The 70,558-nt window shown below is 44.6% G+C and overlaps 7 protein-coding genes across 7 annotated transcripts in view; 4 read left to right on the forward strand and 3 right to left on the reverse strand.

Moving 5' to 3' along the window:
- Positions 1–13,754: 13,754 nt before the first annotated feature.
- Positions 13,755–15,264, forward strand: LOC133890069 (uncharacterized). The gene has a single exon (XM_062330508.1). The coding sequence runs from the start codon at positions 14,071–14,073 to the stop codon at positions 15,025–15,027; it is 957 nt and encodes a 318-aa protein (XP_062186492.1). The 5' UTR covers positions 13,755–14,070; the 3' UTR covers positions 15,028–15,264.
- A 10,268-nt stretch (positions 15,265–25,532) lies between these two features.
- On the reverse strand, positions 25,533–29,887 carry LOC133891573 (zinc finger CCCH domain-containing protein 62). Its single transcript, XM_062332297.1, has 8 exons — positions 29,462–29,887; positions 28,537–28,654; positions 28,175–28,236; positions 28,039–28,093; positions 27,863–27,959; positions 27,675–27,773; positions 26,973–27,081; positions 25,533–26,519 (listed from the first exon to the last, which is right to left on the reverse strand). The coding sequence occupies exons 1-8, from the start codon at positions 29,745–29,747 to the stop codon at positions 25,723–25,725; spliced, it is 1,623 nt and encodes a 540-aa protein (XP_062188281.1). The 5' UTR covers positions 29,748–29,887; the 3' UTR covers positions 25,533–25,722.
- A 1,830-nt stretch (positions 29,888–31,717) lies between these two features.
- On the reverse strand, positions 31,718–36,999 carry LOC133890800 (CDPK-related kinase 5-like). The gene is made up of 11 exons (XM_062331359.1): positions 36,239–36,999; positions 35,440–35,570; positions 34,624–34,665; positions 34,421–34,529; positions 34,009–34,087; positions 33,585–33,881; positions 33,396–33,508; positions 32,803–32,910; positions 32,651–32,713; positions 32,400–32,567; positions 31,718–32,312 (listed from the first exon to the last, which is right to left on the reverse strand). The coding sequence occupies exons 1-11, from the start codon at positions 36,788–36,790 to the stop codon at positions 32,172–32,174; spliced, it is 1,803 nt and encodes a 600-aa protein (XP_062187343.1). The 5' UTR covers positions 36,791–36,999; the 3' UTR covers positions 31,718–32,171.
- A 19,182-nt stretch (positions 37,000–56,181) lies between these two features.
- LOC133891123 (uncharacterized) lies at positions 56,182–59,286 on the forward strand. The gene is made up of 2 exons (XM_062331842.1): positions 56,182–57,819; positions 58,956–59,286. The coding sequence occupies exon 1, from the start codon at positions 56,244–56,246 to the stop codon at positions 57,420–57,422; it is 1,179 nt and encodes a 392-aa protein (XP_062187826.1). The 5' UTR covers positions 56,182–56,243; the 3' UTR covers positions 57,423–57,819; positions 58,956–59,286.
- Positions 59,287–59,932: 646 nt separating this feature from the next.
- LOC133890141 (AP-4 complex subunit mu-like) lies at positions 59,933–64,790 on the forward strand. Its single transcript, XM_062330586.1, has 13 exons — positions 59,933–60,146; positions 60,264–60,358; positions 61,152–61,355; positions 61,570–61,686; positions 61,835–61,963; positions 62,533–62,659; positions 63,093–63,196; positions 63,308–63,412; positions 63,507–63,601; positions 63,705–63,792; positions 63,870–63,930; positions 64,025–64,098; positions 64,437–64,790. Exons 1-13 carry the CDS (start codon positions 60,089–60,091, stop codon positions 64,533–64,535), a joined length of 1,356 nt encoding a protein of 451 aa, XP_062186570.1. The 5' UTR covers positions 59,933–60,088; the 3' UTR covers positions 64,536–64,790.
- Positions 64,791–65,045: 255 nt separating this feature from the next.
- On the reverse strand, positions 65,046–68,353 carry LOC133890142 (uncharacterized). The gene is made up of 7 exons (XM_062330588.1): positions 68,131–68,353; positions 67,683–67,815; positions 67,385–67,525; positions 66,640–66,748; positions 66,432–66,493; positions 65,839–65,942; positions 65,046–65,525 (listed from the first exon to the last, which is right to left on the reverse strand). Exons 2-7 carry the CDS (start codon positions 67,773–67,775, stop codon positions 65,423–65,425), a joined length of 612 nt encoding a protein of 203 aa, XP_062186572.1. The 5' UTR covers positions 67,776–67,815; positions 68,131–68,353; the 3' UTR covers positions 65,046–65,422.
- Positions 68,354–68,976: 623 nt separating this feature from the next.
- The window catches only part of LOC133890143 (uncharacterized), a 2,155-nt gene continuing 573 nt past the window's right edge, over positions 68,977–70,558 (forward strand). The window contains exon 1 of the mRNA XM_062330589.1: positions 68,977–69,161. Coding sequence (XP_062186573.1) covers positions 69,003–69,161 — 159 coding nt within the window. The 5' untranslated portion in view covers positions 68,977–69,002. The remainder of the gene's footprint in view (positions 69,162–70,558) is intronic.

The following is a 70,558-nucleotide window of genomic DNA, read 5'->3' on the forward strand; positions in this document are numbered from 1 at the left end:
TAAAAGCGCCGGAGATGCTCGATGTTCCACGGATTCGGGAGTGGCTGTCCTTCTTCCGTCGCCAACCTGAAAGAACCTTGAGAGATCGGGGCTAAACATGGCGCAGATGATAACGCCGCAGACTCTGCTGGTACAAAGCCGCCCGGACAGCGGCACGCCGCCGGCGCTCTTCCAGGTAGTCCACGTCGGCGCGTCTCTGCTGTTCCTGCTCACCCTCAGAGTATGCATGCACTCGAGGGGAGCCCAGAGTGAGCTCGGAGGGGAGGACTGCTTCGGCGCCATAGACGAGGAAGAACAGAGTCTCCCCGGTGGCGCGGCTTGGCGTAGTCCGATTAGCCCACAGCACGGCTGGCAGCTCGTCCACCCATCCCTTCCCGTGCTTAGCGAGCACGTTATAGGTCCGGGTTTTGAGGCCCTTCAGTATCTCCGTGTTGGCGCGCTCGACCTGCCCGTTACTCTGAGGATGAGCGACGGAAGCGAAGCAGAGCTTGATGCCGAGGTCTTCGCAATAGTCCCTGAACAAGGCACTTGTGAACTGGGTGCCGTTGTCGGTGATGATCCGGTTCGGGATGCCAAAGCGGCTGGTGATGCCGCGGATAAACTGGAGCGCCATGTTTTTGGTCACCTTGATGACTGGGACCGCCTCCGGCCACTTGGTGAACTTGTCGATAGCGACATATAGGTATGCATAGCCCCCGACTGCTCGGGGGAATGGACCCAGAATGTCCAAACCCCAGACCGCGAAAGGCCATGACAGGGGAATGGTATGAAGAGCCTGAGCTAACTGGTAAATCTGCTTTGCATGGAACTGGCACGCCCTGCAGTGCCGAACTAGCTCGGAAGCATCCTGGAGAGCTGTAGGCCAGTAGAAACCTTGCCGGAAGGCCTTCCCAACCAGCGTGCGGAATGATGAATGGCCATCGCACTCGCCCTCGTGGACCTCAACGAGAAGATCTCCGCCTTCTGCCCGGGAGATGCATTTCAGGAGGACACCTCCTGCGCTACGCCGGTAGAGATCCCCATCTACTATGGCATAGCGTCTGGACTGCCGAGCAACTCTTTCGGCAGACGCCTCATCCCCGGGTAGGAACTTTTCTTTCAAGTACCCTCGGATGTCAGACATCCACGAGGCATATTGAGAACATTCGGCGAGCACAGCGCACTCGCCGGACGGCGGCGCCCTGACGGGGCTTCCCACTGAGGGCACCGCCGGGGTCCCCTGAATTGAGTTCGAGGTTTCCCCTTCATCCTGTTCGGCAGGCAGGACGGAAGGCCGTGCGAGTCTTTCTTCAAAGACTCCGGCAGGGACGCGCGCACGTGAGGAGGCCAGGCGGGAGAGCTCGTCGGCCAGAGCGTTGTCGCGGTGAGGGATATGCCGCAATTCGAGGCCGTCGAAGCGTCTCTCGAGATTCCTGACTGCAGCCACGTACGCCGCCATTTGAGGATCCGTGCACTGGTACTCCTTGGATACCTGGTTAACGACCAGTTGGGAGTCCCCTTTGACCAGGAGGCGACGAATCCCGAGCCCCACCACAGCCCAGAGGCCAGCGATGAGACCTTCATACTCCGCCATGTTGTTGGATGCGCGGAACTGCAACTGCACGACGTACCGGAGCTCTTCACCTGTTGGGGAGGTGAGAACCACTCCGGCCCCTGCGCCTTTCAGCGAGAGGGAGCCGTCGAAGTGCATGACCCAGTACCCGGGCGCGTCATGCCCGGGATAGGCAGAGATCTCTTCTGGGACGACGCAGGGGACGGGCGTCCACTCTGCCAAGAAGTCGGAGAGCGCCTGGCTTTTGATTGCCTGGCGACTGACGAAGTGTAGGTCGAACTCCGCCAGCTCTACTGCCCATTTGACAACGCGCCCGGTGCCTTCCCAGTTCTGGAGAATGGGTCCCAGTGGATAAGTGGTAACCACCGAGACCTTGTGCGTCTGGAAGTAGTGGCGCAGCTTTCGGGAGGCGACGAGCACGGCATAGAGTAGCTTCTGCGCCTGGGGATACCTTGTCTTGGCTTCCCGGAGGACTTCGCTGACGAAGTACACCAGTCGCTGTACCCGGCGACCCAGGACGGCGGCTCCACCCGGGGGGCTACTGCAGCCCCCAGGGTTGGCGGCACGGTCGGGGCTGGCCGGGCACTCGGGCTCGACTCCTTGGCTGGGAAGAGCAGTGTGCTCGGGCTCGACCCCTTGCCCAGGGGGAGCCGCGAGGACAAGTGAGTGGTCGGGGGCCTCTGGGAGCTGGGACCCAGCACCCGGCCCCAAATACTCGTCGCGCTCCACCACCAGCACTATGCTCACGACCTGAGGAGTGGCCGAAACGTAGAGTAGTAGGGGCTCACCTTGAGAGGGAGCCACCAACACGGGTGGCGAAGTAAGGTACTTCTTTAAGTCGCGGAAGGCCTGCTCGGCCTCCGGCGTCCAGTCAAAACGACCGGATTTCTTCAGAAGCTTGAAGAGGGGGAGCCCTCGCTCCCCGAGCTTGGAGATGAAGCGCCCGAGGGCTGCCATGCAGCCGGTGAGGCGCTGGACCTCCTTGAGTCGAACCGGGGGTCGCATCTGCTCGATGGCCCAGATCTTCTCTGGATTGACCTCGATCCCTCGGCCAGAGACCAAGAAACCAAGGAGCTTGCCCGTCGGCACCCCGAAGACACACTTCTCCGGGTTGAGCTTGAGGCGGGTAGAACGGAGACTGTTGAAAGTCTCGGCAAGGTCCTCGAGCAGGGTGGCGCGGTCTCGGGTTTTGACCACGAGATCGTCGATGTAAGCCTCGACGTTGCGGCCAACCTGCGAGTCAAGAGTAATACGAATAGCGCGCTGGAAGGATGATCCAGCGTTGCGCAGGCCGAAAGGCATTGACATGTAGCAATAAGTCCCCACCGGGGTGGTAAAAGCAGTTTTTTCCTCGTCCCCTACGGCCATGCGAATCTGGTGATACCCAGAGTTTGCATCTAGAAAGCATAAAAGATCGCATCCCGCAGTTGAATCTATAATTTGATCAATGCGAGGTAAGGGGAAGGGATCTTTAGGGCAAGCCTTATTTAGGTCGGTGTAGTCCACGCACATGCGGAGCTTGCCGTTGGCCTTCGGGACGATGACTGGGTTTGCTAGCCAGTCGGGGTGGAGGACTTCTCGGATGAATCCGGCGTTGAGGAGCTTGCTGACCTGCTCGCGGATAAACTCCTGGCGCTCTGGCGCCTGCCGCTGGACCTTTTGCTTCACCGGGCGGGCGTCCGGACGCACCGCCAAGTGATGCTCGATCACCTCCCTAGGGATCCCGGGCATGTCGGACGGTTGCCAGGCAAACACGTCTACGTTAGCCTGGAGGAAGGCGACGAGCGCGCTTTCCTATTTGCTGCCCAGGTCGCCGCCGATACGGACAACCTGGGTAGCGTCTTCGCCCACCACGACCTCCTTCGTTGGAACAGAGGTGTCGGCGGCGAGTCGGGGTTTGGATGAAGAGGGTCCCGGGCCCCCTGTAGATCCATCGACCTCGGCCTGCGCTGAGACCAGAGTCATGTATGACTGTTCAGCGCAGGAGACGGCGCCGCCGGAATCGGCGATCACAGAGATGGAGCCTGCGGGGCCGGGCATCTTAACCGTAAGGTATGCATAATGCACGGCCATCATAAACTTGGCGAGCGCCGGACGCCCGAGGATGGCGTTGTAGAGGAGAGGGAGCTCCGCGACGTCGAAGAGGACGCACTCCGTGCGGAAGTTGTCCCGGCTCCCGAACGTGACAGGCAACTCAACCTGCCCGAGGGGCAGGGAGTGCCTAGGGGTTACTCCACAGAAAGGGAGCGACGGCTTTAGGCATCGGGAAGACACCTGCAGCTTCTCAAAAGCCTCCTTGGAAAGGAGGTTGAGGCCGGCACCACCGTCGATCAGCACCCTGCCGACCTTGACATTGCAGACAGTGGGGGACACTACCAAAGGTAGTCGCCCCACGGCTGCAGTACTGGCGGGGTGATCAGCCATGCTGAATGTGATCGAAGTATCTGACCACCTTAGGGGCCTTGCGGCCTCCTCGCTCGGGGATGCCGAGCACACCTCGCGTCGCATGACCTTGATGCCACGGCGCGAGGAAGGCGTGTACGCGCCCCCGTCGATGAAGGTGACGGTGTGCTCGGGCTCCTGGAAGCCGAGCTCGGTGTTGTCGGGGACGACCTCAGTATCGCCTCCTCCACGGGACTCGTCGCGCTCCCTCTGGCGCTGCTCCACGAGTCCTTTGACCGTACGACACTCCGTGAGGTCGTGCCATCTGGTCTGGTGTATGGGACACCATTTACCTGGCTCGGGCCCCGTGGGAGCGGGGGCCCTCGCTGGAGAGGGAGCTCAGCCGGGGGCCGGGGCTCTTGCTGGAGCCGGGGCCCTCGTAGGCACGGAGGCCCGAGGAGGAGCCCGAGCAGGGGCCCTGACGGGGCGTCGATCGACACCCGGTCGGCGCTCTTACCGGTGATCGGGCTCTTGCGGCACCCTGTGAGCGGGGATCTGGGTTGGCTCAACGGGAGCGGCCTCGCGCTTCCTTCTCTTCTTCTTTTCTCGCTTGTCAGAGCGGGAAGAACTTGGCTGGTCAGAGGCGGGGCGAGGAGCATGCCACGCCCTGGCCTCCGCAGCCTTGGCGCACTTATCGACCAGTGCGAAGAGTTCCGCAGTGGTCTCAATCTCGTGCGTACCTAGCTTTTCGAGCATCCGCTCATCGTGGACGCCCTGCCGGAAAGCAACAATAACAGCGTGGGGGGCCACTCGTGGAATGGTGTTGCGAACCTGGCTGAAGCGCTGTATAAAGCGCCGTAGCGTCTCCTCTTCCTGCTGTTGGACGGCGTGAAGGTCGCACTCCAAACCAGGACGCGTAAACGTGCCCTGAAAGTTGGCCACGAACTGGTGGCACAGGTCATCCCAGGAGCCGATAGACCCTGGGGGTAAGTTCATAAGCCAAGAGCGGGCGGAGCCCCTCAGGGCAACATGAAAGTAGTTTGCCATCACCTTTTCGCTGCCTCCGGCCACTTGGACGGTCATTGTGTAGATCTGGAGGAACTCGACGGGGTCGATGGACCCGTCGTACTTCTCCGGCAGCTCGGGGCGAAACTTGGAAGGCCACCTGACCCGGCGGAGCTCGGCGGTGAAGGCACGACAGCCAGTGCCGTACCCCACAGCGCGAGCGGGGGTCCTCGGTGGCGAGTGGCGGCGAGCCGGGGATCCCCGGTGGCCTTGGGCCGGGAGAGAGGAAGCCTGGTCCTCTGCCCCGACCCCCTGCCGGGTCTCCCGCTGACGCTCGAGAGTAACTCGGGCATCCTCGTGGCCCCTCCGCTCGTCAAGGCGCAAACGAAGGTCCCGGGCTTCAGACACGACCAGGGGGATGGCACTCCGCCTGGAGACCCCTCGGCCTGTGCGGGTGTTGCCCGTTGAGGAGCCGGCTCTGGCGGCACCATGCTGGGAAGTGGTGCGAGGACTAAAAATACATGGAGCCATGGAGATTGCGTCTCCGGCCTGCACCTGGCGACGAGCAGTGCCGACCAAAGCGACGACATCTTGTATCCACCGGCCTTCCGGAGTGTTCGGCGTGGCCTGAACGGGCGGGTGCCTAAGGAGAGCGTGTGCTGCAAGCAGCGCGCTCCCTAGGCTGGCCTCGCTGAAAGCGAGCCTGCGTCGAGGTGGCACCCGACGTGGTCCAGAGGCGGACCTGGCGGCCGGGGTCCCGACCACCTGCTGGGGGTCGGAAAGTGCGTCGGCAGCGGCGGCGGCGGCCCTGATGGGCCCAGCGCCTTGATCCCCTTGAGCGGGAAAAACCGCGCACGTGGATGGCGGTTGTTGCTGGTACGCAGCAGCGACTGGGCCTCCTCTGGCATCGGGCAGCGTCCCGTCACTGGAAGTGGAGCCGGAACGCTGGAGGCGGTGCCCACCGGCCATCTTTTCCTGTGGGAAGAAAGCGAAACAAACAATCCAGGGATATTCCCCCCTACCTGGCGCGCCAGCTGTCGGAGGATGAACTCCTGTCGCAGGGATCCCGAGAGACCCCCTTTTTAGAGATTCGGCCGGGGGGATGATCCTGAGCGAGCTTGTTTGGGAAATAAGCGGGAAACGGAAATAAATGCGGTGGCTGGTGGGAGATGATCGTCCTAGTGCGAAAAAGATGGGTGCACCGGGGTTTAGACAGGTTCGGGCCGCACGGGGGCGTAACACCCTACTCCTGTGTGAGTGCTATATCTATCCTCGAAGGGAATTCTTCAAGGATGTATCTGGTTACAAGAGAGAGCAGCTTACAGAGAGCTTGAGGCTCTCGTGTTCTAGCTTGGCTTGAATGGGTTCGAGCGTCTGCGTCCTCTTTCTTTTTCCACACCCTTTTACGTGTTCTCCATCCTTTCCTTTTATAGGCGCGCCGACCTCGACATATCCTGAATGGGAAAGAGGGGGTGCGAGTGCCAAGGTGCCACGGAGAAAGGCGTCATCATTCCGTCTTGGCGAAGTGACAGGGGCGGTGGAAAAATGCGGCGCGCATCCGACCACCCGCCACTGTGGAAGCCCTCGGGTGCCATAAAGGGGGCCCACCGGGCAGCCTCAGAGGTGCCCGGTGCGCCCACCCTATCTTGTCTTTCTGCCAGGGCAGGGTGGCAGGCGGAGCGCTTCGATTCTGGCAACGTTATCCCGAGGCACCCGGATGAAACGGGACGGGACCCGTGCATTTAATGGACCCACGCCCCCCTGCCAGGGTATGGCAGGGTCTGACACTGGGGCGTGGGCAGCTGAGAATGTCAGGATGTCAGGATGTCAGGCCGCGCGTGCCTATTAAATACGGCATTGGGCCTTTGACTGGCTGACACCCCGACGATGGGACCCTTCGGGTCGTCGAATGATCTTGCGCGAACCTTCGGGGAACCGAGTCCTCGGGGGCCGCCACGCGCAGCCCTAAGCACTCTCTCCCGAGCACTTCGGTGGGACCTTCGGGGAACCGAGTCCTCGGGGGCTGCCACGTGCAGCCCCGAGCACTCTCTACCGAGCACTTCGGTGGGACCTTCGGGGAACCGAGTCCTCGGGGGCTGCCACGTGCAGCCCCGAGCACTCTCTCCCGAGCACTTCGGTGGGACCTTCGGGGAACCGAGTCCTCAGGGGCTGCCACGTGCAGCCCCGAGCACTCTCTCCCGAGCACTTCGGCGTGACCTTCGGGGAACTGGGTCCTCGGGGGCTGCCACGTGCAGCCCCGAGCACTCTCTCCCGAGCACTTCGGTGCGACCTTCGGGGAACCGGGTCCTCGGGGGCTGCCACATGCAGCCCCGAGCACTTTCTCCCGAGCACTTCGGTGGGACCTTCGGGGAACCGAGTCCTCGGGGGCTGCCACGTGCAGCCCCGAGCACTCTCTCCCGAGCACTTCCTTCCCGGTATTTGGACTCTGCGGATCATCGGGGAACCGGGGTGCTCGGGAACCTAGAGGCTACGGCCCCGAGCACCTTCCCCCGGGACTTAGTTTCTTCTTATCCTGCAGGGTGGACCTCGCGGGATGGTGATATGTGGCGGATGGCCGGCCCGGTCTTCAGGATTCAGGGACCCCTGGTTCCTAATACACCGACACATTGACTAGAGATCATAACTAATACAAGTCTGCAACAAAAGCTCATAATTAACAAAAATATGCAACAAAAAGGTAACAAGCGATGTCATTCAGTTGTTCTTGTTGACCGAAGACCATGAACAACACCTTTTGCCTTAAGAAGAATCAGGTAGCGAACTACATGGACTAATTGAAGGGACGGCTTGCAAACGACACCATTTGGAAACATGGTACCACCCGAACTCTGGAATGACTTGGTCATTGATGAACCCGCAGAGTTGTTCCTGAATTGCGTTGATTCTCTACGATATGAGGATACTTGTTTCCAGCTCGTGATCCTGCAATTACCATAATTGAAGAAATCAATCTATTTGAACACGAGTATGAACTGAAAATTAATCATCAATATGTATACCACTTACCCCAGCTTTGGTAATGGTAATATAATTATTTTTGCTCCATCCATGCATAAAGTCACATACACAGTAGCCACAAGGAAAGTTTGTTACAATTTTCTATTCCTTCCGAAACGGAAAGTGACATCCTTTCCTCTTGACGTAGTGCATGTGCATCCTGTACGTGTGTGATTATTGACCGTAACTACACTTAGATTCAATCAATTCGAAGTTTACTACAGCGTTAATGAAATGATTAGTTTACATTTGTAGCAAGTCTATGACGAGTTGGTATTCGGCTACTGAATCTTTTCCCATCGAGGACAATGATATTGCTATAGTCAGTTTGAATGACAAAGAGAGCCATAGTGAAATCTGCACATATGTCACCGTAGATAATTAGTCCTAAGTTCTAACGCCGCGATGCTCAAAAAGAGTAGTATAAATATGGAGAGAAACACGTACCCAAAGTTGTAAGATAAAAGTATGTATTTTTTAATTGGTACGTTTGAATAAATTTAAGTGTATTATCCTCGATTGCCTATGGCAAGGTGACGACCATCGTCTGGTTTATTTTCATTGGGTTGAGAAATCCTACTTCAGTGATGATGCCTTTTTGACTGCATGTATGTATCTCCATTCTATATATATGAGAACTTAAAATATTCAATGTAGTGGTATAAGAATTTAGACTGTGAATTATACATGTAAGACACTTACATAGTCTATAAACTTATGAGTTGAACGCTGAGGGCGTATTGGTGGTAGAGTTGATACTTTTGGTCGAAATGAATCCTGACTTCACCTTCCCCATGGAGGAAATCATAATGTATGTGTTGGAACGTGAACAGCCATTGATTCACGCTAGGGTGGAAGGCAGAGTCACCATGGAAAAAATGTCCCTGGTCCTTTCATTTACTACCTGGGGGCTCATGACCATGCCCCGATCAAACCCATGCATGCGTGATAGCGTCTAGGCACTAACACCTTAGTTTTTTATACACATCCCATCATGATACCTCAATCTCAAAAGTACTGAGGAACTTCAACCGGTGCGACATCAGAACCGCTCGAAATTCAAGGGGGTGCACATGGAGAATTGCTCAAAATCCAAGGGGGTGCACATGGGGAACCGAAAGTCCCTTGGACCCTGTGACAATCAATGTCTCTCTCTTTTTCTCGAGATGTTTAACCTCCCCACGTGACGTGAAGTTCAGAGTCAAACTATGAAAGCTAACGGCATCGACGACCACTCTCTAGGGGGGACTATATTCCCTTAGGGCCCAAGTGGTACGATCAGACCTAACCACGACTATGGAAAAGCTTGAGGGTCACTATCGGAGTATTGAGTAAGCGGGCATCCTAGCTAACAGACCCTACGAGGGATGGCGATCGGCAAGGGATATTTCCTGAACCCTGACCCATCACGCGCTCAACCCTTGGGTCGCACGACCAGCGCGAGACTTGCATGACTGGCCTCCTTGCGATATAATATGGTCCCACGACTAGCCCTTACTGGTCACGAGACGTCCATACCTAACATGTCTAATCGCATTTAGTAATGTCTACTCAAGTGTTTTCCATCCCGAAGTACCTCCTCCAGCAAGCAAAGTTGTGGCTAGCGCAGATGGGCAGTGCCACGTCCCGTAGCATTAATTGCTACTAAGTAGGGTGTTACGGACCAACTTGCGCAACGCGACGGATGAGATAGGATCTGAAGAATGACCACAAGTGGATGATTTTTGCATGTAGACTCGCAGAGCGCAAGAACGGGACAGCTTGGCATACGAACTTGCAGTGCATGGCGACGGGACAGGCCAGGCGACTAGGGGAGGCAGGTGCGGTGGGGTTCTACGGATGGGACAGGCATGCAGAGCTCTCAGGGTAAGTTAGGTTCACCTGATTCTTCATGATGATGATTCAAGAGTAGAATACCTAGTCAGGCATGGGTCTACTGAGCAGGACCCACTTATAAGTTCTCTTTCTCATATAAAGAGAGGAGGATCCGACTTGTAAAAGGACGAAGAACGATAAGACTGAGAGACTGATTTGTAACCAGTTAAAAAATACTTATAACCAAATACACATGACATATGGTTGATATCTTTCGAGATAACTGAACCTAGTTAACACATATATTCTTAAATTTATCACACATACAAACACATACACCACAAACGTTATTCATATATCCTCAACCGATATACCTAGAATCATGGTTAATGATTAACCAGCGATAGAGTGACATATCAGTAGATGTGGTATCTTATCATCTTATGACCTCTCCAAAGGTTCACAAGACATATCGTCTGTGACGGACGCAGCGAAATACTGAAAGGTCTAATCTTCTTCCTCCTCTTTCATCTTATCTCTTCTTCTATTTTTTCTTGCAAAAACAAAAAAATAGAGGGAGGAGGAGGTTGATGGGGCTACAGGGAAGTGACAGCAGGTAGGGAAGCTTGAGACCCTCCGACTCCTGAAGATTCTGGGCTGTACCAGGTGTCTCGGTACCGTTTGTTTTTCTTCAGACTTTGCACGGAAAAATGGCCTTCGAGGGGTTGGCACTCTGTGTGCCCTGTTAGGTGTACACAGGAATTACGTGCATGCACACGGCACGAAATTAAAGGTAGATCACCTATTGCAAAGAAATAGCTCGATCTAGTTCGGATTTGTGGTCTTTTTTAGAAGAAAAAAACTGGATTTGTAGTACTAGGAGTAGTATACAGACATGACTGGTTCATTATAATATTCAGCTATAAGTTTTAGTGGAAATGGAACCTTGAATTGTTGTTCTAGAAATATCGTGCTCTTCTCATAAGCAACAGGACACATTGACTGTTGCAGGAGTCCAACTATTTAAAACAATAACTAGCAAGATGATCTACACTAATAGTATAGCTAACATCGCTGTAATATTTTATTATGATAATATTTAATTAAAAATTAGTGTCTTTAGTTTTTTATGGACTCTTTATTTAAATATTTTGTTTCCCAAACCGTATGAAAATTGAACTATTGATTTTTCATAATTTTTAATTCTAAATTTAGGTATTTATTAATCATATTTGATATGTACTTTTAGTTTCCGAATTTAGCTATTTATTAATCATATTTGATATGAGATCTTTGATTTAATCTAAACAGTTAGATGTTCATAATAATAAGTAGTCTAGATATTTTTCTTTTTTTCCGGATAACGTAATAATTTTGTAAGCTATAGAGCGAATGGAGTGGCTCTTTTTCTCCTCTAATAATAATATAATAGATATCCTTTTAAACTTACATATACAAATACTAGTACTGGTTTTTAATACTCAAGGAAAGATAGTTATGCTAATACCAATGTATCATAACTCCATTAATAAAAAAACAACATATTCCCACGCATGCCGTCCAAACTCTGAAATTGGTGAAAGGGACTCTTGTAGTCTTGTGTTCTTCTCAAAACGGCGACATGTATCCCTAAACCACATATAAAACTTGTGTGCGCGGCAAAACGCTTACCATTCAACGTATTCTAGAACGAAAGGCGTTTTCTGAATTTTTTTTTTTCTACCGTGCCAACAACCTCCCATCACTATCATCACAATACATCCACCCACCCTTATGGATCGATCTCAACCGTATGAAATTTTCCTTTTCTTGAATTGATCAACGTCATTCATCCCATCTCTATCCAATGTATCGGATTGTTTCTTCTACTTCTATTTAAATCGCTGTGCTCGCCCCGCTCGCAGCCGTGCTAACCGTTTTGTTTTCGTCGCTCTTATCGCTAATCCCGCTTATCGCATGCCTACTCCCATGGCATCACCGTTGTCTCCACCGTAACCCATCGTCGATCCAATCACTATCCTAGCCTCCCTCTAACCTTAGCGTCACTGATGAATCTTAAAATTTCAAACCTTAACCTTCTCCTAAACTCACTAACTCCGACGGGTTCACATGATCGCTCTAAAACTTTTGAGTTTTCATCACCTAAACTCGGAAGTGTGAAAACAAATGTCCACAATCGACGGCAATTAACGTACTTTTCCGCCGGTTCCTTGTGGAATCATCCACGTGGATCTCATCACAGTAAGTCAGTGGTCTTCATTGTTTAATCGTCGCTACTCTGATCACGTAGCGTAGCATAGCAAGCACATCTGAAGTTGGGGCGACCCACTCGTCGCGCACCAACATACATAGCCTCCGAGCCCAGTTGAACATGAAATTCTCCCGGCTCATGCAGAAACTAAGGGTATGTTTGACATAACTTAAGATCTAATAATTCTTAATACTATATATTTTTAGTTTTAAAAATTTATAGAGTTGGAGCTACGGATATATCGAGAATATTTGAATGAACTATTTTGTTTCTATTTTAATCTGAAAATATAGCCTTAAATCATATTATCTTACCATACAAACTCAAAATCTTCGTAGAGCCGAAAGCTAGAGTCCTACTAAATAGGACCTAAATTGTACAGTATGTTGCTAAGATTTTAACGAAATTCCTACATTCCAAATACATCCTTATCGCTTACTGTTCCATTTCTTAGCTGATAGTGTACCACTTAAGTTCTACAATAACGACCGTTCTATGTCTTCAACACAAATAATCTCATGATGCATTCACTACTCTAGAAATAATCTTTTTTTATCACCTCATCACTACCGGATCAACTAAAATCGGTAGTGATACGATTTTCACTACTAGATCATAAGAAAAACAATATCATTATCGGTTTTAGAAAACAACCAGCAGTGATAGGTTATTATTACTGTCAGTTCTAACAATAACAGACAGTGATAGATTGTTGTTATGAACCGGCAGCGAACCAATGAGCCAGATCTGAATTTTAGATTGAATCCACTTAGTCTCACATGTTCATATCTGCTCATCCCATTCGCGACCTAAAAAAAATCTAAATCCGAACTAGCCACGCGTCATCTCGTTGTTCTCCTCTCTCTCCCTTATCCTTTCTCTCTCCCACCCCAGACTAGCTCTTCCTCATCTCCTACCTGACCCCCTAGGCTCTCTCTCTCTCTCCAGTAGCAGCAGCACAGTCGTAGCTCCCTCCTCACTCATCTACTGTGTGGATCTAGCCGAGTAGAGAAGCGCCATGAGCTCCTCGTTCTCATCCACAGAGGCCTAGGGCCACCCCGATTCCTTCTTCCAGAGCTTGGCATCGCGTTGTGTAGCTCCCCTCGATCTCCGGTTGTGTGTTTACTCGGCTTGAGGAGAAGTCAAGACTAATGTGTGCATATGGTCTGCTTCGAGCGGCGGCCTACTCTGAGCGGGTTCCTCTGAGCCACGGCCTCCTCTGCGGCTCCTCTGAGCGGCGCGCAGCCTCCGACAATGGCAGACCGACGATGAGTCCAGGGCGAGTCTAGGGTGTGTGCGAGGTTGACCACAACGGTCTCGTCCATGTTTTTTCTTGTGTTTGAGTTGATTTGTTCTTGTGTTCAAGCAGTATATGGATAATATGAGTCGATTTGTTCATATTTTGATTGTGGGATGAGTCGATTTGATTGTGAGATGTGTTCGTATGGATGAGATGAGTCGATCTATTTTTGTGTCTGAGTCTATTTGAGCATATGGCACGATGACGGCAGAAGGGAGGGCATGGCGATGATGAAGGATGCGTGTGGCGGTGCAGCGACGGCCAAGGCAAGTGAGCGGTGATGGTGGAGTGGGCGCGGGGTTGAGCGGGAATTTTTTTTCCTAAAAATGGGCAATACTGCTGGTGAAGAATTTGATGGTGATAGTTCTTTGATTATCACTATTGTTTATCCACTACCAATTCTAAAATCAGAAGTAATGGTGGAATTTGAATCATCGGTGAAGGACTATTACAGGCTGCATGCATGCATGACAACAAAGAGTTTGTACTTGACAAACTAATCTCATAACGAACTGTTCATATCAAACATATTAAACTAAACAAGTTGCTTATAAGACAACATGGTAGATGTCTAGGTCTCTAGGAGACGGCTTTCCCTCCCTCTCTTCTTCCTACGAGCTTCCTCCTACCTTCCTCTCTTTCTCTCTCCACCTCCCATACCAAAACCTTACTCTACATAAACAAAATTCCAAGGCCTTTTAAAGGAGAAGGGGAGAGAGAGAGAGAGCAGAAGTAGTAAGTGAAGCGATGGAGGTGGTGGTGCCTGTCATGGCGCCAAGTGCACCGTGCAGCCCAAGAACTGCGGCCATCGCCGGCGCCAACCACATCCCCGGCTACTGCGGCTACTTCTTCTCCAGCGCCCCGACGAGCCCGTCCAGGGCGAGCTACGCCGGGGACGCTTCGACGGGCGGCACCGGCGGCGACGGCGAGGCAACGTTTGACTTCACTCTGGGGTTCAGCGGGCAGCTGCAAGAGTCCACGCCGATCCTCGCCGCCGCCGACGAGCTCTTCGAGGGAGGCAAGATCCGGCCGCTGAACACGCCGCACACGAGCATTCTGCTGGTCGACGACACCTCCTCTTCTTTCTCGTGCCCTCGGTCCCTGAGAAGAGCCGGGGCGCGCGGAGGGGGTCAAGAGGAGGCGTCGGAGAGGGGCAGGTCGGGCAGGCCCGCTGCCCCTATCTCGACCGCGACGTTGAGGAGCAGGAGAGACACACGGTCTCTCTCACCGTTCAGGGGGGGCGGCGGCGGCGGCGGCGGCGGCGGCGGCGACGACGAGTTCCCGTCCTCGCCTCCGTCTCCAAGAAGCTCTATGATGCGAGGCTGCGGCAGCGGGAACAAGAAATGGAGGCTCAAGGACTTCTTCCTCTTCCGGAGCGCGTCGGAGGGCCGCGCCACCGGAGGCGGGAGCAAGGACCCGCTCTTCAAGTACACCATGCTGTCCTCGTCGTTCGCACACCCTCAGAAGCCGAAGAGCGGCGACGGCAGCGCGTCCATGCGGAAGGGGAGAGGTTCGACAGCGTCGGCTAGCGACATGCCGTACACGGTGAACCGGGCTGCCGCCGAGGACATGCGGCGGCGGACGACGACTCCGCTGCCGTTCCACCGGAACAGCCTGTTCGGCTACCTGAGGTCCAACCCGGCGATCCACAGCATCAGCAGGAAGCTGGGCAGCCACTCCTCTAATCGCGGCAGGCCGACATGATCCATACACATCAACGCATTCACGAACGACGCCGTCTCGAAATCTTGATGGCGCCGCAGAGGTGGCCGGAGAAGCGTCGCCGTTTTACTTGTCCATTTTTTTGTTACTTTCACAGCGTATTCTTTCATTTCCTGTGAACACCACAAGGTTTTCATACTAGTGTAGATATGTACGTACATGGTATGCTCAATGTTTTTTGGACAAAAAAAATATCAGTATATTTTCCTCTTATCGTGATTTCATCAGAGTAATCAGTAATGCCCTGGAGACAGCTGATTTCCGAGCGCCGTCCGATCCGGAATCTGTGCGCGCCAGATCGCAACACGTGTTCGGATTAGCTAACCAAACCCTGCATTGATTCGTATAAAAATCAGGAGATGCAGCTCATCAACGTGGGAATACTATTCTGAGATTCCGCAGGGTGTGCATTTCAGATGCTGCCTGATCGATTTCGTGGCAAATTGCTCATGTCCTGAGCTGTTCCTGGGGTACTATAATAATTAAGTGAATTACAGAAAAATATAAGTAGTATGCTATTTGTAATACAAAACTACAAGTATTACAAATAATAATATAAAATTATAAGTATTGTACATTAATTTTATACAAAATCTAATTGTAATTAGATTTATTTAAAATGATCTTATATTTTTCTAAAAATCCTAGAACTTCTAATACGTGTTTCATAATTCATGTGCAACTTATTTTAATTGAACTCATCCAAAAAAAAACAGGTATAGAATTTAGACTAAAATTCTAAAAAAACTACTTCTATAACTCCTAACGATTGTTAGGTCCTCAAATAAAATCCTAAAAATATGAAAAAAATCACTATTCTTTTTATATGATGGACTAATTTTGAAAATTATTTCTACTGATAGATTATATGGTGAAAAAGTGAGTTATTTTATAATATTTTTTTATATACTTACAAAGGAACTCGTTTTTTCACCATATAACTAGAGCTGAAAATAATTTTAAAATTAGTACATCATATAAAAAGAATATTAGTGAATCTTTCATATTTTTGGGATTTTATTTGAGACCCTAACAATTTTTAGATGTTATAAAATTAGTCTTTTTGGAGAATTTTAGTTTAAATTCTACACAGCCTTTTTTGGGTGAGTCTAATTAAAATAGATTGCACATAGATTATGGAACACATACAAAAAGTTATATAATTTTTGGAGAAACATAAGACTATTTTTTAGATAAATCTAATTTAAATCGGGTTTTATATAAAATTAGTTCATAATACTTGTAGTTTTGTGTTACTAGACATAATACTTATAGTTTTATGTTATAAATGACATAATATTTATAATTTTGTGAAATTCACTCATAATATTTTCTAGTACTACAAACTGTCACAACTGTTTTAATTTAGGTTACTGCATGATGGAATGGTTTGTGTTAAGATAAGCTGGGCGATCTGACATTCCCAGAATTAAAAATCCTTGGAAGATAGTCACTGGCGCGATCAGAATGCAAATGTTTAGCAATATATTGCTTCTTTTACGATGCAAGTAACTACATGACCCATTTGCCTCTTCATGGATTTACATCTAATTTTTTTTTCTCTTACATGTTTTAAGGTCATATTTGGCAGAATTTCAGCTATAAAAATTCTTATAGCTAGGTATTTCTAACTTTAGAAAATTACAGAGCTAGAGCTGTGAGTACATCGATAGTGTTTGGGTAAATCATTTTAATTTTATTTCAATTCAACAATAAAAACTTAAAACACTTTATCTTAATCTACAAATGTAAGATACGAGGTGTTGCCGAGAGCTAAATCTCTACCAAACATAATCTAAAATGTATCATTATCTTGCAGTGACCAATTGAACACTTCTATGACAATCAAATTGGCCACTTTAAAATTCAAAAGCTACATCATGACGTATGAGTGGTCATCTTTGATGTTGATTCTTGACATGCACAGAGCTAACGGGTTGCTAGTAGAAAATAAAACAAGGAACTGTGACGATGCCTCCACTTACTCATTATCTGTAGAACCCAAGACTACCAGTTGTGAATATTCTCCAAGTCAACACCCGCCAACAGCACCTGCACCAAACTTCACTCATTATACTGTTACGAATTGGCAACTTGTGCTTGGAATAGTTAACAACAATGGGTTCAAATTTACAAAATTTCAATCATTTTTTTACTATGTTATGTGGGTCACATATGTCAGTGAATTTTTTTTTTAGATATTTCATTCCTCTCCGAAATTTAGATAAAATTTTAATTCCTGCTCACAACCATACGCCACACAAACTACATGTCTTCAAATCGGTAGCATGTTTAGACACAATTGGAATGATCTCGCCAGCACATATATACATGTCTTTAGTATGTTTTGAGTACAATTATAGAAAATTGCACCATTGGTCCTTACACAGTTACACTTGTACCTTGTTTTTTCTTAGGTCCCTAACATTGTAGATTCGGTTATCCGATCCTTAAACTTGCACAAGCCTCTCAAACTACAAACTTGATCACTCGCCTGCACTGACCGTACAAAAAGGCTATTCACTAACAGCTTGGGCATCGCGAATTATACTACCACCGATGTGTAAGTCAAAATGTCAAATGGCACCTAGCTCACCGTCTATTTAATCCAACTCCTACAACCAGCAAAAGGACCAATAATTAAGACTACGATTGGCAAGATATTGACAACACTAAAATCTTCTGTGACAACTCTGCCGGCACGTAACCGAAGAATGTCCGACAACGGTGTCCGACGAAATTGTTTAGAGAACTCGTAGGCAAGTGCAGAGGTCTTGGATCAGTCTGAGACACGATACTGTAGATACGGTCTAAACACGGTACGGGTCAGGTCGGTATGGCACGAGATCATGAGCCGTGTGTGGGCCGAGCGCGCAGCACAGCGTATCGGCATGGCACGGCTCGGCTGAGTCGGGCTGGCTCGAGCACGGCCTAGCCCAGGCTGGCACGGGCACGACCCAGCTAGGCATGATCCGGCTCGGTACGTATGTGTTCGACTATTTTTTATTTTCTATATTTTTTAATTTTGTAGCTATTTTTTTATATTTTTTTATCTATTTTCTATATATTTTTAAATTTTATAACTATTTTTTATTTTATCGGACCGGCTGTACTGACGGACCGTCTGTGCCTATCGTGCCCGTCGGACCGACTGTACCACCAGACCGCAATCGTGTCCGAACCGATCTGACACGATGACCGATAGACCGTGCCATGGGCTGAGCGGAGACACACGAGCCGATCCGGCATGACCCGTTACAATAGCCATGCCGTAGCCGGATCCGTACCGATCCGATCCGAATAATCCATTAAACCATCTCTAGTTGTGTGGTCATGGCCAGCTGGAGTAGGGTCTAGGACGAACCTGTATAAACGTGATGGTTAAACGGTACGTAGACACTGTTAAACACTCAATGAAAAGGAAGGCTGTAGCGTAACGGCTTCACCTAAATATCTCTTTCGGCTATTCTTTCTCTTTTGGTGATTCCGATGGATCCGATCACCTCGCCGGCCGTCTGATCGCTGGAGGTTGGTGACATCTTCTTCATTTAAAAAAATCCTCACCAGCTTCATATCGATCATTGATTTTCAATCCAGCGGTTCACCCCCTATCTCTTTCGAACTAAACATCAGAAGATCCATTGAAATCCTAGCCATTTCATATGGACCAATGGTTTTCAATCCACCGGTTTACCCCCATCTCTCTTTCGAACTAAACGTCCGAAGATCCAATCATACAAAACACATCACCGCCTGAATTTCAAAGCTCTGGAACTTACAGAGATTCACAAGCAGGGACGGATCTTCAGGGAGTGCAGGGGCTTAAGCCCCTTACCTTCTGTTGTTCTATGAAAAGGAAGGAGAGATGTAAAAGAGAAGAAGAAAAAAAAGTAAGAAGAGAAAGGATTAAGGAAGGAAGTGGGGACCGAGATTCTCTGCACCGGAGAAGCCAATGCAGAGAGGCTATGTAAACGCGCACCGTCCGATCAAAAACTGAGAGCATGGATCAGGTGCTACAGCAACATATGAACAGTAAATGTCATCGCTGTTGTAGGTCATATCACTGTTGCTACAGTACTCGCTGCAATATCACGATTAATTAATGCAGGCCACTGTGGTGTTGACTCATTACACTATTTACACAGTGATTTTCTACATTAATCGTAATTAAGATCCGGGTCCAAAAAGTGGACGAGCCCTAGCAGTCCATTGTGTATCGGCCACTGCCCACGAGGCCACAGTAGGAAACGAAAAATCAAACCCAACCCGATTCATCCATCATGTGTGGGAGAGGATTGTAGTTGGGTCCAATCCGGTTGGGCAGGCAAACAGTTAAATGTAGACTAGGCTCCCACAGTTTTGACAAGATTTATTGGCGCCAACCTTTAGTGCTGTGCAGTGCAAGGCCAACCTTCGCCAACCTTTAGTGCTGTGCAGTGCAAGGCCACCCTTGGCCTACAGCACGACATGCTCGCACATGACCATGACATGGCCGGATGGCCCTCTCGTCGTTCCAACAGCAGCAACTTATTCCCTGTTCCAAACTCTACATGTACTGTCGATTCTTCCTGTTCGGTGTAGTACAAGACAGGAAAACGGAAGCGTAGAAACAAGACAGATCGCCTTTATGTCTTGGCTATATGTGCTAGTGTAGGATTTGGGGTGCTTCATGTGAGTGAGTTTGATTTTGAATCTCAGCTGTGGAGGTGGCAAACTCACAAGCAGCACTGCTGCAAATGATTTTTTCAATAATTTTTTTTTATTAACTCATATTGTCGTAATAAAGAAATATAACCGCATAAGAAATACAAACAGGACTAGCAAGGGCGGAGAGAAGGGGGCGCCAGAGGCCAGGCCCCCCTAACAAATTAGAGACCCTATTAATTAACTTATTCATTATATGCTTTAAAACTCGTTAATTAATATAGTCATCCTAATCTCTAATTTTTTATTGAACTGTGCTTTAGAATTAGATGCTAATCACATGCTTTAGGACCCTATTAATTAACATGACCATCCTAATCTCTAACTTTTGTATGAAACTATTCTTTAGGATTAGATTAATCGGGTAGAGATTGGATTAATCGGGTAGAGTAAGGTTAATTATATTCTCTCTCTCAGTCATCCTAATCTTTGGAAATGTATGAAACTACTCTTTAGTTGTGATGGTGAATTGAAGATGTCATAAAAAATCTAATTCCTTTCTTTTCAATTTCAATATGTTTTGATAGTTTTTAGTTGTTGACTTGTTTAGCCATGATGAAGAAACTAAAGACGCTCAATAGCTTTTATAAGCCAGCTATTTTAAGTTCCGGTTGTGCTAAAAATTCTAATACGATCATTTATCAAGCTATTGAACAAATAGTTGTGCACAATCACAAGATCTATACACCATCACATAAAGAGTCATCTGTGCCCCTCTTTATTGCCGGTTCGGAAGTTTCAGATGTACATAAAAAAATCGAGCCAGTAAGAACTGACAGTGATAATGATTAATTTTACTGGTTATTAACACAAACCAACAATGATATTCAAATTATCACTACCAGTTCTAACTAAGAACTAGCAGTGATATATCACTGTCAGTTCATAGCACGAACCGATAGTAATATTAGCTCATCAAAAGACGTGTTTTTTATAACCAGTAATGATAATAGCTATCACTGTCCGTTTAAGAACCGGTAATGATGTCATTTTCTGTGATAGTGACATTGATAAACTCCATCATGCTTAGTTCTTATATGATAATTGTTATCGATATTGGTGAGTTGACCCTATGTTGGATTCTGACTCCACCCCTGAGGACTGTTGCACATGATGTAAAAAAGAAAAACCCTAGGCAGCAGATGAGCTGGGTGCAGCTCGGTTGGTAGAAGAAGGCGTCCCGCCTGCTTATGCTCGAACCTGGCCACCTCCTTCGTTTAATAGATTTGATAAAGCTTGCATCCAAATTTTCAGAGAAACCATAGAAGAAATTCCGTTGTGTATTCACATTCGAAAGTCACTTAGGGTCTGTTTATTTAAGTTTTTACTTTTGGTTTTTTTAAAAAGTTATACCTTTAGTTTTATTAAAAATATATATTTTTAGATTTTAGCTATTATCTTTTACAGCCTTGCCTGCTGCCGTGAGTTCGAACCCCAGTGTTTACATACGAGGGGCACTACCCCTTTGTGACACGTCCCGACTCCTAGTGGGCATCGCTCAACCCCCCCCCCCCCCAGAACCCCCAGCCCTCTAAAGATGTGGTGTGGGCCTCGTTCGTGAAAAAAAGGCTTCTTAGCACACCACTTCTCATAAATGTTGCTCTTAATTAGTTTCTCAGCTTCTAATTCATTTCTTAAAAACAGTATTCTATCTTCTTAAAAACCATTTTTTAATAAACCTATTTATTTAGACTTTTAGCTTCTAAGCTACTGACAGAAATAGAAACAAGAAACGGACTAAAATAAATAGGCCCCTTAAGACTGAACAAATAGTACCAGACTAGGACGAACAAATACTCTATGAGCTGGGTTAAACAACTAACGGCTTACAGTGACACACCGATCATCAATTAAACGTGTCAAATTTTCTGTCGCATTCAACCCTGGATTGAATTGTGCACGCATACAGACACAGGGTTACAAGGAAAAAAATATGCAATTTGGTGTTTGGTACGTATATGGTATGGACAAGGGGTGAGACTCTATCAGGAGCAGACAAAGGGGCGGTCAGGGCCAGGCCCATGTATGATGTTATTCCCCAACATGCTTTTATAAATACATATAATTAGCAAAATATAAAAGCTAAAGAATTTAAGAGCTCATTGATATACAAACACATTATTTCTATATTTCATGTATTATATATCTTTTTTTTTATCATCAATCTTTTGAAATATAAGTGTCAATTTTTCTATGGCGTTCAACTATGGATTGTGTTGTAAATAAATATGCTCAATTATCATATAATTAGGTTCATAACTGCATTAGGCAGTTAATCCTTGGAAAGACACCCGCGGGGTAACCAACTTAACTACAGGTGCAATTCCTGTCTATTCACTCTCTATATGTTGTAAACACTTCTCATCAATAAATACATGAGTTCTTTCTATCTACTCTCTACTGTATTCTACTTTCTACTAACAATACGTTATCAAACACTATTGTTCTAGCCCTACTGCTAATTGGCCACACCCAGATCAAGAACACAGGCACGACGGCCTCTACAGTGAAGAACAATGGCACGACGGCCTCGACACAGCGAAAGATCGAAGGCACGACGTCCTCAACACAACGATCCCCTATTCCACCACTTGTATCTCCAAGATCTTCCAATCGGTGGCGACGCAGTCCATGACCTGGTGTGCTCGTCATCTTGCATCCTTATCACCGGCGGTGAACACTACCGGTGCTTGCCCCATGGTGTCGGCCGCTTGCACCGCAAACAACGGCGGCAGCCATCTACGGTGGATCCGCCCTCCGACGGTAACCATCTCCCACGTGCATCGGCCTATCCGGCATGGGCCCTCAGCGACCACTGGCCAACACCCCACCTCCTCCCTCGGCAGCCACCTGTTAATGGTGGCCTACCCGATGGCGGCCAGTCCGAGCTGACCTGGTGACAACGACGGTCAGCCCAAGGGAGGCATGCCCGAGCTAGCCACACTGGCGTCACTTTGGCGCCTGACCCTAGTAGATCCGCAGGGATCTCTTCGGGACGTGGCACAGTGGCAGCACACCTCAACCAACGGTGCCTGACACGCCCCTCCACCCTCCAGTGGCCTCCTCGTCGTACGCACTCCGACGCAACTGCCCTTAGGCAGCCTCCTGTCACGCCTCCTCCGGCGGCAGCTACACTCTTTGGCAGAAGAGCTCCCTACCAACCGCACGGCCCATCCATGCGATGCGGCAACATAAACGCAATCAGTGTCGTACACCTCAGGGGCGCATCCTCCGTCCCAGAACATGTTCATGCACGAATGTACCACATGATGAATTGTTTGGCGCTGGTCTAGGTCCATATGTGGCTGTCCATAGCTTTGCACATGCGCCACTGTAGGTGCGACCCCTGTGATTGAAATCACATGGTAGCGGCATGCCTTTTGGTTGGTCTCTACCGAGAAAGATTTGACTCTCCCTTTCAATTGCCGAGAAGAACTCATTTGGTTAAAAAGAATAAAAAGGAATCGTAGCAAGTGTGAAGTCATGCATTTGCTTGTACGGTAAAACACATGTGAAGTCCTGCATTTGCTTCTACAGTAAAACAATTCACATAACAAAAGTGTAAATCATTGATCTCTAATCGTTGAAAACTCTAGGTAGATACAAATGGTAAGAAATGGAAGTAAATTGTATGCACAATTAAGAAGACATTTTTTCAATGTCATTTGCAATTACAGAAATTGAAACCGTTAATACGAACTCTTTAGTACTATGCCTTCCCTCTCCAGAAAGCTATAGCCCTACTAGAAAAGAATACCGTGGATTAATATCTCTAGTCTTCCAAAACTTGTACAATGAAAACTGTCAACTGATATCAGTAATATGGTTGCAAATTTTGAATAGAACAAAATTTTAATAGGCAATACAACATCTTTCATGCACAGTCAGACAATTATACTAACACAATTGCACCATTTTGGTTAGCACAACTGCACTAACATAGTTACAGTTTGGCTAGGACAGTAGGCCAGTGGCATGAGCAGTTTGGCTAGCACAGTAGGCCAGTGGAATGAGCAGTGCAATCTACAACTAGTGGCACTGGCTGCATTGAACATGGACGTTTCTATGCCAAATCGAAGGCCGCCTAAGAATGCGAGACCAGGAGCCGAAGAGGGGAAGAATCAAGCAAATGCAAACAGCTGCAACAACATGCTCAAAAATTACATGTGATTTGGGGGGGGGGGGGGGGGGGTAGTACACATGGAGGACAAGCTCTAAAGAGAATCACATGGCACACGGATATTCATAGAAAATTTTCAGAGAACAGTTGTATGAGCAGAGAATGCAGACACGATATTCACATTCAGAGAAAATAAATTCTCAAGTAACATACAGCACATAGCGCACACATAATGACACATTCATCAGTGTGAATTTTCAGAGAACAATATATATATAAGCAAATTGCAATAAATTGACGCCTACTAACTCAGTGATTGCAAAATTGTGATCATCAAGTGTTTCCTAAGATACATCGAATGCCGGGTATACTGAAAAACAAACACCGGCTCCGACGAATCCACAAAACACAACTCGGATCTACCATTAACGGCGTGGTTGCCAGAGTACGTCTTGGAAGCTGGGAGATCCTAAACTGGTGAAATCAAGGAGGGCGCCGCGTAAGGGTTAGGGCTCACCTTGGGGAGCTGGAGGATGGGCACACGTCGAGATGATGGGTGGAGGAGACGCTCTCGCCGGTGAGACCGCCGAGGGGGTGAGGACGTACACTAGCCAGGATCTTCTGTCGCACAGGAGCTCGGGTGCCGCTTCTCCGATGCACCTCGACGGGCGCTTCTTAGCCGACGCGAGGAGCTCTAAGGAAAGGAATCTAATCGCGGCTGGCAGGGGATTTGGGCGGAGGCGGCGTGATGAGGAGCACTGGGGAAAGGATCAAAAATGTCCAAATGGACGGCCCGGCCCGGCACGGCACGAGCCCAGTCAGGCACGGCCCGTTACAGCCCGTTAGCTAAACGGGCCGTGCCGTGCCGGCCCACGTGCCGTGGTTGCAGCCCAGGCACGGCCCATTTAAGATTGGGCCGTGCCGTGCCGGCCCGTGGCACGATAGGCCCATTAGTATTTTTCTGGCCTGGCGGCCCGTTAACACGTGAAAATCCCGAAAAACATCAAAAAACCGCCGAATGCAGGGATCGAACTCAAGATCTCATACATGGGAAGCAATGACTCTACCACCCTGTTAAGGATCTCTTTATGTATTAGGGATAAATAAATTATATAAAACCTTAAAAAAATAGAAAAACTTAAATGGGCCGTGCCGTGCCGGCCCGGCGTGCCGCGGCTCCAGCCCAGGCACGGCCCGCCTAACCGTGCCGTGCCGGCACGGCCCATTTACTTTCGTGCCGTGCCGGGCCTGGGCCGGGCCAATTTTCCAATGCCGCGGGCTGGCCCGTTAGGCCCGACCCAGTTGGCCATCTTTAGAAAGGATAAACCCGAGAGAATGGGCGATTTGGGCTGAGTCGGGTGATTTGGGCCGAGGGGTTAATTGACCCAGTAGCCTAGCTATTCTATAGCTAGATATATATAAATATATATACAGTAAACTAGTATGCACTCTTAGGAGTACACACTCCCAGTTTGATCTATAGTTAATCACATAATAACTGAAGTTTATACTACTTTCATATATATATATATATATATATATATATATATATATATATATATATATACTATTTTTGAGATGTATATATTTCTTTATAAGTTAAATATATATTTTCCTGAGATGTATATATAATTTTCTAAACACTTATTAAAGAGGGAGTATGTACACTGGAAGCACAGAAAAAGATATATAGTTGGCAAAAAATGACCAGATGTCTTGCAAGAGAAAGTAGCAGAATTACCTCGGCAAATGCTGCTCAACAACGAAACGGCATTCATCAAAACTAAAGCAAGGCCACATATATGACCACCAGTGCAACTATCAACAATGCAACTGGCATCGACCCAACTGCCTTATCGACGGAAACCAGTACTCCCACTAAGATATCTGAAGTGTGGCACAACATATGCTGCTTCTGAATGAGGATGGTACACAGTCTGTGGCATGTGCGATGGAAATGCTACCCTCTGTTGATTGGGTGGATATCCCCTGAAATATGAAGGTGCATGCGGACCAGCCAGTGCCGTGTTTTGATGTCGGAAACCCATTGTAGCATTGAATAGTGCATCTGGACGGTTTGGACAAGCTGTTGAGCTGCCACCAGGGTGAGGCAGCCGGACGTTACCAACTTCACGCAATGGAGGCGGCAGTTGAGGCCTCCCAACAAAAGGATGCTGTATTCCAACAAAATCTCCATGACTTGCCTGGACATGAGAAGCTGGAGTTATGAATCTTCCTTCAAATTGAGCATGTCTGTCACCAATGCTGTTTTTTTGCTCAGAACCAGCGTTCCTTTTAGTCATCCCAACTTCTGTGCTAGATGGACCCTTGTTGAGGGGCGCCATGTGACAGTTGTTCTGCAAGGTAGCATGATTCTTCTCTCTACTGCCATTGCACAGAGAACTGCTACGGCTGGTACAAATGCTCTTGTCCAGGTGGGAACAGTTTTTTTTGTTTGCCCTCCAACCCCCAGTGCGTTCTTTTCCGGAAGGCACTTGGCACCCTTCTTTCTTAGACCTTTTGTTAGGCAGATCAAAATTGGAGGATTGTGCAGGACGTTTTTTGCCTTTATCCCCTTTAGTGACATTAGATCCATGGTCAGATCTTCCAGACCGCTTTTCTTTTTCCAATGTTTTCTTGCCCTTAAGAGCTACCAGAAAGATAGATAAACAAAGAAAACGGAATGCAATTAGTTTAGTCAAACAAACAGAGAACTCAAGATAATGAGCTTGAAAACTGAAATAATCATTAAGAGTCGCAGCTTGACTCAATGGCTTAACAAAACAAATGCAAAAGAGACTCAGAGCTCACATGTTTATAGAACAGTTACTACTTAGAACACAGATTCACAAGAATAAAAGATGCTTCATTACTCATTAGCACAACACCATGCATGAACATGGAAAGATACAAAATTCATTAATGTGTAAGAAATGTATGAATGCATCTTTTCTTCTTAAATTCAGGCAGACTAGATTTTTTTTAGGGGAAAACTGTGGTTGAGATTTCAAGCAACCTCTAATGGATTTAAAGGGCAAGGAGACCCAGTGAAACATCCATTAATGTAGATATATGCAAAACCAATCTTGAGAATGGAAATTACTGTTTCCGGCAGACTTAGGTCTATTCAAAGCACGAACACGCCTTGCAGCATCTCCTCTGTTGTGCTTCTCTTCTAGAGTCTTCAGTCTTTCCATTTCATTTGGCCAAGGCTAGATATAAAAACATCAATTGATGTGAGGATGGAATTCACACAAGGCCATCCTATGAACAATGTTGATATACAATACAAGGTATAAAATCACCGATTGAGAAATGTGTAGATATCCTCAAGATGAGAATTGCGTAAAACTGGTAGAATAAATTTCACACATCCCATTTATGTTCACATGATTCAAGGCTAGGATTTATTAGATAATCGTCTGAATATATGACAGGATGATATGCAAAAATGCATCCATATTCATAACAAATGGACCTAAGTGGTTCTTTTCTTTTAGAAACACAGGGTTTCCTGCAGTTCCATTATGGAAACCGAAACAACACAACAATTATTGCGTAAAAAAAGCTTCAGCATAACAAACTGCAATAGCAGCAGAAACATAAACATGAACCTGCAATGTACAGCCAGCACTCACCTTGCTGGCTGGAGCCACCACCACATTTGTGAATCATATCATCACATTGGTTCAAACTCCTGAAGACGCTCTAAGTGTTTCTTATTATCTAAATGACTAGGAGAAACAACTAAAAATGGCGGGTAGAAAACAAGCCTAAAATAATCCAAGTGGAGAGCTCTTGCTACCTGACGAAAAGTCATCATTCTGTATAAGTTGCGCCCTTTCACAAGTAACAGATGCAAAGGTGGTAAATTGCCTGCTCCTTTGCTCCAAAACACTTGAATCTATTGAATTCAACAAGTAATGCAATCTGTAAAAGGCCCAAAAGAACTCAAATAACATAGCAGTACACAACTGTTAAATCAAGCCTTACAGTAAACGTGTGTTGCTGCTTTCCTCTACCATAACTTTCCTTAATGACTCTGCCAGCTACTATACGCTTCCCTATACATTTTGCATGCCTTTTTCCACTGTCAAAGTCATCAAAAGGTAAGATTGTGTTATCATTCCAAATAGACTGCTAGATAATACACAAAAGTGGATGACTACCTCTTCCCATACACCTTCTGTTTGAATAGGACGGCATCGGCCCTACAGACATCACCTGCAATGAGAGAGTATGACCATTGCCAAGGATAATTCTGTATGCAGTTAAATGAAAGTGTTTATCCAAGTAAGATCGCACCTTTACAGTTGATACAGAAGGATGACCGTGGATAAATTTTCTCCGGATCCCCATCTTTGAACCTATTGAGAAACAGGCAAAACAAATATTACATGTATCTAGTTGTTCTGAAAATGTTGCCCACTACATTAGGCACATCCAAAAGAAGCAAGATTAAGGTTGCCTAGGTGAACCCTTCTGCAAATAACGATGTCAGTAAAAACGAAAACAAAATATTGAGAGCAAACAAATGACACAGGAAATGGTATTCTCTAATTTTGAATTCTGATGGTCAATAACTGTCATCCTGGTAATGGAGGACTGAGTAGATAAACATCAAATGACTTAATAAACTCAGGATGGGAAAGAGCTATGAAACTAACCTCCAATGAAGCATTATTCTGTCTACACAAGTAGCTATGTCCCCAGTTTGGCTAAGACCATTCTTCTTTAAATACGCCTTGCACTCCACCAACTTAATCCCCTCCAGATTCCTCCCACCTACAGGAAAACCCTGCTTATCAGCTTATGCCAGGGGGCGGGGCGAGGGGGATAGCATACAACAAAAGGATTCAATTGTGTTCACTCCTGAAACACACTGAGGTGAATTACCAAAATCGGCAGTATTATATGACATGTTCAACATAATCTCAAACATGACACGGATTGCATCTAGCTCCATTAGAAACCAGTTTCCATTGGATGTCTATTTTGGAGCTGTCCATTTTTTTTGAGGAATGGAGCTGTCCATAAGGAGAAGTATATAATGATTCGATAGAACAGAGGGTAGAAATCATAGGAGCAGAGCAAAAACAGGAAACGAAAAGGAACCGAGCTGTTTACAGTAGCAGGAATAACCCCTACAGCTAATCAAGTAGCTAGAGCCAAGCACACACTCTTTGAAGCCGAGCAATCAATTAGCATGTTCCTGCTAGTTTCTATTGCACATAAGTCTAAATTAATCTCCACACAGGCATAAATAATTTTGTAGTCCTACTTTCCTTAAGGTGTCTAACATCACTAGAGAGGAAACATAAGCTTCCCAGCACTAGTCAGATGTAGTATCTGTAAATTTCACCTATCATCAGGCGATCAGACAGACACGCTGCCGATGGATTGAATTCATACAATCACACAAATGATCCTAATGCCCAAAACAGATCTGGTTTCCAGCTCCAGCTTTCTATGCGAGTCTAATTCCGTCCCACACTTCCACCGTTCGAGATTCCCACCTACACCTACTTACTACGGCGCAGTCGTCCGAACAGCACCTGAGAACAACGATAAAAAGGGGATCGAGGTGATTACCGCGGAGGAGACCGGCGATTTTGCTGCATGCGGCTTCTCTGCGATCCGCGCCCAATCGCCCCGCCCCCGCTTCCTCCTCGCTCCCCTCGCCGCTGGCTTCCCCACCACCAGCGTCGCTGTCGCTGAAGTCCTCGTCGCTAGTGGAGTCCTCCTCCAATTCCGAACCCTCCTCCGACTCCGACCCAGTGTCGGAGTCCGAGGAGATGTCGATCGCCGCGGCGAGCTCCAACTCCTCATCCACCACCACCGGCGCCGCCGTGGCCGCGCGCCTCGTCGTTACCGGCATCCCGTCGCTCGGGTGGAAACACCCGTCGCCTCCGCCTCGACACCCTCCGATTGCCTTCCGCCTCCGCCTTCCCCTTTCGCTTCGCCTCGGAATGGGACGAAGGAAGATTGCCGTGTCGCTTCCTTCCAACGTTAACCATTCCTTACTCTGCTTTCAAATTTCAAAATCAAAATCAAAATCTATATCTATACTTTGTAAAATAAACAAATTATAACAGATCTGAAGGATTTTCATTGTATATCTTATACGATAAAGAATATACGATCAAAATTAGTTCTCGTTTTCTCTCTTCTCCTATAATATAAAAAGTCACAACAAATTAACCGATTAATAATAACATATTTTCACGCATCGTCTTTGATCGACTTATTTAATTGCAACATACTCTCTGCTTCTGTCAGTCTATTTTTAAAACTTAAATCAAGATAAATGATCATCACATAATGAAAGATCATCTCCTCAACATTATCCAACTCCGCATTGCACGTCACTTGAATCCAATCATGGTGCATGCAAATTCCTTTTTTATGTTATATTATTTTACTTCTTCAAATTACTATATCTTAAATTGATTTTACATGTGTAATTACGGGTCTGGAAAGTACAGCACATTTGCATTGCCATGTTCGGCGCAAAATCAACGGCTCAGATGAGATGACCGTAGGCAAGGACGCCCTCGCTCCGGTTACTAAGGGTGCGTTTGGTTTGGCGTCTTGGGCTGGATGGGATCGCTCCATCCACCTTTTTGCTCCTGCCGCCTGTTTGGTTCAAGGTCAGAAACAGACAGTACCATCCATGTGGAGGGAATATTCGTTGAAGATCCTGGATCAGTCGATCCCGTAAAAAAACCTGGACAAACTCGTCCATGTTCGTCTACCGAGCGTTGGTACGTGTGATTTTATATTTTTTTTATTTAACTCTCGATTTTATTTAGATTATAAGAGTGATCCAAAAATTCTAAATATTTTTATAGGCAAACTAGAGCTCATTAGTAACCTATTTTAATTAGTTTGATTACAAAATATAAGTCAATATTTAATTAAAATTTTCTAAATAAATCTACTTTTATAATTTCTAACAATTTTTATTGCCTCCAATAAATTTCCAAAAATCTAAAAAATCACTAATATTTTTCTCATGTGATGTATTAATTTATAACTAACTCAGCTCATTCAATCCATCTAACCAAACAGAAAACTGGCTCATTCTATCCACTCTCATCCCACCAACCAAATAGAAAACTGGTTCATCCCATCTATCCAACCAAACAGAAAATTGAATCATCCTATCCTGAAAAATAGGGATGGTCATATTCCATCCAACCTTGACTTCCAACCAAACGCACCCTAATGCATCTTAATTTTTCAAGTCAATGAGAAGCTTTTTTGACGATTAAAATTATATTTCGACATTAACACGTTTTCAAGAACATACCGACGACCACAGATTTCTAGTGCTGAATAAGGGTGAAACATAGTAAAATTAGAATGTTATGAATGTATTCTTTTTTAGACAAATTAAATTCTGATCATTTTCATATGGCTGATCGAATATTGGTTTTAAAAAATGTTGTAAAATTAGAATGTTATGAATGTGTTCTTTTTTAGACAAATGAAATTCTGATCATTTTCATATGGCTGATCGAATATTGGTTTTAAAAAATGTTGTTTTTAGGTAATGGAATCAATCACATCCTAGCAAAAATAATTTGTTGATCAAACCTTAAATAGTTTTCTTACGACCAATTAGCTTTACTAGAGAGTACATGACAAAATATATAACAAATTTAGTTGAGTTCTAATGTTCTATTCCATATATCTTAGTCAAAATTAATACAATTTAATTGCACGTAATCTAGTTTATTAGAGGGACTAGAAACAATTGGAGCTTGCCAATTGCCATGTTATCATATCCTGAAATTCGAAAGATTCACACATTTTTATCTCATGATATACGCTTGAAGGAGAAACTGAAGAACAACAGATAAGTCGCATTTTCATCTCGCGCAGTCTAATGGCACATTTGACAATGGCAGTAAGTGATACGTCCACGTTCCAAACACCATCCTAGTGACTGCAGCTAATTTGCTCCAGTTCCAGGAACCAGGGCATTACAAAGTTGTTTCCAAAATCACAGCAACAGAACATGACGACTATTCTAAGACGGTTAGAAACATCACATATTGCAGACATGGGTGAGACTTTCCTTTTTCCTATCAACTAACTGATCAGTAGGCAGGCAACAACAAGCATAACTCTATACTCAAATTAGTGACAGATCAGGTGGTACTACAACACAGTTGCCCTCGATATTCAAGCTCCAATCTGACGGTTCTTTAGCCCTGTTAATTTTTTCTGTGAACCAAGTCAGCAGGGGCAAGGGCAGGGTAAACTTGTGCTGTTACTCGTTAGAGATTATCAACAGCTATCTCATCTTTGACAGGGACCTGCTGGACATGCCATGCAATAGCTTGACAAAACCAAGAAAGCTCAATTTCCCATCGGTATGCCTGATCCAATCTTGCAGAACGACATGCAACGGCACAGAAGGGCTGAGGCCCAATTCCTGAGAGAGCGAATAACATATCAGGAAATATGGGAAGACGCACCGAATTGATGGAATGGAAATAACATGGGGAGGAAGATCACATACAGAAGCTAGTTCATCAATTACAATAGCTCGGTTGCCATCCTTATCAAAATGTTCATAAGCGGATCGGGCATGTTGCTCCCATCTATCCAATGCTTCAAGCTGGTGCACACTAACTGCAGCCGCACAGAACTCTTGAAAGTCCATTCTTCTGTATTGAAGGGCGCTCAACTGAAAAAAGATCCAGTTATACAGTGAGTGGTACAGTTTTTGTATGAATGAAAATGTTGTCATAAGATCAAAAACAAATGTACCGAAACAAGAATCTCCTGAACTCGTGATTCCCTCATCGCATCAGTAGCTTCTCTTGTTAAGGCCTAAACAGCGTGATACAATAAGAGTCACCAGATTTACTCAAATAAAAGGACAACCTATATCAGAGCTGAGAGCTCTATGATGAACTAACCATTCGGATATTATCAAGAGTGATGCATCCATTTCTGTCTGGTTCCAATAAAGAAAACTGTGCCTTCAGATAGAAAAGCTCATCAACAGTTAAAGTCTTTGATAGAGCCTGTAGCAGATGAAGAAAGATCATACATCGATCACTGCAGATTGCATTCGTTAAAGAAAGAACAATCATGCATATAACAGGTGAAAGCTTGTAAGAAACACACAGAATTTGAAGAAAAATATTGGCAATAGAAGTTCTTGTTTAATAGAAAAGTGAATTCAAAGCAATAAAGTTGCCCAAGCATTTTCTTTTCTTGGAACCAACAAAATCAAGGAACACCCTCCCCGGCCCACCATGCACACACAAAAGAAATGTCGAAGGTTACCATAAAAATTGTATGCATTGATCTAGATCAAGATTTAATAGGAGATAACTGTGATTCCTTAACCAGTACTACATACACCAGTTTAAAGCACAACCCTTAAAATCAGAATATATTTGCTGTCGGATAAAGCAACTGCAAAACTGATTAAGCAACATCATATTCATGTCTATGCAGAAAAAAAAAAGGGATAAAAATCATAATAAAATTTATTGCTGCTGACCCTCAGAGCAGCTTTCCTTAAAGACGAGGAACGGATATAAGCTTTGATAAGTCTGAATATAAGGATGTCCAATGGCAGCTTAATGTCATTATAATTTCTGATCCATGGGTGACCTGAAAAACAAAACACAAAGAATATTCACAACAATGTAATATTCAATAGAATCCATCTGGATAGAACGGAACTCACTTAAAGCCTGTGCTGCAGTCATCCTTCTACGTGGATCCTTGCACAGCAAGCGCTTAACAAAATCCATTGCTTCTAGAGTCAGAGAAGGCCATGGTGCCTCATTATAGCTGGGGTCAGCTTTGAGAACAGAACGGAATATGCCAGATTCAGTGCGTGCCCAAAATGGGCGACTGCCACAGAGGAGGATATATGCAATTACACCTATACTCCAGACATCAGCTTCTGTGCTATAGCATCTATGCAGAACTTCTGGAGCAACATAATAAGCACTTCCAACTATGTCATTTAGCCTCTCATCTGCATAAAATATTTGAACAAAATGTTTAAGATTGTTTTAACCTGTGAATGCTACATTCCTTGGTAGCCAAGGCAATTAGAGATCAATAAATTAATAAAGACACAGACTGACCAGTAAGAAATATACCTGGTTTTACAAAATCCGATAAGCCAAAGTCAATAGCCTTAAGTTCAGAATTCTCATCTTTCGAAGTAAAAAGAAAATTCTGAAAAAGGATAATATTTTAGAAGCCATGATAAAGTAAAAAATGAAAAACGTTGAGAATATATTCACAGAGAAAGGAAAAGCTGAAAAGTAATGTAATAGAAAGACATGTAAGGAATATTTCGAACAAATAATAGTTCAATGGAACAGTATAATACTCAAGATTGATGGATGTAGTGCATATTGGTACTTTGGTAGCAGAAACAAACAAGTAGTTGTTGTCAATTTCAATGGAGAAGTAAGACATGGTTAGTTTACCAGCACCATGGAAAATCGCAAGGTTCTAAACCATGAAAAACTGCACTAACTGTAGAGATGCAGAAAAACGCATCACCTCTGGTTTGAGATCCCGATGAACCACTCCTTGAATGTGGCAAAAAGCAACAACATTTAATATTTGCACCAAGACAGCTTTTGCATCATCCTCAGAGTACTTCCCACCTCTAAAGCAAATGCGAAACAACAGTTGTATTGAAGCACATATTTTGCTGTAAACTACAGTGCTATTTAACAAATTTAAGTTTGCTTTTAACATACCTGGAAAGTATTCTATCGAGCAGCTCTCCACCCTCACACAATCTATGGAACAGCATTTTGGATCAAATGATTAATTAACATGAACTTTTAAACATCAAAAGAATATGGCATGGATGACATGTTAAATACAGAAAAGGAAGTACAGTGGCCAACATCGACAGTGTATAAAAGGTATATATAAATGCGAAAACAAATGTTTAACAGAAGAAATTCAAAGGCCTGTAGGCTGTAGTGATGAAATTTGGCTGGATGTCAACAGTTATGGAAGCTTTACCCTTTCTAAACTATCATTGGTTAAGGTTGGGCGGGAAAAGAAACATATCTATATGCCTGCATCCCAAAAAGGGCATAAATGTAAGTTCATTTCCACTGCGAACTTATGAAGTAATACTAAGTGGCAAGCACTACCAGATTATATGCATTTATACACTATCAATGCTACCTTAGTCCAGCATTATAGGTGATAATGATAAACAGAATGAACAATATATGGCGAAAGGTAGGTAACCAACTATTTCGACAAATTAACAGAATCATTTTCAAACATCTGAGGTAGGGTTTTTCATATGCTTCCAAAAGGTTGTCCTTGTCACCCCAACAATTAGTAAATTAAATAAGTAAAGACTGCTAAACTGCGCAAACTGAATTAGGAAATAGGAACTTGTTGTCTTTTCATTATTTTTGTTTCATGTTTGTAGTTGTGAGTGATGATGATGAGGAATAACAACACACTACATATATTATGGAGGAAATCCTCATAGCATATGAAGCATTAAGTAAAAACATGATGATACTTTTCAGGTAGTGGAAGCTTACTCCATTATTATATACACGTTCTCGTTGTCCTCGTAGGCATCATAAAATTGAACCAAGTTCTTGTTTCCTGCCAAAGCTTTCAAAATTTTTACCTCCCTTTGGACATCCTCTATAGCAATGGATGTTGTCATCTGAAAAAAGATAAGAACAAGTCACAGGTGATGTTAAAAAGGTGTACATATGAGGAACTAAATTCATGTCTAGCTATGACTAATTCAGAGTATTTTCTGGTACCAGAATACAAGATAGTAAAATTATAGGGAGCTTAAATCAGTTTGCACAAAAAATATAATAGAACAATAATGCCAAGTAGTTGGAACCTCCTGGCTTGGAAAAAAACGAAGTAATGCCTAGTAGTTACAACACATCAAATGCATATTTTACAAGTAATAAACAATGCCCAATCGTATTTGTATCTCATCATTCAAGTAGGCATACTTGCAGTACAAATTCTTATATGCTACCCGGTACCCACTAGGGTCGAATGCACACAACAGAAATTTTAATCATCCTCAAGGGTATGCAATAGGTTAGTCATTTGTTTGCAATGCACAATTTGGAACAGTACATGTCACCACAGAATTCTATGAATAGTTCGATCAAAAGTGGCATTCACATGCAATGAGAAAATCAAACCATATTAGCCGATAGCCACTAGCAAATCTATACCACCTCTAAATTTTCACAGGGTTATTTTCCAGAAACCAGCATGCGGAAGGGTATCAAGTCTCTATAAATTCCACCGAGAACATATCAAAACAAGGGGTCAGATTCAGGCATTGCGAATACTGCACATCACCTTGGCTTTGGGGATGACCTTGACGGCGACGGCCTCCCCCTTGCGCGCCCCCTTCTTGACCCTCGCGGCGCATGTGTAGCCGAAGTGTCCCCTCCCCACCTCATCCCCCATCTCGTACTTGACCGCGAACCCCTTGTTGAACCCGAAACCCTTGTCGAGCCCCCTGCCGCCGCCGCCGCCCTCCCCCTCGCCGCCGCCCTCCTCGGGGATGGACGGCCGCGGCGGCCCGTGTCGCCTCGCTAGCGCCGCTTTGATATGCTTGGCGGGCGACGGTGGCGGGAAGGGCAGCCGCAGCAGCCGCCTGGCCGGGGTTGTGGACGCGGAGCCCGCGCCAGGGGGTGCGGGGGACTTGCGCGGGGACGCCGCGGAGGCGCCAAAGAGGTGGTGCGCGGGGCTCGGGCTCGGGGTGGAGAACAGGAAGAAGGGCGACGCCGCCCAGTGCTTCTTCGCGGGAGTGACGGCGGCGGAACCCGGGGGCGGGGTCGCCGGCGCGGCGTGCGGCGGCGAAGCGTCGGCGTCCTGGGTGAGCGGCTTCGCGTGGCACCCTCCCATGTTCTGCCGGCGCGCGGGCGGGGGGGGGGGGGCGCAGGTGGATCTGGGTGGGGGTGGGAGCTAGGAGGAGGGGGTGGCCATGGCGGGGAAAGAGAGCGCGCGCGAGGCGAGCTTTGGAGTGTGGGGAGAGTGGGGACTGGGCGGAGGGAACCGAATTGAAACGGGGAGGGTGGGAGAGGAGTAAAGGCAGCAAGTGGCGACGCGGGCTCGGAGTGACTAGCGGAGCTGGCTGGCTGGTGGTCGTTAATTAGTGGCTTCTTTTTCTTTCTTACTTTTTCTTTGCTTCGGTTTAAAACACGGTACAACATATACGCGCAGGCAAGCACTCTACTAACCACGAGTCTAAGTTTATGAGTATTTTTTTCTGAGATTATTGCTGATGATTAACTTGTGAATGGTGAAAGAGTATATGGATTTACATGAGGTTTTTAAAACATGTTTAGAACAAACGAACTTTTATCGATTTCAATGGAAATTAAATCGTTTCATAAGAAAACCACACGTTTCAAAAAAAAAAAACTCCGGGATTTACGTAGTTCTTTTTTGGCCTTTTTGGATTTGATCCTGTACTTCCTTTTTCATTTTGAATGTGTTTTGATTGTTTCTTTAGCAGATGTTAAGAGTTATGATCAGTCCTTATCATTGATGTTGATTCGGATTTTTTTTTTTTTTTTTTTTTTGGATGTGGGCATGTGAGTTTTGGGAAAGAGATTTATACGTGTGACAATGTTCTTTTCAGGGGAAAAGATACAGGTACAAATTTAAAAATAGATAACAGACGTAACCGTATTTATTAAAATATGTAACATATCGACGTATTTATAAATTTAGCATATGTATTCAATACCTTAAATACTGAAAAATCGATTCTGGTATCTAATGTACCGAAAACTCATGTGTTCACCGTATTTGGCACCTCAGGTGCCAAAAACTCTCCGTGTGTCATGTCGAATACAGGTCGGCCCCGCTCACATCGCATCAATCAGTGCTTTCGACGCGACAGGTCACATCGTGTTGTGTCGTTTCACTTTTATCGTCTTTTTGAACGCACGCACACGCTGTCGTGTTTCACTACAAAATGCGAGTGTGTTGTCATGTTTCGCTATAAGGAGCCGTTGCATGACCAGAGAGCAAACGAGCAATGCGAACAAGGGAGGAGAGGAGAGGAGAAGCAGTAGCGTAGCATGTGGAGAGGAGAAGCAGCGCGAGATGAGGAATACCAGCGACGCGAGGAGAGGAGAATCAGGCCAAGACGAGGAGAAGCAGTTGCGTGAGTTACAGTAAATACTTAAATTATGTATTTAATTAATACTTGCAGCAATAATAGTAGAGTAAGTAGATTGTTTAATCTGTTCAATTAAATTTGTATAATAGTAGTGAATTTGTATAATAGTAATTAGCGTGAATTTGTATAATAGTAATTAGTGTGAATTTGTATAATAGTAATTATTTGCTTAGTCATTGTATAATAGTAATTAGCGTTAATTTAATTAGTCAGTGTAATTATATTATCTAATTAATTTAATAATATGATAGCCTAGTGGTGGCGTATGGTGGTGGTCTAGTGCATATATGCTCTCCATATGTGGAAGTAAGATGTCGTGCAATGAGAGGAAAGAGAGAGAAAGAAAGAGTAAAAGATAAAAAAATAATTTTTAGAAAGATTAAAAAAAACTTGGATGGGACAGAGAGATTTGACAAAAATCACAATGCACCAAAAAAATATCAAATTGAATTATTTTAATTAATAGTGATGTGCGTCTGTTTAATTAGTATTTTAATTCAATCTATTAAAATAGTGGTGTGCACGAGAACTTCTGCCCTTGGTTAAAGAAAAGAAATAGCTATGAAGTCAAATAGAGCGATATTTTCAGTATCTTTTACTCACTATAGACTAGTCATTTTCTCTATTCAGCTTACTCAGCATAAAGAAATCTATAAATAGGTTAATAGTGTATTACTAAATGTGAACACTGAAATTTTGTTAGGAATTATAGGCATAGTAGTATTCACTATAAAAAGTAGATGATCATCCAGGTTGAGAGCGGCATGCTGATGTTTCTAACTTTTGAAAGAGTAAATGTGGTGTAAAGAAAGCTAACAAAACTAGCTTCCAAAATAGTTTTGAAGTCAATTTATAATGAGGTTGAGCATTTGGTCAATATAACTTTCATGTTAGTTTAATTAATATTTTAATTAATTATTAATTATTAATTATTTTATTTGAATTCAATATTGATGATTTAATTAGCATGATTAATTTCTTAAATATTTAGCATTATTAAATATAGTACTATTTAATACTGTTAATTCATTTATTATTTATCGAGGGACGTAATTAGTTGTGTATCGTATATACATCTAAGTAGTAATTTTATTGTATGTACTTTGTTTAGCAGATACGATATGACTTTTCATATTTATTACATATAACATCATGCGGTTTTGTAAGGGAGGCTCGTAACAATTCAGAACTGTCAGCACATAAAGAATTCGATTGAGGTACCTAATGACCTGGACAGCATGAAATCACATGTTATGAGCTTTTTGCGTGTGAACCAGTAATCTTATATTGTTGTCCTAGAGGTTGTGCGGCCACGGCTTGTTTCAAATAGCTCGGTCGTTGTTTATATGTTGTTCGAGATGAGAAAGAATAACGCATGGGCTTTATACTCACGTAAGGCATTGGAGGAGAACTTTGATACGATGATGTGTGTAAATATAATACCACGATTGGTGCAAGGTAATACAGTGACTACCATGGAAGGATCATGCCAACATGTGATTCATGAAGAGGATGGAGAGCATGTCGGGGAGGACGGTTCTGGTAGAGAGGGAGCTAGAGTGGACCGTTCTGAGGTACATGCAGGATGAATGGATGATGAAGCTGGTGGTAGCGAGGATGAAGAAGCTGCTAATAACGATGACCTAGTGCCTGCGATCCAGTACATTTGTGGTGCTGGGCTATTGGATTATGTCGTCGTTGAGTATAACACCTTATCTAACTAGGGATATCGAAATAGCGACATACAGGTTAGGCAACAGTTTCATAACAGGAGGGAGGTCATCCACTTTATTAGCAACTATGTTGTAATGACAAGAAGGGACCACAAGTGCGCCTGGTCTAACCTACGGAGTATGAGTTCAGGTGTATCAAGCACCCAAATTGTTCTTACTTCGTACAAGCACATATACCGAAATATGAGAACTATTTTATGATCAGTAGACACACCCCACGTACATACAGCGAAGAGGCTATTAGAAATGTGAGTCACGTCGTTGATGCGAGGTTCATAGTCCAACTCCTCATCACTCTTGTTGGTACGTACATTTGTTTGTCGCCAAAATCCATTATGGAGGAGGTGTAGACTAAGATAGGTATGCTGATCAATTACCACACCGCGTCGCAAGCGAAGCAACAGGCGTTGAAGATGTTATTTGGAAGCTTCGAGGAGTCTTACAACTATGCTTCAAGGCTACTACAGAAGATTGCCATAACGGATCCAAGAACTCAGCGGGCCATGGCAAATGAGCCGATCAAGCTAGAGAATAGGTCATACATCACCACTAACCGATACCTCATTAGGTTATTCCTTTGAAGAATACATGGAAGCTTTGAGACATTGCAGGTCGGGTGTATATGTGGATGCCACATTTCTGAGCGGTAAGTACCATATGACCCTTATGATAGCGATAGCTGCGAATGCAAATAATCAGATCATTCATCACGCCTCTACAATAGTTAAGAGTGAGAACAATGATAGTTGGTGGTGATTTCTCACTTTGGTGAGGACACATGTCGTGGAAAACAGGGAACGAGTTTGCATCATCTCAGACCACAACAAGGGCCTTCTGCATGCGTTGGACATGATGTATGATAGCACAAACAACTCCATTGCATGGCCTGATGTGGAAAGAAGATTGTGCATACAACACTTGGGAGCAAACATGTATACAAAGTACCGCAGCAAGTCTCTTGTAAAGAGATTCAAAGGGTTGTGTCTGCAGAACCAGCAGACGAAGTTTAACAAGATATGGAGAGAGTTAAATGAGACCACTCACAAGATGATGGAAGATAAACAAGTACATGAGGTCCATCTGTGAACGTACATGGTTGGGGGATAAACTATCGTTAGCCGTTTACGTGATAGGTTCAGCCAGTGGATAGCGGGGAAGCCGGTGGAGCGTCAGGCCCTAATCCATGACACTCACGGTGCTAGGTTAGCACATAGAATTTAAATGATCATATTGCACCATTTCTTATGCAAATATGTCTTCTAAAATTATTGTGTCCCATTTTATGTACACCATCATGACAACGAATATAGCATTGGTGTTCAACAATATCCTAAAGGGAGTACGAGGTCTACCGTTGCGTGCCATAATTAAGCTCACATTCTTTAGAATGACGGACTACTTTCGAGACCGTGGTAATACTGCTATGAATTGCAGCATGCGGTTCACACTTAAGGTGGAGAAAATCATATACAAAAGGAGGAACAAGACACACTTTCATCGGACGAGGATCTACGACCTGACCAATAATAAATTCGAGGTCATGTGCCACCGTAGATATGCTTCAGGGTATAGCGCAGGGGACACCATGCAGTAATATCAACTTAGGCCTCATAAGGTAAGTGCATATGTAATAAGCTAAAACTATATCATATCCCGTGCCCACATGTCTTAGCCGCTTACAGGGACATAGGTGGCAATGACGAATCACAGTACGTAGCACTGTACTTCACGATTGATACATTGATGAACACATGGCTTCCATAGATGCAGTCCTTCAACATCGAAAGCAACTACAAGGCGATCACGGAGTCTAAGTAGGTACCTTATCCCCGAGCATGACGTATGGATCTTGGAAGGCCTAGAGCCACAAGGCTAAAATGTGTCATGGATGAAGCAGATGCTGTTGACGGTCTATACAAGTGCAAACAACCTGGCCATGATATGAGGACATGTCTGACCCGATAGTAAACTATCATGCCACTATCGAACTATAGTGTATTAGAGTTGTTGCATTTTAGTTTGTTGTTTGAAGTTATTCGCAGTCATGGATTGTATTCTATATTGTTATTCACCTATTAGTTGTACTACTTATTTTGTAATATATCGTTTGGTACTGGCATCACATACGATATTTTTTTTATTGAACCATGAAGCTTGTTATTCACCTATTTATTGAACTATGAAGCTTCTAATATATTCTTATTTATTATTCACATACTTATTAAACCATAAAGCTTGTAATATATTCTAATTTATTATTCACCTACTTATTGAACCATATAGCTTGAAACCATTGTCATTACTTATGGTGGTCTTCCCGAGCTTCTTCAGCAGCGATACGACGAAAACCATAGGGATGGATGATTTTCACAGGGCAACGGGTACCATGATTATATGTGATTTTGAATTGCCACGATAATTTGCTACTAATTCAGTACATGTATTGGATACCTTTTGCAGTTGCTTCCGTTGGGAGCCCGAAGTGTCCACATGATTAAGGAGTTAGACCCTCGATTCCACGAGCTACTCGTATGAGCAGAACTACTACCCTTCGCTCTCATGATGGTCGGAGCCCCCGTAGTGGGTGGTGGCAGGACACTTCTCCTGCCAATTAAGGAGTCACTACTCACAGGTCTCGTCGACCGGTGACGTCTTGAGACGCACACGTTTCACTTTTCTTTTGGTGAGATGGTCAAAACATTGAGGGATGTGGCCATGCTGACCGGGTTATCAATAAGGGGCGCCCTGTTAGTAGTTTCGTGACTAGCAAAGGAGTAGTAAAATTGTTATGTTGAAGACAGGTAATTATTTGTTATGTAATGCATTTCAAATATTGTAGTGTTATTCAAGCTTCATTGATAATCGGCATCTTGTAGGTTTGGTGTGCAATATGATAAGAATGATGTTAGCCTCCCCATGTGCTAGATTCATGGGCTACCACAGTTCGACCCATACCCACCGGATGCAGACGATGCTACAATTTTATAGCACTATGAGGTGTACTTATACGTTCTACTGGGAGGCATCATGTTCTGCAACATGACAGACGATTATATCATCCCCCATATTATATGGTTAGTGAGTCAACTCGCATCACATCCTTATGAGCCAACATTACAGTTGGGGATCTGCTATGCTGGTTGCCACGTACATAGGTTTGTGTGATGCAACCCACCGATAAAAGAAGAGGGGATCAGTTAGAGGCTGCCTACACCTCTTACAGCTATGGAGCCAGGAGTACCTCTCGGATTGTCAGCCTTGGGTGCTCAAGAGTTACTATCTAATCCCCATCGTCGATGACATTGGAGATGACACGAGATCTATGATGAGGTATCGGTGGATGCATGTTAGGTTGAGATAGAGTCAATAACAAGATCATGGTATGTACTCCGGATGATCAATAATTTGGACATCCTTAGCGCCGATCTCATTGAGTGGCATCCATAGCGTATGGTACGAGTGGATGAATTTGCGACTGGAGGGCTCATCGTATCATATTGTTGGTGTGACTCAAATTTATGGATGATCAAATACTTCTTGTTGTACATGAACTACATAGAAGCATATTTTTTTGAGCGTGTACAAAGGCAGTTCAAGTACCGACAGGTGGTGCTAGTATCTCCTCCACCAGACGGAAGCACGAGTAAGTATGTTATTGTAGGTAGCATTAATACCTTTGGTGATCTATGTTAATAAATTATAATTATTTCATTCACGTACATGAGGAGTGCACAGGAGGGCGGAGGCATGCGTGACTGGGCATCTGTGAATGTCGAGCACCTACAGAGGTGGATGGAGTCAGCCGCGATGGATATCGCCGTTCCTGCTGGACAATACGATGACGCCATGCACTGGGAGTACCTTTCATGGTACCGTTCATGCACGCGTGACACCTTACTCAATAAACTTGTAGAGCTGGGCCCCAAACCCTTCCTCGAGGATCGTGCTCGTATTCTTCATATTGTGGTAATTGTTGCGGTACTTACAACAATTTTTATTGGTTAAACCTCTGTATTACTGACATGACCCATATCTTATACAGATCGAAGACGCGTATGAAATGCATACACAGGTGGAGCAAGCTTGTGGGGAAGCATGCGTGTCATCAATGCGGAGGGATCGGAACCCTCTCCGGGACTATAAGAGGACAAGAGGGTCCCGCTTCCTATCCACTATTCATGGTCTAGGTGGTTGTACCCCGCGTTGGAGGGGGTATGACCTACCAGTCATGGACTCGTCCCAAGCCTCCCATAGCAGACACTCGTCCAGTGCCCGTGACTAACCCGTTCGAGCACAGTCATGAGAGACACCTTCTGCTTCGGAGCATCGCGAGGAGTGCACGCAGGCTCCTGCACCTGAGCAGTGTACACTGGGTTCACAGGCCCTGTAGTAGACACAACCTTCTCAAGCTACGCTGACACCTCCGCCTACAGCATCGACTCATCACAAAGATGTCGTTGACTGCCCACAGCATATGCCTAACTGGAGTGACACGCGTGATTTTAACTGGGCTACTGCAACGCAGGTCGCCAACTTCACCGACTCCTCAGCGCACAGTGCACCTAATATCCTGATGCACCTGGGGGTTCACAGTGGTACCAGCAGAGCGAGCCTTCGGCACATCGGACTCTGTCGAAGCACGTTCTAGAGACGTCCACACTGCCGCATGAGAATCCTTCTTCATGGTACATGCATGACAGAGTTAGCGTGGCGGGATACATGTTCGATGGGGTCCCATAGGGCAGGACATTGATGATGACGAGCAATGGAACACGAAGCAGAGGCCAGCGTAGGCCGTTGGGATAAGGGCCACATACCCACTAGACATATACACTTCTAGGAATTGCGTGCAACATCATCATCGTTGAGTCGCTAGTGCAGTTATTCGGTGCACTTATACTTGTTAACGACACATGTATTATTGACTTTATTATCATAGTCATTCCTATTATGTATTATTCATTGCATTGTTAATTTAATTATTTTTAATTTATGTAATGTTTGTCAAATAATTTTGGCACACAATTTATGTAATCTTTGTCAAATAATTATGATATTTAATACTTGTTTAATGTTTCTTAAATAATCAGGGACTCGTGCTTTGGTACAGAGCCATAACGTTACAGTGAAGGATCAATAAATCTACGACGGGATCTTCGAGGACATGCTTTTCATAGACATCTACAATGATCCATATAGCACTTAATGCCTCGTTGCAGGTTGTGCATGAAGTAAATGATGATCCATTCAAAGAGAGCAAACCTAATCTAAGTCGTGACCAAATTGCATGCAAGACTCTTCTGTTCTGTGTTAACCACTCTGCTCTAACATATAACCATCGAGGACCTTATGACCCTCTTGCACGAGCAATGTCAAACGTATCTCAGGGTGTGCGAACTAGCCGACTATCCTTCTATTATAGGTTTCTCTAGGAGACAAAGAACGATAGTGATATTGCCCGACTAGTATGCATCCCACATTTAGGTTTGTAATTTCCTATGTGCTCACCCTACTTATCTTTTTTTATATTAATTCGGATACTCCTCTTATGCGTTAGGCATTCCTAGAAGACGTGCTGTTGATCAATAAAGATATCACAAACTTCTTGGTGATGTATATGTTCTTCAGCGAGGGTGTCATGCCTGATTCGCGTAGAAGACGATGACGATCAGCGAACGTCAAGGGTATAGGGGCACCCTATACTACTCATCCAAAAAATGATAAGGACGATGAGGATAATGATTTCATGCCCTAATATCTCGACGTTCCAACATCAATATATGAGAAGGTTTGATGATCACTACAAGAGAACATTTATGTACCACATCAAGATGGCGTACAAGCGATAAGAAAATAGCACGTGCTACTATCATGATAGCTCAAGATGACGATGACAACGACAATAATTTCATGCCACAACAACCCCTCCCTCTGAGGCCTCCATCTCCGGAGGATATTGATGACCCTCAAAATGATGGTGGATTTGCTGGTACTCATCCTTACAACTTTCCATTACCACCTTGGAGACGACAATTATCTTACGCTGACAGCATTAACTGGCACAGTTAGCATTGTTTCGTTAATTTGCGTCTCCACTTTCCTTCGTCATCTTTACATGATCTAGGTATTCAATATCTATGCACTATGAACTATGCAAATGACAGACAAGACTATTTATTTTGTTTACCAACTATCTGTGAACTATTTATCTAATCAATGTGATGGTAAATTTATTATATTAACGTACTATTCGAGCATAATTCTTTCTAACATATGAAAGATATTTGTGAACTCAGACTTTAGACACGTCAATGTATCACCAGCACCTCGAAAACTAACATTAATTGCAACTCTAAAATCAACAATGTGACAAAAGCGAAACAATGCGACTGTCGTACTGAAAGCACCGATCCGACACGACGTGAGCAGTCGGTCTATATTCGGTACTTGAGGTACCAAATACGGTCCTACTTACCGTATTTGGCACCTCATACATGGAGTTTTTGGCATATGAGGTGCCGAATACAGGAGTTTTTGGTGCATCAGGTATCGGAATCGATTTTTCGGTGTTTGAGGTGCCGAATATAGGTGCTAGATTTGCAAATGCACTGATCTATTATCTATTTTATTAAATACGGTGGTGTTTGTTATCTATTTTTGAATTTTTGTCAAAGGAAGCATAGTGAGGAAAAGTGCAAAGAGAAATTGCAAGTAACATAGATGCAGTACATTACATGTCTATGCGTTATATCTCTCTATCATGCTTGCTAAAATATTTTCTTGAATTTTTTCTGATAGTCAACGGCGGATTCATCGGGGGCTCGAGCTTCAGTGCCTCCTACTCTACTTCCAAAAATACTTGAGAGCCCCCAAATCTTTTCTACAATTTTTAGAACGAGGAAGAAGAGAATGAGAGAAGAAGGTGGAGTGGAGGAAGAAGAGAGAAAAAAAGAGAGAAAAGATAGAGAAGAAAAAGTTAAGTCCCGGTAAATCTTGATTTTGGATCCACCGCTGTCGATGGTCCCTAAATAATAGCAAGGTGGGGACATGTATGATATGCAAGTTGCATTTAAAAAAGAAAGAATATATGATTTGATAATTCTAGCTATGCAATTGACATAGACAAAATGGAATTATGTAGCAACAGTGGATAGAAGATGATGGTCGCTATTCCTGCATTTATGGGACACTGCTTCTTGTACGTGACTCCATACCGGCTGCGCTATCAAGTAGGCCATCTTTTTGTTTGAACCAAGAATCTCCGGCATGTTTGAAAGTGAGCACAAAATATCTTCAATTGCAAATACCACATCTTCTGAAATGAGGCCCATACATATTGGATGAAGTTTTGGATTTTTTTACATGCTTGATATTTGGAAAATATGATGGAAATTCGGGCATTAGATTCATACCAAGGTACTGGGAGACCGAAAGCAACCCCATCGTTCGCATCTACTAGCGTCCATTTCTTCCATTTGTTCTGTTCTCTTTGTACGCGCAAGTCACATGGATCGTGTTAGACTATATGGTAAGATCTGTTATGTTAGGGTTTAATTAGTTTTCATTTAATTTCTAGAATTGTTTAAGATTCAAATCACAATGTACTCTATATAAATAGTCTATGAGACTTAATACAAATTATTTATTGTAGTATATTCATCATCTTGCATATTGGTTATAATAGAAGTTAGCTAAGCATTCTTTTCTTTTCGAGGAGAGCATTCTTCTCATTTAGTTGGACAGTAATGTGGTACCAATAAATTAGCTCCTGTATCCATTTTTAAATTGAGTGGAACGGACCCAAATCTTCCCCAATTTTCCGTCGAGTCGTGGCATCATGAGTGTCTGATCTCCCACTCTTCAAGACGGCATTAGGAAACACAAAGTGCATTCTTGTACCATTCCTGTATCTGTTTTCCATCCACCACTCTATTTTATTCCTATATTTTTATTATTTTTGTATTTTTTCAATCCTGCATTCTAAAAGAGCTTTAATTGGACTTCTTTTGTTTCTATTTCAGGCTATACCGTTCTAGAATTTGGGCACTAGGTTTTCTAATTGGATCCTCGTTCACAAACAGAGGAGAGAGAGCCAGAAGACTAGAAGAGGAAATAAAGCACCCACAGAGCTGGGCACGGCGACGGCAATGCCATCGATCTGCGGGGCCCAAACGCCTCGCACCGACCTGCCAGCAAAGTACAACCTCTTGTCCTCTCGAACGGCTGCGGAAATGTTCAAGCCTCAGTAAACTCGATCTTCCTAGACTGAAAGATGACTGCAATTTTTCCATAAAAAACCAAAGCGACAGATATACGCAAACCACAAGGGGATGATAGATAACTCCACTTAACATGCTTACACTCAGCCTGTATATATAATCTATGCGGATAAACCCCATACAATCAACCAATGACACGCTAGCCTTTTCTCTGTAACAACATCGACTGTATCTTGGAGAAGAAAAGAAAAACTTTTGGAAGCAGAGGCCAAAGAAAGGAGAAGAGACCACAGAAGCTAGCAACGTTAATTAGCTGACAGACTGAGATCATGCCATGGATACGGGACTGAGCCACTGAACCGGCAGTAGTAGTAGCTTTCATTGCCGCTGGATCTGTTGAGTGATCCATTCACCCAATCGACCAGACTTGATTGCAAACCGCCAAGTACCGCTCCTGTTTGCGCTCGATCGCTGCATGCCTTGCTTCCCATCCTACCTCCCCAACAGCATTACTCCAAGACGCTCGATCGTCGCTGTGGGGCGAAGCTACAGCTCGGCATCGGTGTCAGTTGACACCGACGAAATTTGCTAAATACAATTTTTAAAAAATACTGTTCATTTACATGACTGACCTCGTTGTCTAACGGAGCTGACCTCGGTGGTTTCTTTGGCTGGCTCCGCCCCTCGCAGCAGTTAAGCCAGTGGAGCTCGCCGCCGGCCGTCCGCTCAGAGGCAGCTCGGCCGGCTGAGCAGGGAGCTCGTTCAGAGACTTGAACGCGTAGGGCCAGGTGTGCAGCGCGGTGGTACTCGGCTGCACCGCACGCCGATAGCGTCAGCGACTGGAGGCTGGAACTCGGCTGCTTGCTTGGACCTGCACCTAGCCGTAGTGCACCAGTACATGGTTCGAATTGATTCCGAGCCGTGAGTGATTTAGAGATCTGAAATGCCCAATCAATTTGGGCCTCGTAGGGGCCGTGGCATGATGATTGCCTCGCGCCATTAGTGCATTCCATTGCATTCACGTCGTCCTTGACGTTTTAGGGCCGTGCGCCGGGAGGGGGAGGGGGGGGGGCGATGGCCGCCGGCGTTGAATGCCGTGCCAGGACAGCTCGTGGGTCCACGGGAGCAGACGGAGCTGCCTCCGTTTTTTGCCAACCCTCCGTGCGCCGGTCGGCCCGCCGGGACGTACGCTCGGGGAGGTCCTGTACGCGCGTCGCCCGCTCTCCGATCGGGGGCGCTCGGTGGAGGCACCGCGGGAAGGCGTTGTCACGCCCGGCGGTGGCGGTGTCAACAAATGCAGAGCTGCTAGCGCCTACGCCAGCCTTCAGTGCCGGCCCAGACGTTTGCTGGGCTTATATAACTGGTTATGGGCTCGACGAACTAGTACTGCTGGGACATTTTAATCAGCATCACGCTCTAGTAATTCGGTTCCAGAATGGTGCTTGGGCCGGCTCAAGTAGAGGGATATTTATCTCAGACTTGGAGGTGCATATCTAGGAGTTTTTTTATTTTTATATTTTCTAACATAAATAACTAAATAAATATATCTAAAATAAAAAGATTTATAGAATTAGATACCTATCATCCTCTCATGGGAGGGTAAGATGCCTATTCCTCTCGGAGGGTAGTAAGTGCCACGTGGTATGTTCCTTACCTTTTTTAAAAAATTTCTTCTTTTCTTTTTCTATTTGAGCAGTGGAGTTGTCATACTCTAAAATTCATGAAACTTTTTCTATTTAATCTATAATTCATGATGAATCTATTTTAAAAGGATTCGTCTCAATACCGCATGTAGATTTTAAAATAAACAACTCCAAAAAAGATTACTTACTTTTAGAACATATAGCAATTTTTAAGGCCTAAAAAATCCCCAAAATATAGGAAATCACTAATATTCCTCTCATATGTCTTAATAACATCTAAAATTATTTCCAACCTTAGGTTACTTGGTAAAAAAGTGAGTTCCTTTGTAATGCTCATGTGAGGAACAATGATGTCCTAAAAGGAGGATAAATTATGACACTTAGATACTAAAACAAAACTGACTTCAAAAATTTTACAAGATAAATTTATCTCAATTTCTATCTAAATCTGTTCTAGGCTTATCTAGTCTGTTTTCTCTTTCGTTCAAAAGGATTGCAACCTACTCTAGCAAAGTAAATTGTAAGTATGTAAATGAGAAAACATAAATATGGTAGAGAGACAAACTCAGCACAAGGAATTTTTGTCATGTGGTATTGATGGCATAAATGTCACCCTTAGTTTACGTTGTAGCTTCACAAATGATATGCTCTCGGTCACCACCCTTAGTTTACGTTGGAGTTTCACAAATGATATGCTCTCGGTCACCAAATCTCTTCCGATCATGGCTCTTGAGCTACCAAATCATAAAGACAAGGTTTCAAGCACGATGAGCCATCAAGCCACCAAGGCAAGGTCTCACCACTAGTCTCTTTTCCGGTCACTTACCGTTATGATCACTTCGGAGCTTGAGCCACCAAAGTAAGGGTCTCCGCGTCTTGCCGCCGCTCCACACTAAGTCAGAGGGTCAACAAGCTTGAGCCACCAACACTACGTGAAAAAAAAAGTCATTAGTGACGGGTGATAACCGGTATTAGTGACGGTTCATATACCCGTCACTCTTATCGTGTCACTAATGATAAGTCACTAATGATAGGTCATTAGTGACGGGTTGTAATCTTGACCCGTCACTAATGACCGATAAATATTTTTCGTATTTTTTGGATAAAAAAGTTAAAAAATAATAATTTTTCATCCGAGCCATCCTAACGGAGGCTCATCCCATATACCTCACAAGTTACGTTTTTTCACATTATTTTCAAGTTTGCGCTCCATGGGAATCAAACCCATAACCTCATACTCGCGCGTGTAGTCACCTTACCACCTTTGCTATCACGTAGTTATGATAGAAACCGGATATTTTATCCTTTTAACATTATTTGCCGAAGGTTATTAGGAACATATCATAACCATGATCCGTCACTAATGATTAATTTTGCTAAATTTCGTCGAGGGTTATAATTTGATAGGTGACCCGGAGTGCATTCGGTAAAACGGGTATAACTTGTGCATACGGACTCCGATTTTGATATTTTTTTTAACTCTACAGACATCTAAAAAAGTAGTTACATCCGTTTCTCCCCAACTTTGTTGAGTTCGAAGAATTTTTTGAGGCCAAAAATGGCTTGGAAGATTGAGTTCTCACTCCCGAAAGTTTCTACACCGTTTTCGGAATGCTCGTTTGTGTCCATAACCGCCACACCTTATATCAAACTTGAGTAAAAATATACGATGGTTCCTATTCTAATGTTGCTGAGATTAGAAAAAATAAGAGAAAAATAAAATAAAAAATATTTGTGAATACCATCATTAGTGACTGGAGTTGGTCATTAATGACGGGTTACAAGTTGACCCATCACTAATGATTGGTATAGGACAATCCGTCACTAATGACTGGCCTAGAACGATCCGTCACTTATGACCTTATCATTAGTGACAGGTCAATTTTGCTACCCGTCACTAATGACTAGCCTAGGACGATCCGTCACTATTATCATCAGCGACGGGTCATGTTACGACCCGTCAGTGGCGGGTCTATATCTAGTTACGATCAGAAGGGATATTAGTGACGCGTGTTGAACATTCGTCACTAATGTTATGTCTCATTTGCTGGTTTCTTACGTAGTGCAAGGCTCAAGATGCTGGCGAGTCACCAAGACTTCAAGGTATCGACGTACCTCTCGGTACAAGTTAGGATCACTCTTTTATCCCTTCTTTAAGTTGCAGCACCTAGCTACAATTCACACTAGGCCTATAAGCACTAAACACTCTCTAATCTTGTGCTTAATCGTCTTGGATGATCACTTTAAGCACTTTGATGTTTTGGATGTTTTATCAAATGTGCATGAGCTTTCTCTAGACTCCAGCAGCATGCCACACATTCAAATGACTGAGTGGAGGGTATTTATAGCCTAAAACCCGCCAACTAGTCGTTTACCCAATGGCTCAAAAAAGTTGTTAACACTAGACAATTCGATGAAAAAAGTAGTACTAACACCAGATCATCCGATAAGTACAACCTCATAAACTAGCCATTGGGACTCCACTCAATACCTCTGTGAACACCTAATATTCTGATGTACCTTTAAATCCATCATTGAGCATTCCGGTGAGTTATCTTGAGCCATCTAAGCTTTTGCAGCTTATCTATGTAAAATACTCCGGTGCATTCATCTTCAAAGCATCGGACCTTCTGGTGGGTTGTTCTTCATTCTTCAACACTTGCAGAGGTCTGGTCGTAGAGCCCGGACTACTTGCTGAGGTTGGATCTGCGGCACGCAAGGACGAAGTCGGCTAGTTAGGCCTGAACTGAGGCAGCGATTTGGTCCTGTATTCGCCAAGCTCTGGCGTCTGCACGCGAAGGTCGTTGCGGCGAGGGGCGCCTATGATGCGTTGGAGCACCAGGGGTCCCTCTGGCGCCCGATCGCACGTGCACTTGTAGTGGAGGAGGCCACTGCACCAGTCGTACGAACACGTGGTGGCGCTGGCCAACATGAGCTGAGGTGAGAGTTGATGACGACACAGGTAAAGAGGCCAACACACGAGAGGAAGCTGACAAAAGAGGCGGTTGTCGATGCAACAGCGTATGCCATCACAGGGGCGAACATTGACGTCATGGTGGACATTGACGCAGGGGTGGTCACTGACGCCGTGTTGGGCTTGGGCGCAGTGTCTAGCACTGGAACAGTGAGTGTCGACATCGGGGTCATTGTTGATGTAGGAGTGGTGGTGGTGGTAGATGTTGGCACAATGGGGGATGTAGGCACGACGGCAGTGTATACTGACACCAAGGAGGATGCCACAATGAACGTCGTGGTGCACACCGACGCCGAGGGGGACGTCGACGCAGTGGCGATTATCGACACCGGTGTAGATGTAGCGGTGGCCAAGGTTGTCACCATGGCTGAGATGGTGGAAGGGAACACCGACATGCCAACATGGTCGTTGATTGGGTGCACGAACTGAACATCCAACGAGCAGCAACCGTCATAGACGTTGCGCCCATGGGTGGCACATCGAGCTTGCTCAGTGTCGAGACCCGTTCGGAACCAGACGAGTGCCTCCACTCGCTATGCGCTCGCCGGTGTGAGCACCTACACGATCATCTCCCTGTAAACACCATAGACTTGGTGAAGCACGTCGTCGGTCATCAGGTAGAGCACGTGGCTCACATAGACGCGCAGCCTGGCTCCAACGAAGCTTCCCCACCAGCCTGGCATGTCACCAAACGCTTGGCGCGTGCTTCCACATCAAACGCTTCCTCTAGCGAAATCCATGGCCCTCTCGCACCACAGTTCCAGGGATCAACGGTTTTGATACCCATTGTCACGATCCTCACTCAAATCAAACATCCAAATCACTAAAGACACAAATCACCTCAGTTCAGTGACACATATATTGCCCACCGAGTCGATCACAGGACAGGGGATACAAGTTTTGATAGCAGCAGCAATATAGAAGGGGAAGAAGCTTTCTACTGGTAGAAGGAAACTGGGATTGGAGAGAGAGAAGCAGCAGGTTGGGATAAGAGAGGAGCTCGGGACTGGGGAAGAAGATTGAGGAGGAAGAGGCAAGTCTGTTATGATAATCTTCAATAGCTTGAGCTATTGGCTTTTGCTTCCCTTTTGTTGATGCCACACCGAGGGCCCACTTTGACAGGCTGGAAGGCTGAGATCGTGACACTAACCCAGCTCTACCTGCATCCACATGACACTATGCTCGCCTGCAGCACGCCCTTTCCTCTTAGCGCCAGCCCAATGTCTTTCATGACACTATGCGGACAAGCATGAAGTTTGATGACAACGCTCCCGGATAGAGCCGAGCCAATGAGAGTTCGAGCCCCCATCCTGTACCCTATGTCTCCAATGAAGACCGCGCCGTTGGAAAGCGTCATTAAAAAAAAACAGAAAACAACAACTTTTGCCCCATGTCAGATTTAGGAGAGAGACCCTGCAAAACAACAAACTCCAGATGCTATACCAAGAAATTCGCATTGCATATAACAACGACAGACGCTCTGAGTCTAGCTAAAGGTTCACCAAACCACGTCGAACTCATCGATCGGCGATGGAAGGCAACGCTGCACACGCGCTCCTGAGCACGACCGCCAGTGTCCTGAAGGAGCTGTCGGGGACAAGGGAGGAGGTGGAGCGCGCTCGTGAGGCGGCGGTGCAGGCGTGGCTCGCGTCCATGCCGCTCGGCGAGGAGCTCGTGAGGCTCCGCGCCGAGCTGGCCGCGGCCAAGAACCGACTCGCCGCGACGGCGGCCGAGATACCGCCGCTCAAGTTGCTGATCGAGTCCACGAGCAGCGCGATCGCCGCGAGGCAGGAGGAGGCCGGGAAGAAGCAGGCGGCCGCGGAGGAGCTCCGGCGGCGAGTCGACCGCGGCCGCGCCGAGCTCCGGCGGCTGCGCGCGGAGGTTGCCGCGGCGAGGGGCGCCAAGGACGCGCTGGAGCAGCGGGTGTTCATCCGGCGCCAGGCGGCACGCGCGCTGCAGCTGGCCGAGCGGGCCGTTGCGGCGGAGGCCCACGCGCTGGCGTGGTCCGCGTGCGAGGCCACCAAGCAGGCCGCGCGCGCTCGGGGCGGCGACGCCGCCCACCACGATGCCGTGGCGCTGCCGGCGCGGAGGCACGAGGAGCTGCTGAGGGGCTTGGAGGCCGAGGAGCGGAAGGCCGAGGCGCGCGTCGAGGAGGCCGAGCAGCTGCGGCGCGCGGCGAAGGCGCGCAGGGCGGCCGCCGTAGGGAGGCTGGACGCGGCGCGCTCCAAGAGGAGGGAGGCCGACGACCTTCGCTGCCGCGTCGACGCGGACGACGGACACGGCAAGCGGTCGAGGAGCGCGCCGCCAAGGAGCCGGAGCGGGAGGTCGTGCTTTGCAGTGAAGCTACGTAGGTTCTTGTGCAACGCTGCCAAAGCATGAGGCTGCGGTGATCGAGACCGTAACAATGGATGCGTGCGTTGCATTGTTCTGTCCTTGTTTTGCTGACGAGTTCTTGCATGACCGGACTGAAAATCTCTGAAGTTTTCGGTTGTTGAATCGAGCCTCTGAATCATGTAGTGTGTCGAGTTCTTGCAGATCAGACGTGCAAGTTCATGCCCGTGGCCATTCAACTTACCCTCACCTCGACTGTACAACCTTAATTAGGCCGACTTTACCTTTTTATAATGAATCCGTATGAGATTGTGCCCATTTCATTGATAGATCAGAGAGTTTACAAACTTTCGGCCCCGGAGGCTACATGATGGAAAAAATGGAGAACCGCAAAAGAAATAAGAGTCCGAAACTTGTTTATTTTAGTTTTATATTGTGATAATTAAGTTTAGTCAGATTGTGAATTATAGGATTTCATATTATAACGTGGATTGTGATTGTGAAAATCAGCTTTCAAATTATGATGGTTTATTTTTATTTTTGCTTTTGGATTAGAATTCACGCTCTGAATAAAAAACAAATTTAGCCTAAATGCTCCGAGGCTATATTACTGGGCCGAGTGGGTTGGAGTTGTACAGTTAAATGGGCATAACTTAATCGGTCAATTGGGTCTTGCTTAACGACTGGCTTTCTATTCCTTAGCAGACAAGATCTGGGCTGGATCGTGTTGCATCTTAAAAACGGGCCTTTGAGAAATAAAGGGGTCCGTGTATTGCTGATCTTTTTATATTTTTAAATTAAAAATTGTAAATATAGTATTTGTTTTGAAAAATTGCGGATCTAGAGTGCTATCACACGTTGGGAAACAGGCAACAGGTTTAAAATAAAAAATTACTTTCTAATGCTCACAAAATTCAATACACTATCAAAATAATCATGAAAAATCCTATTATGTATAGGATGCTATCATATATCTCTCTAAAAATTTCCAACTTAAATAAGTACTTGTACAATAAGAAATAATAAAGACAAATTTCAGAGGAAATATTTGCAATTTTTATTTTAAAAAATATAAAAAGAAAAAATCGTGTATTTCTCCTTCTGTCAGAAATTCAGAATGACAGTATGGGCTTTTGCTCTGACAATAGTGATGAAGCCCTGACGTAATTACTGGGGCCACTAATCACTCCCCCCCAAAGGCTCGCCTCGTAAACCACCTGACAGCTCTGCCCCACAAGCTCTCGCTGCCTACCTCCACTCCAACCCACATGGATTTCTCCGCCGCCGGCGGGGGCCGCGGCGAGCCGGCCCGGTGGCTAGAGATAGCCGGCAAGCTCCTTGCCGCGCGGGACCTGGTGGGCTGCAAGCGGCTCGCGGAGCGCGCGGTGCGGGCCGACCCGCTCCTGCCCGGCGCCGACGAGCTCCTCGCAGTCGCCGACGTCCTCCTCTCATCCCAGCGCCTGCTCCCCTCGGGCCGCCCCGATCCGCTCGCCGTCCTACAGCTCCAGCCCGACCCCGACCCCGCCGCCGTCAAGCGGTCCTTCCGCCGTCTCTCCCAACTCATATCCTCCCCACATAACCCCCATCCCGCCGCGGACACCGCCCTCCGCTTTGTGCAAGAAGCCTTCGCCGACCTCTCCGATCAATTGAAGAGCGCCCCCGCCGATCCACCTCCTGCTCCTGCGTCCGCGGACGCATCGGCCGCGGCCGATGCGTTCTGGACAGCGTGCCCCTACTGCTGCCACGTGTACCAGTACCAGCGCGCGCTGGTGGGGCGCGCTCTAAGGTGCCAGAGCTCCTGGTGCCGGCGCGCGTTCGTGGCCACCGAGATCCCGACCGCGCCGCCTATTGTGCCGGGCACCGACATGTACTACTGCGCGTGGGGGTTCTTCCCGATGGGCTTCCCTAAGGCTGCTGATTTGAGCACCAACTGGAAACCATTCTGTCCGATGTTTCCGTCTAATTCGTCAGCTTCGCAGCCAGCATCTGCGGGGACTGGCAATGTTGATGTACAAAATGTTGAGAATAATGGCGGGCCTATTAATGTCAATTCAACACCAGCAAATGTGCAGCCCGCAAATAAGAGTGGTGTCAGTGGCAGTGCAGTAGGGCCATCTAGAGGTAGGATCAAGAAGACAACAGCCCGCAAGAAGGTTGGTGCTGTGCTCAAGAAGCATTCTTCTGGCGGTGCGGAAAGTAGCATTGAGTCATCTATGCTTGGTTTGGATTCGTGGAATGGAAATGTGGGGAGTGGACAGACAGTGGGTACTAGAGAGATCAACATAAATGAGGTGGCAAAACCAACTGATGGCAGCACCATGCTGAATTTTGGTGGGGTTGAGGATATTGGGTTTGATTTGGATGTTGATGCAACAGATGCTATATTGGGGAATTTGCAGCACCTGCCATTCTTGAGGGAGGATGACAATACCAGACGGATGTTTTAGTTGTCGATGTGCTTGGTGTAGGTATTCCATAGAAGTGGTGTATGATAGCATGGTTGAAGGAATTCCTGCATAGTCTGGCCCTTTGCTGCTGCGCTTGCTTTCATTGCCACTATTTCTCATATTGATCCTGTGTTTCGTAACTGTCTACCTTTGGTTCTGTAGTTAGCTGGTGATCTCTTGTACCATCTGGATCAGCACTATTTACAAGTCCGTAGAGTAGAGTATCCCATATTAGTTGAAGAATGTGTGATATATGCCATCTGCAAATTAACTTAAGGAGATAACTGGTGAAGGGAATAATGCAGTCTGCTTAGATAATCGGTGAGGCTTTTAGTTGAGAGTTTATGATGCAACAGAGGTCACATGGAGCACTGGCAGATAAATGCCGATGAGAATGGTAAGTTTGTTCTTCTCAGTGCGCATAAAGCTCTCCTATATATAGAAGACATATCTTAGTGATGTCATGGACTCATAATTTATTGATTCAATTTGCATGGTTCAGTACCAAACAGAGTTGTGTGCTCAATGCTTTTGATTTGCTGATACATACCCTTGGCTATAAAATAGTGACCTCTACTCAATAAATCACCTGAATTGTAATTGTCATGATCATTCTGTTTATGCTATTATCCATCCATCTTACCAACATTCCAATCGGTTACCTGTTTACCGAAACAAAAAAGATTCTTAAACTCTCACGAATGTTTCATAAAATCTAATATCATTTCTCTTAAATCAGAAATTACACGAGACAAGGATTTGATTACAACTGTGACCTTGTATTACTGTTAATAATGGTCACAGCTGGCTATAGCCAAGACACAGTAATAATAGATGTAGGCATGCTGTGGCTGTGTGTTCTTAACTTGTAGCCTATCCTGTAAGTTGTGACACCAGTTGGTTTGGGGTATGGTTTCTACCGAATGCATTATTGGGCCGAGTTTGCTATGGTTGATATCGTATAATCAGTCGATGATCTGCATTGAACAATGACAAAATTCAATTTAACAGCAATTTGTGTTCTTTTCTGCTACTCGAGAAGCTCAGTAGAAAATAACAAACCTTCTAGCAATACTTTCTGTAGTAATTGATTGAAATTGCAGCAAGTCATAGCTGCAGTAACCAGCATAACCCTATGGAAGTAACTCTGCATATTATGTTGTCCTGATTTCAAGAACAACCCTAAGGCCAGGCTACCAACCTGTGTAGTATCTACTGGATTCCAACAATTGTCTTCTGTGCTTTCCATTAGTTATGTAGAGTCCACTCTGCAACTATGTTCTCTGGGGACACTGAAGATCCTCTATATGAACTGCTGAACTCTGCATCATAAGCATCATCAGAAACATTGCACCATAAGTTATTATGGATAGTTTTTAGTACAGTAACTTAGTTGTACTTAGAAATTATCCACAATGGAGTTTCTTTTTTCACGTTTATGATCCATATCCCCAAATTGCATGGTGTATATTCTGACTTTTGTTCAATTGACATGTCTGAATTTGCACTGATGTTTATGCCATTTTGTTTCAGATTTCTGGATTACAAAATCTCTGTATTTCATGACATCAGTTGATTGCCTTCACCCGTCATCGATGGAGCTGAATAGGAGAAGTGGCATGGCTCGGTTTAAGGGACAACAGTGGCGTGTAAACTATGCTTCTCTTTCTCCTAGCCTGAAATAAAGGGCTTTGTCTATGCGTCGGCACCCAGTTTTCCATCCTAAGTGGAAAACGGTACCGGCTTCTGTCGGCCTTATTAAGTTATTTGTTAGCCTTGTTAACTGTAGGCTCCTGTAACTATTAACTTACTTCATAATCATCACTAGCTCCTTGCCCTCAATTTTTATACTTCTTTTTGTTGCTGGATCTGTGAGTTATGTATTTTGTGTTGCTGAAGCTGGTGTGCAACGACTCTCTGTGTTGCTTGCTGTGCCCTGCAGGTGTGTCTGACTGTAGGCTCTGTAACTATTCTTCTTGTTCTTCAGGGCCATCAACGTCATCAGATCTTGCCCTTATATTGTTATATTCTCTTTGATCATAAATATATATTATTTTAAAAAAGATTCGATTAATTTTTAAAACTTTGAGTAATAATGGTTTTCAAAATATTTAGTTTAAAAACCTTAAATCATGTGTAAATTTATATTGAAAAATGTTTTTATAACATCTCTGATTTAATAAATTTTATAAATACATTTTAATAATAAAATAATAGTCAAAGTTATGCATTAGATACTATATCTTATCTAAAACAGTATATATTTATAATTGTTGAAAACTGTATCTTATTAAAATGACATGCATTTATAACATGAGGTACATGTTTTTGCTGTGAGATCTGTGTTCTGTGTTGCTGAAGCTGGTGACAGTTCTGACGCCTTTGTAACTGATGGATACGGTTTGATCAGCCGAAGCCCGTAACGTTATCCTCCAAAGCCGTACGATAAAAAATCAACGGCTGCGATCGCTTCAAACACGTTGCAGACTGCGGCTCTCACGTCAATACGTCATCCTCCCAATCCCACCACCTCGTCGTCTTCCTCCTCCTCGCTTCGCTCTTCGTCTGCTTCCTCTGTTCTTCGCGTCGCCCTCGCGTCACGTTACGGCCGCAGGGGCGCGGGGCCCGAAAAGGAGAAGGCGTAGTCGCGGAGGTAGCGGGGCGAGATGATCTCGCAGTTCTTCGTGCTGTCGCAGCGCGGCGACCACATCGTCTTCCGCGACTGTAAGATCTGGATCCCGTCCCCGCCCGATCTAGGCATAATTTTTTTGGCTGATTCGATGTGATCCGGTGCTGATTCGGTTGGGACCTTTGGATGGGCGGGTGTGGGGGTGGGTATAGATCGCGGCGAGGTGCCCAAGGGCAGCGCGGAGATCTTCTTCCGGAAGGTGAAGTTCTGGAACGACGAAGAGGCAGAGGAGGCGCCCCCAGTTTTCGTACGCATCTGTTCCTTACTCCCACCCTCTTATTCGGACTGCATTTTTTGTCGAACATTGGTAGAATTCTAGCTGTAATTGTGATGCCTTAGTTTGCACTGTGTTAGCGTGGAGTAAGTGCTGTGCTTGTCAATCGATCGGAACTAGCACTGTAATTCTATAAAGACATGTGTTGAAGAGCTAAAATCTTAAAACATAGTGCTGAATTGTAGATAGAAGAGCGTTACTTTACAAACTGGGATGGATATGCCGCACAAAGTTCAGTTTCGTTTGTGACCATTGTGTCCGTCGTATTTGACTGTCTCATGTTAGTGTTCCCATCTCAACATTCTACTGCTGAGAATTTGATTATTTCATGAGGGGATAGAGTGTTGTGTGTAATGTAAGTGCTGCCTAGGACGAGGGCTTTAGATGAACTGAGATAAACTTGGGTGTAGTACTTTGTGTGATTTACTCCAGCAACTCTGCAACTGTTAGGATCAGTGGGAACCTAGTTCATTAAGGAGGGGGACTTTTTGTTCGATGGGCAATGAGCACTTACAGCATGATGTGCAGTTGGCTCTATATCAGTTGCCGATGAAGCCTACCTTGGAGAACTTTTTGCGGAACACTAATTCTAGTTGTAAAACAATTCATTGACTTAAAGAACATTTAATCCTAAATTAAATCGAAAGAGTAACAGGCACTTGCATGTGTCGATGACAATACAGTGATTCCGTCCGTGTTCCTCTTATTGGTGCACTGCTTTACCACTTGATCTGACACTCGGCATTTTTACATTTTGTTATGGCAGAATGTCGATGGGGTTAACTATATTCATGCCAAGGTCGCCGGACTGTTTTTTGTGGTAACCACAATGGTTAATGTTTCTCCATCTCTTCTCTTGGAACTTCTGCAAAGGATCGCACGTGTTACAAAAGATTATCTCGGCGTTCTAAATGAAGATTCACTGCGGAAGAATTTTATTTTGGTGTATGAATTGCTTGATGAAGTCATTGTAAGTACTCTATATTATCTTTCCTCATAATAATAACAGCTCCAACCTAATCTGACCTGTTTTTTTTTTTGGGTCACTAGCAAAGCCTAGTGACAAAAGTAGTGTGGTTTTGCAGTGATTAGTATGATTCATCTGTTTATGAGAATGGTTACTGGAGTATCATATTTTGGTAGCTTTGTATGCCATTACTTATGAGTTGTATTGTGCAAATTAGGACTTTGGATACCCTCAAACAACCTCTACTGAGGTTTTGAAGTCGTACATATTCAATGAACCAATCATGGTTGATGCTGGACGGCTGCCACCTCTTGGTCCTGCTGCTATGTTCATGGTAACACTTCTGCATATTACCGCAATAAACATAACATTAGGGTTACTTGGTCTAAAAAAACATTACAGTTACTTGACCAAGCAATGTGCTGTTCTCCATGCTATTTTGGCAATGGCATAGTTTCATTTGACATCCGTGTCTCTTGCAGCAAGGCACGAAGCGTATGCCTGGTACAGCTGTTACAAAATCTGTTGTTGCTACAGAGCCTGGTGGGAAGAAGAGGGAGGAAATATTTGTTGATATTATTGAGAGGATAAGTGTGACATTCAGCTCGAGTGTAAGTACTGACATATGCCATGCCTTTTAACTACGTTTTCTCTCTCTCTTCAACACTTCAAGCTGTTCTTTCTTTACTGAAACTCCATGAATATATTATGTGCCTTAAATTTGTGGTTCTAAATACTTTAGATGGTGATGATACCCATTGAAAGTTTAGTTTTCCAATAGCATATTTAGTGTTGGTTATCTGATTGCCTTTACTGTCAAAGCGTACCCTCTTTGCCACTTCATTCACTATTCCACCACTGTCAAAGCAACTTCTGTGTTTACATCTAAAACTGGAAATGAATAAAGAGGCTAGTCACAATAATGTGCTTTTTTTACTTATGTGTGCGTTTTTACTTGTCAAAGTAACTTTGAATCCGTGGGAATAGGGAGTCATTGTGATGGCCACCTAGTTTTCAATCTTACATGTAGTGCTATGATCTTCTTGCACTTAGTTATGCAACAAATATGTTGATGCTTCACTACTTAAAGGCAGTTCGTTTTGTTATCTAATTTAATTTTTTTCTGTAGCACGGAATTGTTTGGTTGATCATGATCTTGTATCTAATTTTCATTAAACAGGGCTATATACTCACATCTGAGATTGATGGAACAATTCAAATGAAAAGTTACCTTACTGGAAATCCAGAAATCCGTCTAGCTCTCAATGAGGATTTGAGCATTGGAAGAACTGGATCTTCTACATATGGTATTTTTTTAACTTTTCTTTCTTTAGAAGCTGGCTTAGGCAAATACTAACCGATATATCATACTAGCAACCACACATATAACCTAATATGAAATTTATTTTTCTTTGTGCATTGTTCCTGATCCTCTGTTTCTGCAACATTGAAAGCCAAGTTATGATAAGTTTGTAACGTTTTACTCGTCATGAAACTCAGGGTGTGATGAGTTATTCAATACATTTAAGCAGTTATAGTTACTACCAATGTGGATCACTTATTCGCATTGTAATTTTTTATTGCACAGTGCTTTCTTTATTGAAACTTGAGTATTTGTTACTGTAATTTTTACTACCTGTACACACTGAGTATATGGCATGCTGTTCGTTCTATTTGTTTACTTGTCATGAATATTGCTGAATGCTCATCACAGACAATATTACAAACCTTTAACACCAGATTACAGAAGTTCTTCTGGAGGAGGAACAGTCGTTCTTGATGATTGTAACTTCCACGAGTCAGTGCATCTGGACAGTTTTGACATTGACAGAACTCTGACTTTAGTAAGTACTCAAATAAGGCTTTTATTTCTTTTTGACATTTTTTTCTGCTGAACTTCAAGCATAGTATTTACAATCAGCAGAATTAGATAATTTATGTTCAACATTGCATAGATACCACCGGATGGAGAATTTCCTGTTATGAACTACCGGATGACTCAAGAATTTAAGCCTCCATTCCGCATAACCGCACTAATTGAAGAAGCCGGGCCATCTAGGGTATGGAATGCTTGTGTTGTTATTAGCCTATTAGGCATTGATAAAACTATTGTTTCAATTTTGGTGAATCTGATTTCTTTTTATTTATTCACAGGCTGAAGTTTTACTGAAAATACGAGCAGACTTCTCTGCAAACGTCACTGCTAACACTATAACAGTACAAATGCCAGTGCCCTCCTACACAATGAGGTCAGTTGCTGCTTTATACTGTTGCTATGAAGTTTAAAAAAGTGAAATGTTCAATGCTGCCTCTGTTGTTAGCTAAAGTCTCAGATCATGGATTACTTCGCAGGGCAAGTTTTGAGTTGGAAGCTGGAGCAGCTGGACAGACAACAGATTTTAAAGAAGGATCTAAGAGACTTGAGTGGAATCTTAAGAAGGCAATTGCATTTACATTGTTAACCTAATTTATTTGCCAGTTTGCTGTAGTTTGCTAAACAGTTTTAACTGTTGACAGATCGTGGGTGGTTCTGAGCATACTCTTCGTTCAAAGCTGACATTTTCTCAGGAGTCACATGGTAAATATTTTATTCTAGGCACAAGTTGTTTATAGGACTTTGAGTGTATTCCTGTTATGCAACTTACTGTGATATTTTTCTTTGTGGAATGCAGGAAATATCACAAAGGAAGCTGGTCCAGTGAACATGAATTTCACTATACCGATGTACAATGCTTCGAAGATGCAGGTAAGGCCCATCTGCTTAAGTTTGGTACCTTTGCAGAGTGTACCAAATGGCACATAGGGCTGGGGAGTGTTCTGGTTCTCCACTACAAAAATGATTGGCCTACTCATTGTTTCTTGTTTCACAATTGCATCATCTTTTTGGGCGCATTTTTTTCGTGGAGCCCTGGGCTCTTTTCTTTTCTATTTTGTGTCTCAAGAGGAAGTTGTAGACTTTTAGCTTTATGTAGTTATTATATGTTTCTTCAAAGCTTCAAGTGCTCACATACATTGACATGAAGAATGCTTTTTGGAATGTTTCTTGATCCACAGGAATGAATTGTTTTATTTTCCCTCCTGCAGGTCAGATATCTTCAGATAGCAAAGAAATCCAAGACATACAACCCATATAGATGGGTGCGATATGTAACACAGGCTAACTCCTATGTGGCTCGTCTGTGAGGAGTCAACGTTTGTACACTTTTTTTTTGTATGTCTATGAGTCAATGTTGGTCCGTTTTTTGTATAACTTGAGGTTATTTTGGACAGAATGGCGTGTATTGTAATTCGATAGTGGAATTCAAAAATCACTCTGCTCCTGCTATCCTGCCGTTGAACTCTTTGTGGGGTCATTTTCTCCCCCTCTTTTGTGCAATATGTAGAAATACATTATCATGCTTAAATGTTGCGAAATGAATGAAATTCTTGTTCATGGCACTTCTGGGAGGCGAGCTAGCTTTATTTTAGTCGTTCCATTATTCGCAATGGAAATGCTCTTGCAGTCTCTTGATGTATTCCACTTTCTTTTGTTCATGGTACTTTCGAGTTCCCGGAACTGAAGGAATCATCCCACTGCTTCTGCCTTCTTGCCGGCTGCAACTTCCAACAGAAGGAATTATACCATGTTCTACAGTAAAGCATCCATTCAAAATGAGAACGGAAATAATGATTTCGAGACAATGGCACAATTCCTGATTAAAGTACAATGCAACTATCTCTTTCTTTAGTTAACATGACAAATGTACAAAACTTCTTTGTGCTCCACACTGTCGCTTTCATTATATCGAAAATAACAATCATATGAACACAAACCCCTACATCTTTAGATCCATAGATACACTTTTATGTGCATTGCAGATCAGTGAACTGAAGGAATAGTCGCCTCTACCATTGCTACAACGGACCTTGTACGAGCAGTCTGGGGCTGATTGAAAGAATGAGGCTCCACCATGAGAAGGGGCAGGCATATATATTCCCGGAATTAATATGAGCCATCCTCAAATGCTTTGCACTCCGGATAATCACATGTCTACACCATGTTAAGGTCCTCAAATGCCTGGGTTAAGGTGCTAAATCTTCCCAGCTGCTTCTGTACGTGCCCTCAGTGCCTTGGTGCGTTTACTCCTCTCCGTTTCTTCTACCAACCAGTCTACACCAAGTTTGATCCCGCTCCTGCCACAGAAGAATGAATATTTCATTAAAGAAAAAGAACATGCTGTAAACACATGCATCTCGAGAGTACTGGTCAAGCGAAGGCTTCAAGTGTGAGTTCGATGATATCCTTAAATTATGTTTCTGTCCAGCTTATACGAAGATGAGTTAAGAGACCCCTCACATGAATCCTTTATTCTTTAGTTATGGAAGAAATTAACGAAAATAACAGGAATATGCACCACAATAATTCCCTCAAAAAAAATATGCATCACAATATCTGACAGCACTTCAGTGTTAGGCAAGTTTGAGAACATGGAAATGCTTTGCTCACCCATCATAGGCAGATCCAGCAAGGAACATGTGTGGCCTCTCGTCTAACTCTTTAAGATGCAGGTGTCTAGCCAATTCTTCCTCTGTGACAGCTGCTGGTGAATCCTGTTGACAGATCCAGATAAGCCACCAAACATAATAACATGAGATAAATGGAGGATTTGTCACAATTTATATATCCTGAAATGAGCCAAGAGGCTAGGACTAATGCGATCAATTATAGATCTTTCTCAATTTTTTACGTATTGCAACTTCCAACAGTGTAAGGAAAATGTGTAATTTCAGAGAAGTTTAGTTATCAGAACAAAAGGTACACGATTAGGGCCTGTTTCCTCCGGTCTACATTCACAGTTTCTCCGCGTGTCATGCTAGCTTGAATTCAAGACCCAGGCTTCACAAAAACTGACTTCTCATCAAACTACACAAATTGTATAGCATGGTTTAATTTTAAACCTATTGCACATTCCATGTGGATGATATCTACTTTCCCTGAAGGGCTAATTTTCACCTAAGACAATGAAGTTCTCAACTATGAGTGAATGCATAGAGTTTTTAGGTGGAATTTACTATGGAATAACTATAAGGAACCTCAACCTGCTTGTTTGCAAATATGAGTAGTGGCGCTCCTTGCAGATCCTCGTGACGAAGAACTTTCTCTGCAAGAAAAAAGTTCAAGTCACCATTCACTACAGAAATTATCCTAATTTTGCCAGTCCTAGTTTAATATTTACTAGAACAGACAGCACCGGTAACAGAAAAAGGATACTGGTGTTTTGTGACCAAACAAATGGAAGCAACTAACCAAGAGCAGATTTGGCATCTTCAAATGATGATGCAGCAGCAGAGTCGATAACATATATTATAGCATGAGCCTCTTCATAGTATTTCTCCCATATTGTTCGTAGTCCAGGCTGTTAAAATGTGGTATTAATATTATAATTCGCAGTGACTAAAAAGAAACATTATCTGACACATGTTAGTGAAAATATGTCTTGAAGTCATTTTCTGCTTCTTGTTAGAGTGAAGGTTATATCAAAACATATGGACATTATATCTTGTGCTTCCTTGGGTAAAGCACGAATTACATAATAGCATAGTGTAACTTGTCAATCGTTGGTCAAGATCAAAGCCTATGCTCTTAAGAGGCTGCAAAAAATGACAGAAGTAAATAAGGAAGCTTTTGCACAGTCATTTAGCATCAGGCAACATATGTCGATCAAGATCTCTGTTGCAAATTTTCCATGGATGTGAAACAACTGGAAGACATCATGTTTGAGCGTGCTGATTAAGTGGTGAAAACTGGTCTTCACTTGCCGATTACCTGATTCAGCTACTTTTGGTTTGCGAATTTAAACAAGTACTATTGCCAGGCATTGTAATGATATGTAAAATGCACATGCATGATGCTATCTTGAATTGATTTACATTCTCTACTGAATGAGCAACCAACCTAAAGAAATGAAACTAGCCCTGAATACTGAATGGTGAGGTTTCAATGAAGAGCTTGTTAATCAAACTTTTGGTCTACTTAGCACAAGAAACCATACCTGACCTCCCAGATCCCAGAAAACAAGTTTAACATTTGCATCTTCAATCCGTCCAATATTAAGCCCAACTGTTGGAATAACACGATCGTGTGGAAGCCCTTCTACCTTCAAGTAGATCGACTTCATTTTTTCTAGCAAGGTCTGCATAGTCATATTTTAGTAGCAAGTAAAGTTTTGACATAAACCTAGTTCAGATAAATACGAAATGGACTCAACCTAGTCCCAGCACCCAGGAACTGCAAGGAATTCTAGAAAAGGCAACGCAGTTGGAATAAATGTAAATATTCAGAAGAATTACCGTCTTGCCAGCCTTATGAACTCCAAGGATAAGGACATGGAACTCTGTCTTGCTGAAGACATGCTTCCATAGACCATAGAACAAGGAGAACATCGCTCTACGGTGCTCGCCACCTCAATCAGCTACCCACTACCTGAAAAATCGTTCTCACGTCAGTCGTCACACATATTTTTCATCCACTGATCTGCAGGTGCTATCTCCTAAATCGATTGAGCAATTTATCAAGAGCAGGTGCTGGGTCGCCAAAGAGGCAAATACCATGACTGCTCAGAATCATCAACACATTTCCCTCCCGTACTTTCAAACAGATCGGTAACAAAGTGGGTAAATGGATCAGAACAACCCATCCCAGAAAGAAAATTTTGGACTTGCGGGTTCACGTCAAAGAAAAATTCCGCAGAACGAAACGAAGAATCCGTCCAAGCAACCAAGGGCGCGGCGTCCTTACCAAGAAAAGAACCGATCAACCTAATTCCAGATGGATGATCTCCACTCCACGGCAGTGGCGTCCAGGGGGAGGGGTGACGCCGGCGCCGGCGCCGACGCCTGAGGTGCCGTTGGCTGGATCTGGATCGCGGTCGAGGCGTTTTCGCGCGGAGGGCGGCTGAGAGGGAGAGCCGACCCTACACCAGTTGGTTCCTTCGGTGACCGGCGAATGGACTCGGACTCGGTCGGTGACCGGCGAATGGACTCGGTCGGGTCGAACCGAAATCGAATGGGTGGCTCGAAGATTGCACATGGGCCCACCAAGTAATTGGCACTCCGCTCCATGTTAGAAATACATCAGGCCCAATGGACTCTCAAGTGGGATTTTTATTTTTATATTTCGAAAATTAAAAAATTATAAAATAAACGTCCATTTAAAATATTTTTTATATAACTAGGCTACTATCGTCTCCTTTATCACCTTCCCACAGGTGATATGTTTAAAATAAATAAAACTACAAAATTTAATACTCTCAAAATTCATAACACTATCAAAGTAGTCATAATTTTTTTTAAAAAATTGTATAGTGTAGAATTTTCAGCTCATAGTATCTTTACACCAGATAGTAGTATCTTTACACCAGCAATTTTTTAATTTTTTTTTAACTATTTTGATAGTGTTTTCAATTTTAAGAGCAATAGGACGTAATATTTTTTTATTTTTAAACCTTTCACCTGTTGAAAGGGCAACAAATTCTATTTTTTCAAATAGAAATATATTTTTATAATTTTTTGATTTTCGAAATGTAAAAATTAAAAAGTTCACAAGTGGTGGAACGGTGACGCGGGCTGGATCTGGGCCTCCAGAGGCCCATCTAGCCCACGTCTTCGTTTATGCCGGTTCTTCTTGACACGAGCCCCGAGTCCTCTCCGGTCTCGTCATCACACCACGCCCTGCAGCGAGGGAGCGACTGCGGCTGCGGCACAGTAGGCGAAGGAGAGGAGAGCCAAGGCGGGCGCGGCGAGCTCCAGGAGATCTGCGCGGCTGGCGAGGTACGGCCCTCTTATCCCAGTCTCAGATCGCCTAGGAGCTAGGCCCCTTTGGTTTTCTGTTCCTCCGCGGTTTCCGCCGGTAATTTGGCGCGCGTGATTCGGTGGGATTTACGCGGTCGTTTCGTCGGATCGGTGGTTGGTTGCGTGCAATCGCGAGAGGTAACGCACTGCGTTGTTAGGATCTCGCGACCGGGTCACCTTTGCATCTCGTGGGATCTTGTGCTATTCAGATCCAGCAATTATGTTCTCTTTAAGGCTCTTTAAGGTTAGGGTAGAGAACCCGGGGCAGATGATCCGGACTAGTGCATGGATCTCTATGTAGATGTATGCTGGATTTGTATAACTTTCGGTGATGTGCTTTAGAAGTCACCCACGACGAAGGTTACGTACGGCAGGGCATAGGTGGGTGAAAAGCAATCAGCTTAGCCAGTTGCAAGGTGCACTAGTATGTTTTGTGATGAAATCGATGTATTCTCCAGTTTAAATTCAGAGAAATAATGCAATTCCAGGACAAAGTTAACCAATATTGAGTTGATTAATCTCAGAGATGAAAAAAATTGACCTTAGAAATTTAGGAAGGGTAAGAACAATGAAATCTGTGTCATGGATATCATTTTTGTGTGTTTACTTCTATAGCAACTCTTGCGCGAGGTAAGGAAATTCTTCTTTTTTCAATGCTCGATCACAGACACCGTGTTCATGGATTATAACAAATTGAAATCTCCCTTCATTCATGTGTTAGATCCCACTGCTTATACGATGCTTATGAGTAGCACAGGATGTGGTTTATAGAAAATGGTACATTTTCTATCAGTTGTGGCTGCTGACCTCTTGTCATACTTCTATCTGAAATTTCTCTAGGTGTTAGTAGTCCTGAATTATCAGAATTCATAGCATGCCCACAGTAGATCAGGTTGATTAAGGCCATCTTAAGTAATCTATTTTCAAATACTTTAGTTGCAATATGCTCCCAACAGTCCACGCCATGGTCATTCTTTTTCTTAATCATGCTCAACCACTAGAAGCTGCTCATCTAGATGCTTTCCACACTAGTACATTGATGTACTGCAGGAGGTAGACGGCACCTTACCATCTTCATGCATGGTTGAACTGAGTTGTATTTTGAAGAGATTCCTCAATCAATGCGTATCAGAACAAATGATTGCAAGTGCAATTAAGCATGATTTATTTGTTCTACCTACATCTGTTTTTACTCCTTGCCAGTGTGATTCTGACTTCATGATATCCCAATTTCTCATCAGTTTAGATCTATATGAATCTGTGTTATCCTTCACAGGTCATAAACATATGTTTGGAGTTGTCAGGATCACAGAATGGTTAAGCTGGGGATGTTTGCATCTACTTGCTGTGTTTTATATTGACCACTTGTTTCCAGA

This window comes from Phragmites australis, chromosome 14 (assembly GCF_958298935.1).
Source record: "Phragmites australis chromosome 14, lpPhrAust1.1, whole genome shotgun sequence".
NCBI lineage: Eukaryota > Viridiplantae > Streptophyta > Magnoliopsida > Poales > Poaceae > Phragmites > Phragmites australis.

Coding starts and splice junctions, on each gene's coding strand:
- LOC133891573 (XM_062332297.1), bottom strand. CDS start 29,747: ATGCCGGTAACGACGAGGCGCGCGGCCACGGCGGCGCCGGTGGTGGTG. Junction 27,960..28,038: donor CAGAAGGTGTATGGGAAGAG/GTAGTCATCCAC, acceptor TGACTTTGACAG/TGGAAAAAGGCATGCAAAAT. Junction 26,520..26,972: donor ACCTAAGTCTGCCGGAAACA/GTAATTTCCATT, acceptor TCTTTCTGGTAG/CTCTTAAGGGCAAGAAAACA.
- LOC133890069 (XM_062330508.1), top strand. CDS start 14,071: ATGGAGGTGGTGGTGCCTGTCATGGCGCCAAGTGCACCGTGCAGCCCA.
- LOC133890141 (XM_062330586.1), top strand. CDS start 60,089: ATGATCTCGCAGTTCTTCGTGCTGTCGCAGCGCGGCGACCACATCGTC. Junction 61,964..62,532: donor GTGTGACATTCAGCTCGAGT/GTAAGTACTGAC, acceptor TTCATTAAACAG/GGCTATATACTCACATCTGA. Junction 63,793..63,869: donor TTGAGTGGAATCTTAAGAAG/GCAATTGCATTT, acceptor AACTGTTGACAG/ATCGTGGGTGGTTCTGAGCA.
- LOC133891123 (XM_062331842.1), top strand. CDS start 56,244: ATGGATTTCTCCGCCGCCGGCGGGGGCCGCGGCGAGCCGGCCCGGTGG.
- LOC133890142 (XM_062330588.1), bottom strand. CDS start 67,775: ATGTTCTCCTTGTTCTATGGTCTATGGAAGCATGTCTTCAGCAAGACA. Junction 66,749..67,384: donor TCTGGGATCTGGGAGGTCAG/GTATGGTTTCTT, acceptor ACATTTTAACAG/CCTGGACTACGAACAATATG. Junction 65,943..66,431: donor TCATATTTGCAAACAAGCAG/GTTGAGGTTCCT, acceptor ATCTGTCAACAG/GATTCACCAGCAGCTGTCAC.
- LOC133890800 (XM_062331359.1), bottom strand. CDS start 36,790: ATGGGAGGGTGCCACGCGAAGCCGCTCACCCAGGACGCCGACGCTTCG. Junction 34,666..35,439: donor AACGTGTATATAATAATGGA/GTAAGCTTCCAC, acceptor GCTGTTCCATAG/ATTGTGTGAGGGTGGAGAGC. Junction 33,882..34,008: donor ATCGGATTTTGTAAAACCAG/GTATATTTCTTA, acceptor TATTTTATGCAG/ATGAGAGGCTAAATGACATA.